This window comes from Delphinapterus leucas, chromosome 17 (genome assembly GCF_059928025.1).
Source record: "Delphinapterus leucas isolate spDelLeu-1000000601 "Yukka" chromosome 17, BTC_Dleu_Yukka2, whole genome shotgun sequence".
NCBI lineage: Eukaryota > Metazoa > Chordata > Mammalia > Artiodactyla > Monodontidae > Delphinapterus > Delphinapterus leucas.
In genome coordinates, this window is record NC_143145.1 from 17,412,243 (window position 1) to 17,484,331 (window position 72,089).

General features: G+C 39.6%; 1 protein-coding gene across 1 annotated transcript; it reads left to right on the plus strand.

The window, feature by feature from the left end:
• Positions 1–22,378: 22,378 nt before the first annotated feature.
• On the plus strand, positions 22,379–38,915 carry LOC111164375 (hyaluronan synthase 2). Its single transcript, XM_022553997.3, has 3 exons — positions 22,379–24,542; positions 35,266–35,367; positions 37,316–38,915. The coding sequence occupies exons 1-3, from the start codon at positions 23,835–23,837 to the stop codon at positions 38,243–38,245; spliced, it is 1,740 nt and encodes a 579-aa protein (XP_022409705.2). The 5' UTR covers positions 22,379–23,834; the 3' UTR covers positions 38,246–38,915.
• The last annotated feature ends 33,174 nt before the right edge of the window (positions 38,916–72,089 follow it).

Genomic DNA, 72,089 nt, shown 5'->3' on the forward strand with positions numbered 1-72,089 from the left:
CGGCTTTTTATAATTTAGGTAAACTCAGTGAATACTCATATATCAAATACCTTCTGAACTATATATTTACTGCTGGTGCTCAGTAAGTATTTTAAAAGGATTTTCTTTAGGAATTGAAAGCCAAATCTGTAGCTTTTACATCTTCAAAAAGATTTGACCAGCTTCTTAAATTTTTGAATTCTGATCATAGTCTAGAAGTTACAGTAGCAGGAAGCCTAACCGGAACAGGAGAAATTGAACATCTCCATGACAAGGGAGGAACAAGTTCTTAGGCACTTTCTTTTCAACAACACAAGTAATTATGGTTAACATTTATTGCACACTTATCAGAGCTTTACATGGATAATTTTATTTACTTCCAACATGAACTTCTAAGGGAAAGTTTTACTACTTTCCACATTTTACATAGAGAGAAACTGAGACCTAGAGAGATCAGGCAATTTGCCCAAGACCACACAGGTAGTAACTGTATGGGGACCCAAAACAAGTAGTTTGAGTCCAGAGCCCTCAGGTGTACACGTGATGCTGCCTCACTCGTGGTCGAAATCAGTAGATTAATATGCCAGTTGATAGCCTATTGATTATACAAACCTCATCATGTTCCAGATAATCATACTGTCATTGAACAGAGAAATTCTTTGGAATTCACAATTCAACTGTATTTTGCAAAAGAAGAGTTTTTGCTCTTTTGTTTTCCAAGTAAAGAGCAAAAATCTAATTTTAAAGAGTTATGTGTAGAAAGCCCAAGAAACCAATGTCTTCATCTACAATATTCTTAAAGCAGAAGTTCCCAAGCTTCAGGGTGCATAAGAATTACCTGAGGAAGCTTTCCAAGTAGGTGTATTCTCAGGACTCACCACTATAAATTCTGGTGAACTAGGTCTGTGGTTTGGACACAGAATCTGTATTTTTAAAAGCAACCAGGTGATTGTGACGCAGGAGATAGATGGGCCCCAGGCTGAACGTTTCTCCCCTGTGGACAGAAACTCCACAAAAGCAGGATAATGGAGGAGGCTGGGCCCTGCCCAGGTAGAAGATAAGAGACCACATATTCCTCATTCTCAAAGTCAGGGAGACCTCCCTGACCACACATGCTCAGAAAGACTCCCTGGAGGTCAAAAAGGGAGTGGGCGCCACTTCATAGTAAGTGATGCCAACTACGCATAGACCTCTTCACTAGAGTCCATCTTGGCTAAGAGATGCCCACTCACACAAGGGGAGGACCCTGAGATATACCAGACGCGGACTCAGAACAAGGCAAAGCAAGATGATTGGTCAAAGGAAACCCAGAAGAAACGCCCCATAAAAGTGATTCAAACTGCCATGGGGTGCGACTCTCTCTCTGAGCGCCCCCCCCCATGTGTCTATCCACACATACTGTACCCTTTTTCCTCCTAATGGACACTTTACTTGCTTCACTACTTTCCATCTCTCTGTGGAAATTTATTCCTTCATAGCTGATGGGCCAGGACCTTGTCACTGGTGGTCTGGTGGCTAGGATTCAATGCTCTCACTGCCAATTCCCGACCTTAATCTCTGGTTGGGAACCGAAATCCTGCTTCAAGCCGCTGCAGGCCGAGGCCACCCGAGATCAATTGCGCTGCAGGCTGCCCTCAGTCCACACTCTGAGACGTCTTTAAGTTTCTTTTCACCTCTGATTCTTGGAGTCACCTGGCTTTTCAAAATAAACAACATGGCAACTTCCCCATTTGCTTAATTAGAAGTCTTGAGAAATTCAGTGTGAACAAACAACAGGTGCCGTCTGCAAGAAGAGAATCGGGAACAAAATCAAAATATGTTCCAGTCCTTCGCTTAAGCATAGTATATAGTTGGCACCACTGCATACTAAGTTCTCAGACCCACACAGATCTGGGTTGAACTTTGAAACTTTAAAATACTGGAAAGCAATGCTATTTCAGAGAACATGAGAATGTCATTCCTTTGACTAGCATGACAATACTTTGCTTTCATCTTCACATTATCCTTAAGTCTAAGGTAGGCAGGATGTGACTAAGGCAATGCATACAGTCACACTTCTTAATGGCATTTTTAGGGCTGACAGCAGCAGTACCAGCCCTCGGGTGCCTTTGGAATGGTAATTCTGCTAATTGGGTTTTGGAGCTAACACCTCGCTTGGACAAAGGTAGGAAGTCCCACTTTACTGAGTTGGTTCAGGATTTTCCTCTCAAGGATTTCAGCCACCTGTATTTGAAGGCAGGCTTCTTACCCCAAAAGCTTGAAGTAGAATTTAGATTTTCTTGTTCTCCTAAAAGTATAAAATCAGGTTTCAATGCCCGAGGAAAGGGAAATGAATGGATTCTTTAAAAATCTTATATTCCCGATTTCCTATTACCCTTGGATGGCTTTCTCCCAAATGCCTGATTCCCTTAATTTGAGATTTTACCTCCCCCAAATTGAGGCATGAAAAAAAGTTAGTGTGAATCATTAGAGAAAATAAAAGGTTTACTTAGTTCCCCCTCCGCCCTTGTGTTTTAAAAAAACTTTATATGATGTGGTCTCTAAAGAACTAAAAGATTTAGAGCTTCATAGTATTTCCGAAGACTGAACAATACTTCTCTTGGACAAGGAAAATTTTAATTTGTCCATGAACAGATTTGAGGGAAAGCAATCTGTGAAGCCCCTGAAATTATGGACATTTTTGAGCGTATATTCACAGTCATTTTTTTTCTTAATTATCAATAAAAAAGGTTCCTCTACCTAGAAAACTTTTAACTATCTCCTCTAATAAGAAATACATTAGTTTCCGGAAATTAAGCATATCTTCAAAATTTTTAAAAGCTGGAAATCTTGTCAAGCTTTTCAGGAAAAAGGCGAAATGCCACCTGATCTCCAAAGAAGATGATTTAAATTATGTATTTCTATCTCCACAATTACAACTATTAGCAATTGCTTGTGGGCACTTCCATTTCAAAATCTTCTCCTTAGTCATTATAAGGAAGACTATTAAAATATCAAAGGACAGTTAGTTTCACACTTCCCCTCAAGTAGTGCTCTCTACTTTTATTGATTTGTCATGTAAAATATAAACTCTTGCTGACAGAAATTGTTGGTATTTAAATCGAGAATAAACAGTTTTGTCCTTTTCTGTAATCTGGATCAGAAAAGGCAAGTGATAAAAATGTCATTTAGGCTGTTTGAAATAACTTTATCCCTCTCTAATCTGAAACACATATGACCCAAGGGATAATTCTTAAAATTTAAATAGTCCAATAACATGAAAGGAAAACTCCCACATATTCAATGCTTTAAGGTAAAGTTTTAAAATATAAGGTTTTCTCTTCTTTTTTTTTTTAAAATAATTCATTCAGATGGTTGTATTTGGGAATTTTGATGTCAATCAAATCACAATCGTCAGTCTCAGGTACTTTTGAGTATTCATCTTTTAGGGTTTAGACTAAGTCATATAATATTTTAAAGCTAGTTTCCTCACCCATGGAAAGAGATGTTGAAAGACGATTATAACACACCATTGTAAAGCAATTATACTCCAATAAAGATGTAAAATAAATAAATAAAACTAAATAAATAAATAAATAAAAAATAAAAAGAAGCCAAACAAGGAAGAGTTAAAAAAAAAAAGAAAGGTTGAAAGAACATTATCAAAATGTTTAAAAGAGTTTATCTCCAGGTGATTGGATTAAGAAGGATTTTCTCTGCACATTTCTGCTCTTTGTAAAATTTCTACATTGAATGTGTATGGCTCTTGAAGAAGAAAATAAAAATTTTTTAAAGATATATATAAAAAAAAGTGTATATGATGAGGAAAGGGAGTTTTTGTCCCTTTTCTTTCATTTGGGTAATCTTTGAAGCACAGCTCTAATAATACTCAGAATCTAATTTAAAATAATCAACAATTGACAAATTATTCTATCTGATATAGTGAGATCTTCAAAAACTACGATGAGAAGTAAAATCATCCTCTTCTACCTATATAAGTGTATCAATAAGTATTTTGATCTCTTCCAACCTGTTCATTCTAATTTCTTGGGTATCTGATAGATGCTTCAATATCTCCCTCTACCCACAGTGAAAAACACAGCCATAGCTTCTTCAAAATTTGGTCTGAATTAATCCTAGAGCCTCAAGAGTTCAGCTTTGGAATTAACATTAAAAGTAAGCAGTCCAATTTCTATGAACTACTAGAAACTTCTTCACATCATCCAATTTGGAAAACTAAATTCCAGAGCAATCTCTTTCCATCTTTGCACAACTCGGATTCTTACAAAATTCTACCTTTTATGAAGCTGAGATATATTGTGTTTTAATCCCTATTGGCGTACCGTCTTAATCTCATAGAGAATATCTTAAATCTCACATGTATATACCAGCACTGTAAAAGTTTTCCAGTGTCTGTTAGGTTCTCTGAATCTTTTCTGTCAATCTAGGCATTTCTATTTCCTATAGTCATGTTTCATATGACAGGATTACTATTAAGATTCATCTTCCCACTGCTAGATCTCTACTCAATGTGAAACAGTTTGCCTGTGTTCTTAAAGTAAAACACTCAGATTTATACACTACTGCATCTGGTATGCTTAATATAAACGAGCATTTTCCAAAGCAGAGTCTGTAGATGCTTGGGAACCCCAAGACCCTTTCAGGGGACCACCAAGCTTAACACTATTTTTATAATAATAAGACTGAAATTATTTTCATCTTTCAATATGTTGACATTTACACTGATGATGCAAAAATAATGGTGAATAAAGCTGCTTATACCGTAGCATGAAACAAGGCAGTGCATCAAACTGTACTATCAGTCTTTGTATATTTTACCCCCATACATCTACAGGAAATAAAAAGCAAATTTCATTTAAGAAAGTTCTTGATAAAGCAGTAAAAAATTATTAATTTCATTAAATGTGAATTCTTGAGTGTATGCTTTTTAACATTCTGTGTGAAGAAACACCAAGCTATCATGTCTTCTGGAGGAAAATCTTTCATGTGATTAAGTTGTGAGCTGAGCTAGTCACTTTTATTCTGGAATACAAGAACAACTCATAGACAAACGACTATTATTCAGACTTAGGTATTTTGGAAGACATTTTATTTTTTTGAAAAATAAGTGAACTTGTCATTACAATGAAAACTACAGTTACTGACATTATTTGATGCTAGTGAAGATATCTGAGCTTTCAAGAGAAAATTAGAATTTCAGTAAACTTTATTTGCCACCATGACCGTGACAGTTTCCCAATATTGGAAGACTTTTTTGGATAAGACTGGTGGTGATTCAATGATTGTGATTTTTTAAAATATGGAATAATGAAGTATACCAACAATTGGAAAATCTACATAACTTAGTGAACTGATATCTTATAAATGATTGATACATGATGTCACAAATTCATTAATGGTTGTCAAAGATGCAATTAAAGTGTAAGATAAACCAGCAGATTTTAATGTGACAGAGTATACAAAGTTCATTCCTATTGTTTTAGATTCAACATTGCAATTTACCTTTAAAAAATTACTGTTTGTCAAGTTTTGACATAGCATCAAAGAACAATAACTAAAAAGGCTATTAAAATACTTCTCCATTTCCTAATTACATATCTGTTTGAAGCCAGATTTTTTTTTTAATATACGTCAATCAAAACGATTGAATGATGAGGCATATATGAGAATCCTCCTATCATTAAGCCAGATAGTAGAGATTTGAAAACATGGAAAACAATGCCACATTTCAAAAAAATATTTTATTAAGTTGACAAGTCATTGTGTGTATTATTTTTAATGAATTAATAAATATTTTTAAATTGAGACACAGATGTAGAGAACAAATGTATGGACACCAAGGGGGGAAAGCGGTGGGGGGGGGGGGGGGGGGTGGGATGAACTGGGTGATTGGGATTGACATGCACACACTGATGTATATAAAATGTATGACTAATAAGAACCTGCTGTATAAAAAAATAAATGAAAAAAAAAGGAAAAAATATTTTTAAACTTTTCTAGTCAGCTTTTTAAAAAATTTATTTGATTCAAGTATAGTTGATTTACAATGTTGTGTCAGCTTTTATTTCTAACATGCTAAATATTGATGCCTATAGCCCATATACACAAGTTTTTTGAAGTCCTCAATAAGTTTTAAGAGTGTACAGAGGTACTTTACACCAAAATGTTCAAAAAACACAAGTTTTTTGAAGCCCTCAATAAGTTTTAAGAGTGTACAGAGGTACTTTACACCAAAATGTTTGAGAACCACTTATGCAGAGAATTATGAAGGTACTAAATCCTTGTTCTGGGGAAATTCCCTGGTGGTCCAGTGATTAGGACTCTGAGCTTTCAGTGCCAGGGGTGCGAGGTCAATCCCTCGTTGGAGAACTAAAATCCTGCAAGCCATGCCACGTGGCCAAAATAAAAAGAAGAAGAAAATAAATCCTTAAATCCTTGTTCTGGAAACCTTGTCTCTCAGACACATAAACACTTGCTCTGTGTTGTGGGAGGGACGAGATCAGTAGCAGGTCACATCAACTCCAGCAAATCTCCTACTTCTGCAGTTCCTTGCTACATTGTCTTGTACAGTTGAAAATGTAATAGATACAGGTTGGATATGGTAGGTCTTAGAATGTCAGAACCTGAAACGCCTATCATCTTCTGATCCAAGCAGCTCATGTTCAAAATTAATTATCAAATGTTATTCAATTGGTTGGTGCCATAGCTTGTTTGTGAACTGGATCTCACGTCTCTTAATATGTTGCTTATGAGTCAGTACTAGATGGCTGATAGCCATAAGTCAGGCCGGGACTCAGAGAGGAATTTCAGCTAAATGTGAAAGTTTGGGGTATATCTGTGGGCACACAGAAGAATTTAACCTATGAGAGTCAGTGAGGGGGCAGAAGAAAGCTGAAGTAGGTCCAATAAGTGAGCATAGGGTAAAGCTTTAGTTAATGTTTATCAAGAATAATATAAAGAATAGAAAGCCAGAAGAAAGGTACTATTATTGTTTTGAATACTCACAGTGGTTATATTAGGAACCATTGGGTTACATTAGGAAGCTCTACCTAAAGGAGAGGCACCACATTAATCTCTTAATATAATTGAACACATTCTATAATCGTAACAACTCTGTAAAGCAGGTATTCTCCATTTATCAGCTAGGAAATAGAGGTCTAGAGAGGTGAAATATGATTTCAGGATTACACAAATGGATCATGCAATCTTGCATCAAAAGTGGGATTTGAAGTTAAGGTCTTTCTTATTCTGGATCCCCTCCCTAAGAAAATCTGGTAGATACAATGTTCTGCCTTCAGGGAACTTTCACCTCTGGCTTTAAATTGTGCTATCCTCTTCCCTCTTCTTTTGGGGGTGGGGGAGGGGGAAGAGACTGATAGAAATACATAAATGTGTAATTAGCTTTTATATTCATCTATAGTTAGGGGACATTTTACTTTTGCTTTATGAATCATGAATTACAAGTAGAAGGGGATAAACAACAAGTGTGTTTTTAAGAAAAGAAACCCAATTTTACTGAACGTTCTCATTGCTTGAACTCTTAGCACAGAAACAGTTGAATACTACCAAGAAATAATGAACAATCTTGCATTACATATAATATTCATGGAAATTTAGAGGTGAGGTTGTGTTCCTTTGTGGGGACCCACAGCTAGACACTTGACATCCCACAATTTCCACCCTACTTCTAAGTGAGTTTAATTCACATTACATGTAAGAGTACATACGTTAGATAATATATTTTAAATTATAACTTAGCATGTAAAAATCACCATACAACTAAAAATCACAAAGCCGGAGTCTGATTCAGTGAGACGAACTTGGGCTCTGGAATTTAAACCAGTTTCTCAAGAGTTGACCACCTAAGGTAGGGTTCAAACAAAGCCTGAAGGCTTCAATGTTTGCAGGAGAAAATTAGCAAGTGAGTTTCCCTGCAGAGGTGTGAAGTCATCAGGCCAAGATAATACTTCTCAGAGGTGTAACTGCTGTGTGTGGGGGTAAGGTGGAGGTGATGGGTAGAGGTAGGGTGGAGGGATGGGGTGGAGGTAGGGTGGAGGTGATGGGGCGGAGGTAGGGTGGAGGTGAGAGGGTAGAGGTAGGGTGGAGGTGATGGGGTGGAGGTAGGGTGGAGGTGATGGGGTGGAGGTAGGGTGGAGGTGAGAGGGTAGAGGTAGGGTGGAGGTGATGGGGTGGAGGTAGGGTGGAGGTGATGAGGTGGAGGTAGGGTGGAGGTGAGAGGGTAGAGGTAGGGTGGAGGTGATGGGGTAGAGGTAGGGTGGAGGTGATGGGGTGGAGGTAGGGTGGAGGTGAGAGGGTAGAGGTAGGGTGGAGGTGAGGGGGTGGAGGTAGGGTGGAGGTGATGGGGTTGGAGTTAGGGTGGAGGTGAGGGGGGTTGGAGGTAGGGTGGAGGTGACGGGGTGGAGGTAGGGTGGAGGTGATGGGGTTGGAGGTAGGGTGGAGGCGATGGGGTGGAGGTAGGGTGGAGGTGATGGGGTGGAGGTAGGGTGGAGGTGAGAGGGTAGAGGTAGGGTGGAGGTGATGGGGTGGAGGTAGGGCGGAGGTGATGGGGGTGGAGGTAGGGTGGAGGTGAGAGGGTAGAGGTAGGGTGGAGGTGATGGGGTGGGGGTAGGGTGCAGGTGATGGGGTGGAGGTAGGGTGGAGGTGAGAGGGTAGAGGTAGGGTGGAGGTGATGTGGTAGAGGTAGGGTGGAGGTGATGGGGTTGGAGGTAGGGTGGAGGTGATGGGGTTGGAGGTAGAGTGGAGGTGATGGGGTGGAGGTAGGGTGGAGGTGATGGGGTTGGAGGTAGAGTGGAGGTGATGGTGTGGAGGTAGGGTGGAGGTGATAGGGTGGAGGTAGGATGGAGGTGATGGGGTAGAGGTAGGGTGGAGGTGATGGGGTTGGAGGTAGGGTGGAGGTGATGGGGTAGAGGTAGGGTGGAGGTGAGGGGGTTGGAGGTAGGGTGGAGGTGATGGGGTGGAGGTAGGGCGGAGGTGAGGGGGTGGAGGTAGGGTGGAGGTGATGGGGTGGAGGTAGGGTGGAGGTGATAGGGTGGAGGTAGGGTGGAGGTGATAGGGTGGAGGTAGGGTGGAGGTGAGGGTGTGGAGGTAGGGTGGAGGTGAGGGGGCGGAGGTAGGGTGGAGGTGAGGGGGTGGAGGTGGGGTGGAGGTGATAGGGTGGAGGTAGGGTGGAGGTGATAGGGTGGAGGTAGGGTGGAGGTGAGGGTGTGGAGGTAGGGTGGAGGTGAGGGGGTGGAGGTAGGGTGGAGGTGATAGGGTGGAGGTAGGGTGGAGGTGATAGGGTGGAGGTAGGGTGGAGGTGATAGGGTGGAGGTAGGGTGGAGGTGATAGGGTGGAGGTAGGGTGGAGGTGAGGGTGTGGAGGTAGGGTGGAGGTGAGGGGGCGGAGGTAGGGTGGAGGTGAGGGGGTGGAGGTGGGGTGAAGGTGGGGGCGTCAGAAACCGTAGTACTTTGCAGGTTGGTCCCTGGGGACGGGCTGACACCTGGTGTTGTAGTAAAATTCTTGACCTCTAATCACAGCCCCCTACACCACATCCTGTGAGACGTGTTGAAAAGCATTGCTCCCAGTTTACTGACTTTTCTGTTTTGACTTGTTCATTATTGTAGAAGATACATGATAAGGAGCAAGAACTCAGTTTTCAAGGCCTAGTCGAGTTCGAAGGAAGTCCACTCCTCAGAGGAACCTTGGAGGAAAAGAAAAAAAAATAAAGAAAGAAAGAAAAGAAAAGAAATCTCTTTTATCCTATAGTAACTTCCAGGAAATCTCCAAAAACCGAAACAGTTAATTTGTAAGCTCCCTTTCATTTTTTCCTAAACAGTGCCACCTACTGTCCATTTGAAGTCATCAGGAGGCTTGCTGGCGAGGACCAAAGAGAAATAAAGAAAGGGGAAAAAAGAACAGAGAAAATTAACTCCCAGCCTTGGGTCATTGGAAGAAAGATGAGAAAAGACCATTACGAAGCAAAAATAAGTATTTTGACTCGTTATCTTTTTAAAAGGCTCGCGAGAAGCAAAAGTCACTTAAGACATTCCCTTAAAATAGCTTTTTTTAAGGGCGCTATTTTGGAGTCCTCTAGAAGATGGTTTTTATTTTGTTTTATTTTCTTTATAATGCTCGCTGTTGGCGTATTTTAATGTTAGGGGACCAGGTTAAGAAAAAATACAATTATTTTTGTACTTTTTCGCTCACCCAAAGCGAAACTTCCATGTAAAAGGGACTTTTGACACTAGACATCAGCTCAGAAACTTTTGAGTTGGTGGGAAGAAAGGGTTAACAAGTGGTAGAGCAGTCACGTATCTTTTAGAGTTTCAGCCGGCTTTCGGAGGCTTCAGGTGTATACATACACACACACACACACACACACGCACACACACCTCCCAGCTCTCTCTCCCCAGGGCAGTTACTTAGCCTAAGGGCACCATTTGGCCTTAAAGCAAATTACTTAAACAGAACTGGCAGGGCATCGCGAAGTGGGAATCCTTGTAGCTCAGAGGAGTCAGTCTACACAGCGTGGCCTCCCGGCTCCACTGCTGGAGGAAAGGAGGGAATCAGGTGGTGGCCAGCATGTGTGCACAACATTTCTCTGCACACGTTTGCAATCAAGTTAATTGAATTCATTGGCGTTTAGAACCGGTCGCTAGCTCAGAGAGAGCTTTGAATGGCCAATTTCTCTCTCCCTCTCCTCCTCCCCGTCTCCCGCCCGCCCGCGCTCCCAGTTCCCTCCCCTCCGGGTTCCCCAGTCCGCACCTCCCTTCTCCACTCCCCTCACCCCCCACTCCCTCCTCCGCCCTATTAAAACACCCACCAGCTCACTTGTTAAGACCCCCTTAAGTTGGAGGAGGCAGAAAGGCAACAACCGCGAGGAAGGAGAAGTCAAGACGTCTGGAAAGAATTACCCAGTCCTGGCTTCCAGCAGCCCATTGAACCAGGGACTTGAACCAGCCCCAGCCAAAGACTTTCTCCCGATTCTACGCTTCCTGGGTTCTGCTGAGTTTTCACCAGGCTTTTTTTTTTTTTGTACGAAGAAGAGACTTTCCGATATTAGGGGAGGGGGAACTAGAGCATAAAATAAAATAAAGTTAATTTATTTTCAAAGCACAGATAACATTTTCTTTAAGGGTTAGAAGATTGAAGTGCAACGGAAATATTAAAAAATACTAGTGATTTTTTTTTTTAAGTGAGGGAGACCTAAGCATTTAAGACTCCCCCATCCTTTTTAAATGTTGTTTTTAAATTTTTTATTTTTTTTGGCCGGTCGTCTCAAATTCATCTGATCTCCTATTACCTCAGTTTTGGAAACTGCCCGCCACCGACCCTCCGGGACCACACAGACAGGCTGAGGACAACTTTATGACCAAGAGCTGAACAAGGTACGTTACACTGGCGCGATTTGGTGAACGGTGAGGGTCCTCGAATAGGCCAGGGAGAGGGAAGACATTATTCACGTTAAGAGTTAAAAACAAATTTAAGTCAGTTTTCGACAGAAAAGTTTGAGGTCTGAAAATTTCCAACAGACTGCAAAATCAGGGGATATTTCAGATCACTGTCAGGCTTAGCAACATTTCCTCTGTCTTCTCCCATCCCTGCGGCGCTGCCAGAAATCCGCTGCCTTTCTGGAACACAGGTAACCTCTTTGCCTCGGAAAGGCTGCAAGTCCCTGGATGTACTTTTCCATTCCGCATCTTCCCGAGCTGCAGAGGGGCTCACGAGTTAGGAAACAAGAATTTCCACTGTGTATGGAAAATGCATTCCGCGCAGCCTCCCCCTTCCCCCTTATTCCCATCACTTCTCTTCTTTTTTTCCCACACATTCTCTGTGGGAAGGAAAGCCCTGGACAGCCTAGCGCGTTTTCCAAGTGGGAAGCCTGTTTCTTACTTGGAATGCAAAGGGTTAAAGCGATCCTGGGTCCCAGCTCTGGCCCCAGAGAAGGAGGGTCCTTCGCCACCGCCTCGCAAGCTACCGGCCTCGTTCGGCCACTCCCCGTCTTCCCCTGGCCTCCCCTCCTTTGCACTCCCTGCACCCCATTAAAGTGTCACTGTGGGTCTGTCCGGGCTCAGCCTGGCTCCAGAAGCCATACTACGGTCTGGGGTCCCTGACCCAAGCAGTGGCACTCGGAGACCCGAGCGAGAGGAGGGCGCGCATCCCTCCTCTCGGCTGCAGGGCTGCCCGCCGGCCCGCGAGGGCAGGGCGTGCGCGGGGACCGCGTGCTGCGCTCAAGCAGCTGCAGCGTCCCGGGAGCCAATTCCGACGTGGCAACGAGCACGCTGGCGCCTCTTTCCGCAGCTGCAGCGCGGGACACAGTCGGGTGGGGATTTGGGGGTGCCTTCCCGAGCGCCCAGCCCCGGGTGGGGGATGGGCTGTGGGAGCCGGGGTGAAGGTGGGAGGCGAGCCAGAGGCTAGGTTGGGATGGATAATCAACACCTTGGGCGGAATTCGTCACGGTGGTTCCCGCCCAGCGCGAGCGAGGGCTACAAAATGGGTCCCTGTGAACCGGAGGGCGGGTCTGAAAGGAGGGTCTGTGTGAGAGCGAGGACTGAGAGGCTAGAGGCTTTTCCTCAGGCTGAGGATACGCAGCCGAGGGGAAGTGGCTCTGAAGGGATAATTAAGGCTGGAAAGAGAGGCTGGGAGCTGAGAGGCGGTGCCTGGGGAGGAGGGTTTTCAAGACCTGGGTCCTATTACACAGCCTTAGGTGCCAGCTTCCCGCGGCCGCTCCCTCCATCCCCCAGACGCCCGCGCTAAGTACTTGGGAGTCACCAACCCCACGCGCCTCTGGGTGGAGTGAGCTGCTACAGCCCTGCTCCCAGAAGGTGGGTGTAGGAGCTCTGCTGGCTCCTCCCTGCCCGGTTCCACACCCTTGGGGGCCATTGCTGCCGGGTGTCTCCCGAACAGCTGCCCAGAAAGGCTACACTACTCCAACCCACGTGACTGGCCTGGGATTGCCTTTGACGTCACACCTAGGGGGGAGGTGTGACGCAATAGGTCGGGAAGTCCTGATTGGCGACCGAGGGCTTCCCCAACTTGAGGCCTGAGTATATATACACTTTCAGCTCAGCCTTAGAGTAAAGCCAAGGAAGTCGGTAGTTGAACATTGCTGGAAAAGGGAAGCGACGGATGAGAACAACTTCACGGCCCATTGTAGATTTCAAGGCTTTTCCGGGCAGATTTCTTATTGTAGTGAAGGCATAGGGTAATGTACCTTTGAAGGTTTAAAACAGGATTGAGATTTTTTGAAAAGGTCATTTTAACAAAATATTGTAAAGGTCAGCACACATTCAAACATGCCAATGATGAAAGGCTAAAAATTAAAATGTGTATTTATATAGAATTGGGTAGAACAAATAGTTATGCCCATCAAACTATTTGTAGATACAATTGAAAATGTGACAGAATCGGTTTGAAAAGAACTCACTTCTAAACTTTTTTTTCCTTTCATTCCAATTTGTGCAAATTGAATCATTCATTACATTAGTTTTCACTGCATTATTCTAGAAGCTAAATAAGATTACTCAGGCAGCTGAAATACTGTTTTTTTTAATACTTACCATATCCCACCAAAGGTTTTCCTAATATTTTGGCTATTCTTTTAAATTTTCAATAAAATTTAACTCTTTGAAGTACAAATTTTAGTATGTATAGTTGTGTATGCATTAAGCAATATTGGGGCTAATAATTCAAAATTCTGAGACATTTCTGGATTAGAGCATTATAATGAGGATATCATTTCTCCTGTTTTCTTTCTCTTATTTATATAACATCTGAGTTGGGTGAACAGAAAAGCTTATTGTAGAAGTGTTGACATGTAAATTACTGGAATTACTTGTATTGTACCTAGAACTGAATCCTTTGTTATCAGAGAAAGCTATGGTGTTTATAAGAATTCAAGGTCTTAAATCAGGGACTAGCATCAAATTTGAATGTCACTCTCCACAAAACGTTTAGTCAGCTACCTTCCTGGAAAACAAGAATTGTGCAACAAATGAGTAACAGACTTACTAGAAAGTAAGTCATATTGAAACTAATCATTAATGTTAAGTCTGTAGAATAGTCCCACGATGTTGAATTTCATAAATATTTTTTTGCCCATGGTTTCCTTATCAGCTAAGTTTATTTTGAAGAAATATTTCTTGAATTGTTAAATTCATGCCTGTCACTGATTCATTTATTTTCTATCATTGGCACTGTGAAGAAAGGCCTTATCTATGGATTAATGGGGAGATCCCCTTTAGCAAAGCTATATTACACAGTTATATTTTCAATCGAAGAACAAGTAGCATTTTACATTATTAACTTCTTGAGTTTTATACAATGTGGGAGCTATGAGTTAATGTAATTGCAGAATAGAGCATGAACCCCATTGTCCCTTTCTGAGTTCTCTTTTTATCCATGCATACCCAAGCTGTGTTCCACGAAGAGGCTGTAAGGACAGAACCAGTGGCAGTGCTAGGACAGCTGAATGGGGGGACAGCTCCTTGCAGGAAAATCATTTCCATCACCCCAATTTGGTTTTAATCCTTTCCTATGTAGCAGCAATCTGCATAGACTTAGTATCATCCCACTGCATATACCTTAAATTCAATAATATTTTGAATGTTACCTATAACTTAATGTTAGCTATAACATGTGGAGTTTATATATATACTGCCTTACAATCTAAGAAAATGTCACTGATATATGAGTCAAAATAAATACAAGGTCAAACTCAAATATTTTTCAATTTAAATAATAAAATATTTAGAAATGAATGTCTCTTAAAAGCGTAATCTGTACTGCAGTTTATTTAAAAATGAACAAGATGTAGTGCATATCTAAATCGAATTCATCATAGAAAAAGCATACTCAGAGAAGTTTAGTTTATTTTTTTAAATTTATTTTTGGCTGTGTTGGGTCTTTGTTGCTGCACGTGGGCTTTCTCTAGTTGCGGTGAGCAGGGGCTACTCTTCGTTGCGGTGCGCGGGCTTCTCATTGCGGTGGCTTCTCTTATTGCGGAGCACGGGTTCTAGGCGTGCGGGCTTCAGTAGTTGTGGCTCGCGGGCTCTAGAGCTCAGGCTCAGTAGTTGTGGCATGCAGGCTCTAGAGCACGGACTCAGGAGTTGTGGTGCACGGGCTTAGTTGCTCTGTGGCATGTGGGATCTTCCCGGACCAGGGCTTGAACCCATGTCTCCTGCACTGGCAGGCGGATTCTTAATCACTACGCCACCAGGGAAGTCCCTGAAAGAAGTTTTTAAATAACCACAGTATAAGGCAAAATGCAATCTGGCCCATAAAGAAGTAAAGTAATAGCTACTATTTATCACATGTCTAATACGTATCAGGCATTGAAGTAGATACTTGACATACATTATATCTGGTATCCCTCCTGCCCACCAAAGAAAACTTTATGAAAAAAAGGAACCTTGCCTCAGAAAGCTTAAGTAACTCACTCAAAGTCACAGTGTTAATAAGGAGAGTGGATGAAATTTAATACAGGAATTCTTGAATATAACACCCTTGAGCTGGACTATACTGCAGCTGGGTTAGTCAAGTTTTATGGGGGTTCACACTGAAGAGAAAACACATCTGATTGAGAGAGATCAGGAAAGATTTCATGAAGAAATTTGGCATTGTGGTATATATGGCTACATAGGGAATGACCTATAGAGACAAGACCCATGGTGGAGGAACATGTAGAGCTAGGATTCCATGCTAAGTCTTCCTGTAATTTCCCTCTTTGCCACAGTGAACTTTAGGATGAAGTTTAGGATGGCAAAATTCAGGAACCAATAGGGCAGTTGGGAGAATGGACATCTTAGAAAGTCTTTGATCAATACAGCTGGTGCAAATGAAGAGAAATCTGAAACGTAAAGTTCTGGATCCAGAGACAGCTCAGGTGACAAGGTCTTCGAAAGGTGTATTGCCTAACCCTGCAAGCTCTGGTCCAGGTCTCTGCTAGAGTAAGTGCAGTGGGACTGGAAAGACAAAGGCCAGCTTCAAAGCCAGAGAGGGAGAGGAGGTCAGAAAGGGAGAAGGGGAGGGTCATATGCTCTAACGTGTAGAGTACTGGGAGATTTCATCTGGGTACTTCTCTTAGGATTTCTAGTTGAGGACGGTAGCAGAGGCAATACACCTGAGGAATGTATAACAATGCAAATGAGATCATGAAAGTTTTCATAGACTTTAACCCAGTGATTGCCAAACTTTGTCACAATTAGAATTACTTAAAGAGATTTAAAAACTCCTGATGCCCTTGTAGCACCCCATGCCAATTAACTGGGAATGTTTCAGAAGCCACACATCAGTAATATTTACAGATTCCCTGGTGATTTGGATGTACATCAACATTTGGGAACCACTGCTTTTTGATCTTTTGCTCACCATGCTTTCTAATCCACTGTTAGCAGACAAATGGCCACAAGCAGAATATGTCTTGTTACAAAGAAGTACATTTCCATATGCCTTGCTAGTGTCACCTGCCTAAGTAGATATTCCTAATTCTAATCATTCTACATGACTTGAGGCCTATTTCCCCCTCCTCCCACACGACACCAGTTTAAGAGTAAAGAAAACCTGTGTTCTAAAACCATTTCTGCTACTTATTTATTTTAGATGTGATCTTGAGCCATGCATTCACTAAACAAACATTTTAAAAAATATCTCCTGTTGTCCTTTGTGCTTTTGTCTGTTTAAATATTGGCTACAAGTAAAAGGACATTGATCTTGTCTTTATTAGATTTTGCGTGTCAGTCCCTGAGATCAATCTATTCCCTCAGTAAAGCTTACTCTAAATGTGCCTTTTATCCCTTTGTACTGTGATACTAGGCAACAGCGAGATACCTCGCAGAAATAGAAAGTGCAAGTGTTACTTGTGCAAGAGTAACTGTTCCTTTATTTTAAGATATTGAAGCCATTAATATCCCATTAAAGCTGCAATAAATATATGTATTCCTTACCTGGTTACAGTAAGCCTGCAAAAGGTATCATTCCCATTTTGCAGATGAGGAAATGAGGCTCAGAGAGTAGATCCCAATATCAGTTTGCTCTTTGCATTCACCCTTGTTCAGGTGACTATGATGAGACTGCCCACAGTGCAGCCTGCATCCATCCTTCTTCTAGACACTCAGCCCTGGTTAAAATCATTAAAATGAACAAATTGAATTATACCCCAAAATATTTGATGTCAGGGATATTAATTGTCCAAGGACACATGGCTCTCATTCATAGACCCCTCAAGTGCTTTGTTTAAAGTTGGATGGTTAATAGGAGGCAGAACTTGGGCTTGAATCCATTTCTTCCCTGCCCTGTTATTCTTTCCATTATGCCAGAGTTACCCCTTGTTAACTAACAAACAACAGTTTAAAGGGGAGGAGAGTCAGGCTGCTTAGGTAGGTACTGGCAGGGTATTAACCCGCAGAGAGCTGACATCACTGAGCTCTAACTGTTGATAATTTCCTTTTAGGTATTTAAATGAGCTCCATCTTTTAATCTCATAATTAGGTGAAGTCCATATGACTAGTTCCATCTTATAGATGAAGAAACTGAAGATGACAAGTATTATGTAGCTTGTTCGAGGTTACCCAATCTTTAAAAGAAACCATTAAAAGATAGTCAGGAGTCTATTCCAACTCAGTCTGGTTCCAGAGGCCAATATATGTGGGTGTGTACACCCGAACACACACATACACACACACACTCACAAGTCATTAGCACTAAACACGAAGCGGAGTGTAGATTAATGGACAATAAATATTGTAAGACAGCTAGAGTTTAAATGGAAAAAAAGATGATCTCATTATCCCTCATGCTCCAAACTTGACCCCTGAACTCATAATATTGCTCAGACTACAACTTATAATTTCAGGAAATGCTGTTAGGGACCACTTTTTTTTTTTTTTTTTTTTTTTGGCGGTACGCGGGTCTCTCACTGTTGTAGCCTCTCCGGTTGCGGAGCACAGGCTCCGGACGCGCAGGCTCAGCAGCCATGGCTCACGGGCCCAGCCGCTCCGCAGCATGTGGAATCTTCCCGGACCGGGGCACGAACCCGTGTCCCCTGCATCAGCAGGCGGACTCTCAACCACTGCGCCACCAGGGAAGCCCCCATTTGCCTTTTTAAAGTCTGTTACCCAAAGGTCTTGTAGAGCCTGTCTGGTACCCTCTACAATCATGACCTTTAAATAGCTGGGCAAGAAATCATAGAACTGGTTTTAAAAGAAGGAAAAAACCTGCTGGATGAAGGATACCCTTAAGGGCTCAGCATATTCATTGCCCCTGCAGCAACGATAGAGGAGGGCCCTGTGCTCTGTCAGTCTGCATTGACAACGTGGGTCCACATGATTTATTCACTTATTTAAAATGTGTTTATTGAGTACCTACTATGTGCCACACCTTGTTTTATGATACAGGAATACACAGTTAATTGAGATACGCAAGTCCCTATGGCCAAAGAGTGTTCTTAGTGTAACTTAGAAAATCAAACAGGGTCAGAAGAGAGAGTGACAGGGAGTGAAGAGAGGGCAGGGTGGAGGAGTCATTTTTTTTTAAATGTTTCCTTTTATTAAAAAACTTTTTTTTGGAGTATAGTTGATTTACTGGAGGAAACACTTTGGAAGGAGTGGTAAGCTAGGGCCTCTCAGAAGAGGTATCACTTGGCCTAATGCCTGCAGCCTTTCCTAGATGCTGACTTGACTCATTTGCATTCACTTTAGCTTCTCCCTGATCCAAAACAGAAGGCCCCTTTAATGAAAGCTGAGGGAACTCAGTTCTCACCACCGCACTAGGGCAGTGAGAGCAGCTGGTATTCTCTCTCATCCACCATTTGCTGTCTGGTTAATACAAGGAAGGTCAAGGGGAGGAAAAGGCTCTGATGCCCAATGACCTATAGAGTCCCACTTGGGGTATACGAGCAAACAGCAAGGCTTATATCTGCTCTACAGATGAAACAAATGGAAACCGAAGCGCCTCTCTTATGGTTAAACAGGATTTTGACTGTTGGCATTAAGAGCAACACTGATGCCACGTAGGTGGAACCACCAGCCAGCTCCCTTTCGGACAATATCACTCCAGGTCCCTTTTGACTGTACACACATAGGAAGGTATAGGACCCCAGCAATCTTCTCTGAGTACAGGCTGGTGTTGTATCTGTACCTGAGTACATGATATCCATTTTTCCATTACAGCAGGAAAACAGTTTTCAACGTTCTTTTCTAATCTTTCCTTACACAACATGTTTATTAATCAGAAGCAAAAGGATGTTGCCTATTTTGTCATGAAGGTTCAAATCTGTTCAGCCAACATTTATTTACTGAGGACAGTCTAGTCACCTGGCATTATGCCACCATGTGAACCCTACTCCTGGTTGTGTGATTTGGGGTAAGTTACCTAAATACTCAGTCTTGGTTGCCTTGTCATATGTATATGTGATTTGTAACATGAGATTAACAGTATATTTATCCCCTAAAGTTATTAAAATTAAATAAGATTTTGCTATTCAAGTAAACAAAACTTGCTTCAATGCCTGGAGCCTAGTAAATGATGAGTAAAAGTTAGCTGACATAACAATGATGCCAATGATGATATTCAGGAATAAAGTCACATCTATCATTCAGCAAATATTTCCTGAATACCAACCATAACGCAGGCAATGTTCTATGTCCTTGGGGCACATTAGTGAAAAAAAAATAAATAAAATCTGTTGATTTTGTGGAGTTTACATTAAGGTGCACCAAGCTATTCTTTAACACTTGGTTTGGCCTAGAATTCTGTGAAGACTAGTCCTTGGTGAATAATTGGTATCAAGTCCAAGAGCAACTTAAAAATCAATTAATAGACTAAAGTCTAATCCTGGGCAAAAAAAATCCAAGTATTATATTTTCACTCTTTATGGGAGGTAGATTTCTAAGTCTTCTCTCAGCAAATGATCTAGGGTGAAACTAACCATATTTTCCAATTTAGCAATAAACCATATGTCTGAGAAGGAGGGTTTGCTTATGAAACAGAGTATTTGAATTGGGGATTGTCTCAGAAAGTCTCACACATATGGTGCCCATATCTCTGAAATTATAAAGAAACATCCTGTACGTCAGCCCCTGAGATCAATCTATTCCCTCGATGCAGCTGGCTCTTTAACCCTTTGGCCTGTACTGAGATGCTACATGTGTCGTGCTAGGCAACAACGCGATACCTTGCAGAAATAGAAAGGTTCTATGGCTGCAGTTTACTAGCAATTTTTCCCAGGCTGAAAAAGGACATTCTGTAGACTCCTATGATGTAAGAGGGTGTTCCCACTTCAGCAGTGGCCAGCGAACTATGCGAACACTCTCTGTGTCCACACGTGCTGATAAAAGCAAGGAAAATGTGAATAATGGAAAAGAATAGCAGGCGGTTCTTTTGCTGGCTGTGCTGATTTGAAACACAAGCAGAACACACTTTTAAGCTTCTCCCAGGCAGAGAGTTTTAGTCGCCTTGAAATTTTTCACTCTTGGGAGAATGACTCATGTCTTGGAAAAGACAAGTTCCTAGTCTGGTGCTCCCAGCACCTTTAGGCATTAGTTAATGTACACTTTGGGAGTTTTCAGCATCCGATCAGAAGTTTTAATTAACAAGGGATGCTGTGCTCTCTTGCCTTTCACTGAAAACTCAGCATTTCACCATTGCCCAGCAGCTTGAACTTTCCATTTGTGTCGTGATTACCTTTATCAGGGTACTTGCTGCATTCTATGAAATCCTATATACGTGCTAAAAGTGGAACGCACATTTGGTTTTTGTTTTGCTTTGTTTTTTTAGCTTCCATGTTAGCTGATACTTTGTATTGTGTTTCTGATTTTTTAAAAAGAGTTTCACAAACACTTTGATTTTGCTCCTCACTGTAGCCCTGTGAAGGGTTGTTGACAAGTACCATCATCTCCATTTCACAAAGAAAAATAACGTCCACGAGCTCAAACCCTGGTCTCCAGCCTGCTCTGCATTACTTAGGTTGTAATGATTTTGGGAAACTAAACCCAAAATGAGTAATGGGCACACAAACAAACACAAACTCAAAAATTATTTCTTGTTAACATAAGAGTCCAAGGCAGGTATTCCTGATTGGTGGCATTGGTGGCTGGCTTCCTTCCATGTGGCAGTTCAAGGACCAAGCTCCCTCTATCTTTGGGCTCTGCAATCCCTTAGGACCTGTTGATATGTACATCAAGACTGTGGAGGGAAAAGAGATATTGCTGGAGGCCCATTCTCCCCCTTAAAAGCCCTATTGGAAGTGGCACATCTCAGATTAACAAAGGCTGGGATGCCATGGCCACATCAAGCAGTCTGCTCAGAAGGAGTGGAAACACAGTTGGTGAGCAGTCACAGTAAGCTACCCTAAAGTGTAATGCATACCCACTCAGGACCACCTCAGTGATGACCACAGGGGCTAGAATGTGAATGGTGGCACTTGGAGCTGAGGGATGTGATGGCCACACAGCTAGTAAACCAAGATGTTAATAGGTTTTATGTCAACATTCAATATATTTTTTTTTGCGGTACGCGGGCCTCTCACTGTTGTGGCCTCTCCCGTTGCGGAGCACAGGCTCCGGACGTGCAGGCTCAGCGGCCATGGCTCACCGGCCCAGCCGCTCCGCGGCATGTGGGATCTTCCCAGACCGGGGCACGAACCCGTGTCCCCCGCATCGGCAGGCGGACTCTCAACCACTGTGCCACCAGGAAAGCCCTCAACATTCAATTTTAAGTCTTAATGTGGAATAGGGAAATATAAATAGCATATCCAATAAGAGATTTTGTAGAGGTAATTGCTTAGCCCAAAGTAACTTTGAAAATAAATTTACTTAGCTTTCAAAAACTAGTTGAATTAAGGGAAAAGATTAAATTGGAGTTACCTGCAAATTTAGAGATGTCTTTCGTTATGCTCATGAGGTGACTTTTGGAATGCACCTGGTTGAGGCTGGTTGCCAGTAGAGCCAAACATGTGATTAGAGGGTTGGAACTTCCATTTCCCTGCCCAGACCATTGAGGAGGGAAGACAGGCTGGAGATTGAGTTCAGTTGCCAATGGTCAATGATATAATCAATCATGCCTATGTAATGGAGTCTGTAAAAACCCCAAAGGAGAGGGTTCAGAGAGCTTATGGATCGATGAACATGTGGAGATTTGGGGAGAGTGGGGCCTGGAACTCCATGCCCTTTCCCCATACCTTGCCCTGTGCATCTGGCTGTTCCTGAGTTACATCCTTTTATAATAAACCAGTAATCTAATGAGTAAACAGGTTTCCTGGTTCTGTGAGTTCCTTCTAGCAAATTAATTGAACACAGGAGGGGGTCTTGTGAACCTCTGATTTTTACCCAGTTTATCGTAATTACAGGTAACAACCTGGGCTTGCAACTGGCATCTGAAGTGTGGGTGTTTGTGGGGGGCAGTCTTGTAGGACTGAACTCTTAACCTGTGGAATCTGATTCTGTCAGGCATATGATATCAACGTTGATTTAATTGTCAGGCACCCAGCAGGTGTCCACAGAATTGTTTGTGACATGTGTAGGAAACCCCCTCTCCTCCACATGTTGGAACTGGGTCTAGGAAACCAAAAAGAAACAAATTTTAAAGGTCTACCAAGCACCTCTTCTATGCTCATGATTGGAGATGCTTTGAGAAATACGAAATATATGATCCTCCTGTATTCTAGTTCAAAATATTTCAGGAGATTCACAAAGGCTAAGGAGGTATACAAAATTGTATATTATTAAGAACTGGGATGTGTTTTTAGGTCTAATGTGTTAAAGCTCTTAAGACAAAAGAAAATTTACCTGTTGAAATTAAGCATGATGCTATTTCTTCTCTAATTGTATGATTTATTTCTGCAAACATTTATTGTGTTCTTACTGTATTCCAGTAAAGTTCCTGATTACCAGGTTCGAACCAGCTGGTATTAATGGTGGATGAGGGAGACAGCCATTTGAACAAAGGAATGTAATACAGAATTTCAGGGGCTTTGATAAATGTCTGTGTAGGATATCTATGCATAAAGAAATTTTAATGGCAACAGAGACTTGGGAAATAATTGAGTCTAAATGCCCTCATTTAACAGATTTTTAAAGACTAAGGCCCAGAGAGGAAAAGCAACTGGCTCGAAGTCACACAGCTAGTTGATGGAAGACCTAGAAGGATAGAATCCACGTATCCTTATGTTCAACCTTGGCTAGCTGCATGGGAAAGGTGTGAGCTGAGGGATTTCCACTGGAGATGAGATAAAACTACACATGAGAGGGACTTCCCTGGTGGCGCAGTGGTTAAGAATCCGCCTGCCAATGCAGGGGACACAGCTTCGAGCCCTGGTCCGGGAAGATCCCACATGCCGAAGAGCAGCTAAGCACGTGCGCCACAACTACCGAGCCGGCGCTCTAGAGTCTGCGAGCCACAACTAGAGAAAGCCCATGCGCAGCAACGAAGACCCAACACAGCCCAAAATAAATAAATAAAATAAATAAATGTATTAAAAAAAAAAAACTACACATAAGAAATTTAGCAAAACCTGTAGATTTTTCACTGGTCAGTATTGGGGTGAGGGAACACGATGGCACAAGAAGAAAGAGTGCCTGGCTCACTAAAATATTTAGATTTTATGCTTAGCTATGACCACATACATAGAGTGCATCCTTAGACAAATGATCTAACGTACTAAAAATAATGCATATGTGCATTACGGTTTTCAATGGTACACTGCATCATCCTCTCATCTGATGTTTGAAAGAGTTCTCTGCAGTATGCAGAGAGGGCATCCTTATCCCTGTTTTGCAGATGAGCAAACTGAGATGCAGAAAGTCATACAACTAGTTAAGTGAGAAACGCAAGGTTAGAACACCTGGAATGCTTCTAGTCCAATGCTCTCCCTGAGATACCATGTATACAACAAGTATGGGACAAGAGTGGCTAACCAAGTATATCATGTGATTATTTTACAGATGCATTGTGAGAGGTTCCTATGTATCCTGAGAATAATTGGAACCACACTTTTTGGAGTTTCTCTACTCCTTGGAATCACAGCTGCTTATATTGTTGGCTACCAATTTATCCAAACAGATAATTACTATTTCTCTTTTGGACTATATGGTGCCTTTTTAGCATCACACCTCATCATCCAAAGCCTGTTTGCCTTTTTGGAGCACCGAAAAATGAAAAAATCTCTAGAAACCCCCATTAAGTTGAACAAAACTGTTGCTCTTTGCATTGCTGCGTATCAAGAAGATCCAGACTACTTACGGAAATGTTTGCAATCTGTGAAAAGGCTAACCTACCCTGGAATTAAAGTTGTCATGGTCATAGATGGAAACTCGGAAGATGACCTTTACATGATGGACATCTTCAGCGAAGTCATGGGCAGGGATAAATCAGCCACTTATATCTGGAAAAACAACTTTCACGTGAAAGGTCCTGGTGAGACGGATGAGTCACATAAAGAAAGCTCACAACATGTCACCCAGTTGGTCTTGTCCAACAAGAGTATTTGCATCATGCAAAAATGGGGTGGAAAAAGAGAAGTCATGTACACGGCTTTCAGAGCACTGGGACGAAGTGTGGATTATGTACAGGTAGGTTTCCGCATCTGCCAGGACAAACACATTTAAATAAAGCATCTTTTGTATCTCTCCAGTCATATGCTATAGTCCATCCTTGTCCCTTCTGGACACAGTGCTTCTTTCAGTTCATCTGAAAACAGCATGACTGTTGAAAGCACATTCTGAAAGAGAGAGAAAAAAAATCTTGTAAAACGGTTAAAACTATCTATGAAAATGCTTAGCTTGTGCAGTGTTATTGGTTGGAAATCGAGATTATTTTGAACAGGAGACCCTTCCTTCCTTCTTTTCCCCTCCCTTACCTTCTCTGCCCCCTTGGTTCTGCCAAATCAATTCCAACCCCATTTTCCACACTCTTAAAATCTCCAGCGTTGTAAGAAAATAGTGTCTGCTCCAGCAGAAGGAGCTTGAGAAAATCTGCAGGGCCAAGGGAAAGCTATAAAATATTTTTCACAGAGACTAGGCAAAATGGGGGCGATGAAAACAATTTTGATTTAAAAGTGTAGGGATTCAAAACTGAAACACATAGAAAAAGAAAAAGGGAAAAGGAAAACAAACACAAAAAAACAACCTTCCCAGAACAAAATCTAAGTCATGTTTATTTCACTCCCCAAACAGCATTACCTCACTCCATGCAACTTGACCTTTGAAAGCATTTGTGATGGTGTTTGCTTGCATGAAAATTAGACAGGCTGTGTCTCTCATTAGTTCCCTGACTGCTAATTCTACGGCTTCTCCTCTTCTAGTTCTCGCTGAAAGTTTCTTCTTTAGAACATTAATAGGGTACATGTGAGTTTTCTAGTTGTACTTTTGTGTAGTTAGATTTTATTCATGATGATATTGAGAAAGGAGAACTATCTCTGGCTTCAAATATCCATCCGGACACTTTTCCTCTTTTCTTAAATGTGAAATCCTTGTTTTTGGAAGACCCATCATATGTTTTAGGGGATTTATCAAGGCAAAGTGATGCCCAGTGTGTCTCTCTGTGTAATGGGATGGCAGTGGCCACTGGCTTCAATGTCAATTGACTGAGGTTCTAATTAACAATTTGTAGCTGGTTGACCTTGAGCAAGACCACCTCCCAAACCTCAGTTGCCTGATTAGAAGGAACCAATCTCACAAGGGATTTGAGAAAATTATTTCAAATTATGTATCCAAAGGGGCTTAGCGAAAGTTGTTGATAATGGCATTGTTAATATTATTAAAGCGTTTGCTGTTAAAGTATTATTTCTTATACGATTATCTAGTCCTTACTTGAAAACTATACTACATGTCAGTTGCTAATTAACATGTTGTTAATTTAGCTAATATCTGAAGAATTTTGAGGTATTTCTTCAGTTCATACCATCTGCATAAAAGGGAGTTGATTAGAGTTTCAACCCCAAGTGTCTCCTAATTTCTAGAACTTTCACAAATAAGGCTGTTTTAGTTAAACCAAGACATTTTTACATATTTACCTATTGCAACTTCAGGCCCAGATGAGAGGATGAAATGAAACTTTTAAATAAGGAATGGCTAGGGAACTTACAGAGGATTTGAAGAATGAAGCTCTGGGCCTAAAATGAGAAAACATCTGTTTTGATGTTTTGCCTTTAATTCTAGTTAAAACAATTTACATTTGTCCTTTCTAATCATGACATTATTGTGAGATTTTTCTTCTTTGTTTTTTAACCTGCTTCTCCCAAAGCCCCTTCTCCCAACATCTTGTTTGGAATTTTGTTTTTATCCTTGACGACTTGACTTGTGCCTGTCCAGGAAAAGCTAATACAAAATATAAAATTTTAGAGTAGGCTTCTTGCTAGTGCCCTCATCAGGCTTGAGAACTTTCCTTCCTTCAGGCTGAAGCCTCCAGATAGACTGACCCTAGCAGCCGCTGTTAACTGGGCCCCAAATCCGCTTGAGACTTCCAGTCCATTCAGAGCACTCAAACAGGGGTAAAAAACCTTTTGGCATTCTGAAACTAGTAAATACTATCCTGCCATGCCTCATCTATGCCCTGTAAAAGTAGAAATTGCATAAAGTTCCATCCAATATAGTACTCTCATCCTTCCTTCTGACTGACCCAGGGTCCAAGAGTTACAGAGCAGAAGCCACAGAAAGACAAAGAGGGAGGGGTTTGAGGATGTTGGCTCCTGAATATTACAAGTGATTGAATGTGGAGTTCAAGTTGGTTCGGGATGGAAGGAAGCAAAGTTCAGGTGCTAATACCCAAGAGAGAATGGGGGCTAGGGGAAGAAATGGACCATCTGCTCATACTTGCTAACCTGGCTAGAGAACACTGTTTAACTGTGCGGAGAGACGGCCAAAATGATTGGTTTCCAGTTGCAGCTGGATCCTCAGCACTGGTCAGCACTCTTCACTTGATCTTGAATAGATGTCTTGCTTATTCCTCTCGCGTCTGTTATTTCAGATCTTCATCACTCTCCTAGGGCCTTACCCAAACTCCTCCCTGCTTAACTACAAACAGATGATCTTGCCTTCTACAAAAGAGAACAGCAAAAGTACAGGCTGTGAAGGCCGTCAAGATCTGACTCTCTTCTGCTTACAGTTTCAAGGGTACCACACCTCACCTCCTATCTCAAGGTTAACCTTTCTACCTGCACTCCTGAGCCTTCTGGGTTGGTTCCCTCTGGTCTCTTTCAGAGCAAGCCTTTCTCCATCACCACCTCTTATATCTCTCCTCTCTCATCTCTAGTCTTCTATAGTAATTACTCTTTCAGCCTTGTAGCCTCTCAAATAATAAATGCTGACATAGAACATGGAGGGAAGCTTTAGTTTAAGACGAAGCCAGCATGGTAGGAAATTCATCTATGATGCTAGTGGCTGCTTCCAGAGGTAGAGAAGATAGAAAAGCAGAAGAAGAAAAATAAAGTGAGAAAATCAAATACAGCGAATGAGAAATAAGGAGGTGAATGAGGAAGATTTTCTTAATTTTGACTCAAAGTATTTTCTGGAGAAACTTTTTCAAAGATGTAGAAAAGTGCAATGAGCAAAATTAAAATAATCTGCAGCAGAGAGGGGAAAGATAAATTAGGAATTTGGGATTAACGGATACACACTACTATCTATAAAATAGATAATAAAGAGCTACTGTATAGTGTAGGGAACTATATTCAATACCTTGTAATAATCTATAATGGAAAAGAACCTGAAAAAGAATAGATATGTATGCATGTATAACTGAATCACTTTGCTGTACACATGAAACATAGTAAATCAACTATACTTCAATTAAAAAAAATCATCTGAAGCGAATACATGACCCATATATAGATTATCAAATTTAATACTTTCCAGCATGTACTCTTCTATTTTTCCTTATTTTAAAAACAATTTTAAGATTATATCATGTTTACTTTTCTGTATTTTTTACTTAACAATATCAGAAGACTTTTAAAGTGTCTTTTGATATCTAGATTAGATAATTGCTTTATTCATATCTCTTTTCACTGAACATTGATATTTCCACATAAGTGGCCACCAGTCTATATAACAAAGGAAAAAAACAGTATCATCTGGTGTGTGTATTAAGAATTTCCCAGGTAAAATTTATACAATAAGTATGAACATTTTCTAAAAGGGAAGATTATAGGAAGCAATTTTATTAACTTAATCTGGCAGTACCATAGCTATCCAAGATTCTTTGAGCAGAAGGAAACTAAGACTAAATCATTCATAAGAGTAGAGTTGACCCTTATTATTCATGGATTCTGTATTTCCAAGTTAACCTACTGACTAAAATGTATTTATTACCCGAAAATCAGTAGTTACAGTGCTTTTGGGATCATTTGCAGACATGTGCAGAATGGCAAAAAAAAAAGTGGGTCATCTGATGTGCATGTTCCCAGCTGAGGTCACACAAGATTATGCTTTGCCTTTTTGTTTTACCTTTTATACTGTAAACAAGTAGCTTCTTTAGTCTGTTTAATATCATGTTTTTCACATTTTTGTGCTTTTGGTTGCTGATGTAGCTGTTTAAAATGGTCCCCAAGTGTAGTGTTGAAATGTTGTCTAGTGATAATAACACAAGAAGGCTATAATTGCCTTATGGAGAAAATAGGTTTGTTAGATGAACTTTGTTCAGGCATGAGCTACAATGCTGCTGGACATGAGTTCAATGTTAATGAATCAACAATACATATTAAATAAATTGACACAAATAAACAAGTAAGCACAAATACAACAAGGTTAGGTATTGATCACTAGATAAAAATGCCGTGGCCAGAGACTTTGAGGAACCTAACTCTATATGTCCGCTAGAAGCAATTTTTTAGTATTTGCTAACTCACTGTTCATGGAAGCTTTGTAGAACATAACTACCGTGCATAATGAGGATTGACTGCGTATAACATTTGATTGGTTCCTATTTTCTGAAAATTTCTGAAGGGTCATGTTGAGAATGTTAATGTGACTTTGTATACTTCATCTTAGAGGATGAAATTGAGCACATTGAAATAAGAATGGAGAAATCTGAATTCTTGATTTAACTGTTTACTTGCTACGGGCCTCAACTGGTAGAAGAGATGATTTCTGAGATCACTTTTAGCTAAAGACTCTAACTTAGGACTGTCTTAATTTCTTTCTAGCAACATATCTATGCTTTTCAAGATTGGGGTCAAACAAACAAAAACAACAAACAGCAACAACACGAAAGGGAGTATAGCATTAGAATTTTCTTTTCATTTTTAATCTACACTTTCCCTCAAAGTTGGGTTCTTGAATGTAAACCCTGATTTAAGGCAACCATTACGTGATTTCCAACCATTTGGAATAAGGGTGTTTCCTGGCTTAAGCCTAGAGGTGACAACAATTGGTTTCTCATTTTTCCAGCTGGCTTGTCACCTTTGCTTTACACCTACAACTATTACTTGTGTATAAGCCTTCCTGAAAAAGAAAAGAGAAAAACCAAATGACTCCTTAATGTCTTAAAAAGATTCTAGGTTGCGTGAAGGCAAATGTCACTTTATAACAATTTGGGTAACACATTCTAACAAGAAAGGTATATATCTTCCCAATTCCTTTTAAAAAGAGCAACAAATAAGGGCCAAATTGTTGAGGTTTTTATGATTTAGAGGCTTTTTATTGGCTAGATTTGAGGTCTTATACCATAAACAAAATTACTATGAGAGAATCATCTTCCCTATCCCCCATCCCTCTCCCCCAAAAAAGTTTCTGTATTTTTCTTTGAGGGCATTTATTTTTTCCTGGAATGGTTTCACTGATTAATTTCAAAAGGTCTTTTTAGTCCTAAAATTCTTACATTTTATGATTTTGTTTTTGCCATTCACAGTCTGCCATAAACTGCTCTCTAATCTTTTTCCCTAGTAGACAGCCCAATCTAAGGATTTTTATATTGCCTGCTCAATAATCCAGCTTGTTTAATTTAAATTTGTTGGGCATTGGACAAGGCATTAGTTTTTGCTCTCTGAGCGAGTCATGGTTTATTTACAGTACAGATAAGAAGGACCCCTTCCCTCATTGGACTAGTGTTCTTAGTTTGTGCCTCTGGTTTTGATGATCACTTCTTAGTAGATATGTCTTCCTTTTAATGAGCATTTACTATGAGCTAGCCCTTATAACTGCTATACATACATTATCTAGTTAATTCTCCATTACAGCAAACTTATGAGGTAGATGTGCTTATCCATATTTTTCACCTGAGAGATGGAGACTTAGAAAGGTGAGGTAAGGAGTTTAAGGTTACAAAGCTAGTCCAAGGGAATATAACTGGTCAGTTGTGGATTGGGACTCAGATCTGTCTGATTCCAAGGTTTTGCATAGTGCTTTCTTTTCCTTTCAGTAGTGTGTTTACTCTGGCATTGTACTGTTATGAGTTCTGGGGGCTAGCACCATCTTGTGTTTGCCAGTAAATAACTATTGGTGAATTTTTAAATTCTGGCTGACTTCTTTTCACTAGGGGGAATGTCCTGGGGGAAAGAGGGGGTAGGGGGTACTTTCCATTTACTATGTGGTTAAGTTTTGGAAGGGAAACTGGGCAGTGAGATCATGACCAATAGTAAACTTCAAACATGGTTGAAATAAATCGTCTCCCTGGGTTCAGGTTAAGATGAAGCGTCAAGATTAAGAAAGGATTGAGGTTTACAAGCAGGCAAAGGGTGAAAGCAGTAGCAACAGAATGAGTCTTGATTTATCTTCAGCCTCATCGAAGGCAGCCAGAATAGTTAAGGCCTCCTCTTGCTGTGTAGCTCTCAGAGCCCTTTGAAGTGGTGCGGGGCAGGCAGAGGTGGAAAATCCACCAGTCAATCTGAAAGGAAATATGTTTAAAAAAAGGTGAAACATGGATACTCAGCATTTTAGACTTGGGTCTTAGAAGTTGAAAAACATATGGTAGAATAACTAACAATATTTCTACAGGATATTTTTATTTAAATTGTTGTGAGGTAGATTAACTTTAAGATCAGTGAGATAAATTGGAATGGACTTACAGTCTAACAGCTTATTTAACACATTTATAGCAATTTATATATCTAACTGCTATAGGTGTTTTGGATACATTTGAACTTGTTCATTGTGATAAGATATTCTTTTTTTTTTTTTGCGGTACGCGGGCCTCTCACTGTTGTGACCTCTCCCGTTGCGGAGCACAGGCTCCGGACGCGCAGTCTCAGCAGCCATGGCTCACTGGCCCGGCCGCTCCGCGGCATGTGGGATCTTCCTGGGCCAGGGCACGAACCTGTGTCCCCTGCATCGGCAGGCGGACTCTCAACCACTGCGCCACCAGGGAAGCCCAAGATATTCTTGATATGTAATCCATTCTCATGTTCCTTTTAGTGATTCTCTTTACTGAGTCACCTGTTCATGGTAATAAGTGGGTTTACTTAGCAAGTATATACAATTAAAGATTATTACCCTATACTAATGGCATATATGACTTTTCTGTGAGTCTTTGTAATTTACCAAGTACTTTTACATACAGTGTGTCACTCTGGTATCATGATGATGGTAACAGTTTGTTCAAGGTCATAAAAGTAGTAAGCCTCTTGATTTGTTATAATAGTCAAACCTTGGCCTATTATAAGAGTAGGAGAGAGAGGCAATCGTAAAAACCTCTAGTAGAGTTAAATGGGGACTTAGAACATACTTTATCTCAACTTGTTCTTTTAGTTTGTTCTTTGTTTTTTTATGAAAGAGACCCACCCCCGGCTCCCCAACCAATTCTTTTAGGCTCAGGGTTGGCAAACTTGCTTGTAAAAGGCCTGATAGAAACCATTAAGCTTTGCGGGCTATATGGTCTGTGTTGCAGCTATTCAACTTTGCTGTTTTAGTGTGAAAGCAGCCATAGATAATATGAAACTGAATGTGCATGACTGGGTTCCAATAAAACTTTATTTATGGCCACTGAAATTTGAATTTCATATAATTTCCATGTGTCACAAAAAATTCTATTTAATAAGGTAAAAGCTATTTTTAACCCCCAGGCCATATAGAAATTGGTGGGAAGGCAGACTCGTCCGTAGACCTTAGTTCGCCAACTCCTGTTTTAGATACGGAGAAAGCGGCGGCACTGTCTCTTGGCTAGAACAGTGAAGGAGGGGGAGCCATGGTCTTAAGCAACTTAGCTGATGATTCTGTGGTTAAGACTGAGGTGGCTGGTTCCTCCCAATAACGTCTTCTTGTCTTGACATTTTCCACTCATTTTAGTCAAAATTTGGTGACTTTGCCTCATTTCCATATCTCCTAGTGAGAAATCTTATGACTGGCAATCATGTAGTTTAAACAAATTACAGTGATACATTCAGCGTGGACAGAAAGACATTTTGATTTGTTCTCCGGTTGTTTCCTGTGTGCAAATCAGTCCTGTGGTTTTTCCCAGTGTGAGGTTAAGCTCCTTGTGAACTGGTGTATTTCTCCCACAGTTTCTAGCCCAGAGCTAAACAGCCAACCTTCGTGAAATCGCACACTTCTCATTAATTGGTGAGGAGACAGCTAGAAATCCTGTTTCTACTAGACTGATTTTAAGAAGGGCTAGAGTTATACCCTTTACACACAAACAAATTAATACTGTTATATCCATGAACATACATGCTTTCACAGACTGTCATCGATGGTGGTTTTCTAGTTGGCATTCTATCACCAAAGAACATCCAGAAATTGAACTTCTTTAGAAAACTCTTTGATCCCACTATAACAAACCCCTCCCAGGAGATTTCTGAGAGCTTTCCCTTCTGACAGTTAAACTCACCATGTGAACAATCTCTCTCAGAGAACTTCTGGCACTTTGCTGTTGGAAACTGGGAGGGGCAGGGCCAATTTAAATATGCAGAACCTCAGAAGTTTGGTTCAAGTTTAGTCATTTCACAGAGGCAGTTCCCTTGGCTTGCTTATCTTACAAGCAGGCGGAGTTACTTGAACATTAATTCTAGGTTGCCCCCTTCCTGTTGTTTTTAGTCTTATTTTAGCTTTCTGTTTTTACCTTTCCCAGCTTGAGTCAATAGAGGTGGGTGTGGCCATAAACTCTGGATGCTGAGAGGTTGAAAGGTGGGTTTGAAATTATGCCTTCACTTTCTACTACCCTAGTTACTGGCCGTATACAAAACAGTGACAGACAAGGCATGAGAGAGGCAAAAAATCGCTATTGGAGGAATTTGCTTAGGTTTCTGAGGCTTGGGACCCTTGAGTATAAACTGAAGTATTAGAAAAATCCTATTTTTTTAATGGAATACTAATGCCTAGCTGCTATTTTTTTCCTCTAAAATAAGTAAGACCATGCAGACCAAAATAGAATGCCCCCCCCAAAAAATGGGGCAGTAGGTTATTTAGAAAATGCCTGTTTCTAAATAGGTAAAGTAATATACAAAATTCAGAAATTAACTTTAAAATTGTTATAATTAGTTGAGTCCAGAGAGGTGATGATTTCACTCTTTATAATTGGATACCCTATATACTTCTTAAGTCATATGTTCCAATAATGCAGTTAAATTGCTGTTTTCACCAACATTCTTTATTAATATATATTAATGTTTTTCAGAAAAAAACTATTAATAAAATTAAGATAGGCACTCTTTTTTAAATGTTGAGACTTCCTAGCTATGTATGTGAGGGACTCCTCCGACATATAAAATCCCCTTTAACTCAGAGTTCATACTTCTAAATATTATTTTCATTCAAAACTGGTATATCAAATCCGTACTACTTTTATGAAGCAGCTCTGAGAACTGCACAAATACTTGCTTTTTATATAAATAAAGAGACTAAATCTTGATTAAATTCATAAATGTAGCCAGACTACATAGAAAAACAGTGGAATTGCAGATAACACTCCCGTCTCTGCCAATCATATCATTTATTGCTTAGATGGGGATGTGAAACTGGTCCATTACATGTCAATTTTCATCACTTTATGGGCCTGGCTGCATTTCCCAGAAAAGGATACTATTTTATTAATATCAACCAGGAATAGAGAGGTGACAGCTCTTTTCCTACTTTTGATTTTCTTTGATCATGTGGAAGAAGCTCCATCCACAGGTGTAACGTACCTAATATCTCCCTAAGAGAAGTGACTTAATCTGATTGGTGAGTACGGGAGGAGTAAGGGGTAGCCTAGCTCCTTCTTCCCCCTTTCTTCTAGAAGTGAGCTGCCATGAAGGAGCAGGCATCTGCCATACCTTTCGAAGGGGCATTAACTGTCTTCAGGAGGAGACTAGTCCCACTTAGATGCTATTTGGAATTGGTACATCAGTCTAATTCTGGGGAACATAGTTACAAAGTCTGCTACTCCATTGATATGAGCCCTATTCTCCATACCAGCTTTATGAGTATACATGTAATATTTTGGTTTCTCCTCTCCTTTATTTTTCTGTCTCATTCAATAAGTTCATAAATCAGCTTGGGAAGAAAAGTACTATTTATAACCCTGTACCTTTGGCCTCCAGTAGAAATTTCTGGGAGCGGCTAATGGGTATAGACAAATCCTAATAATTTTCTTGAAGTTGTAGTTGGTTTGGTTTCAAAATTGTTTTTTTGTCCTGTATAAAGTTTGTTTTTAAGAATAATAATTAGCACTTCTAGAAAAGCTTAAGATAATTTAACATCTACTTCTGTATATAAAGAGCTAGACGAATACTTAATACTCTAAAATAAAAAGGTGGTCTGACCATCAGGCTAGCTTCCTTTCTAATGGAATGTCATCTGCTAAGCCCAGGTCAAATGGACATCTTGCTTCAGAATTAATTATACAACCAGCCTTAGTAGAACTGCTTTCCTGTCTTAATCACCATATTAAAATAGAGAAAAATAATCACTGTTAAACATGCCTTTTTTTCAATACTGTCATAGGAGTTTCCTATCATCATTCAGACCTGAGGGATAAGATATCTAAAAGCCTTATTGAAGGCAATTTTTTTAAAAAAAGAGATATCTATGGTGACCAACCCAAGATGTTTTCCACGTCCTGGAAATCTAGGATGTTACCTGGGACGTGAGACTTTCATTGCCAAAATTGCGTACATCCATGGCAAACCAGGCAAACCTGGTCACCCTACATGACATGCCTAGGTCATCACTTTAGCTGTTCTATCCAGCCATGTCATTAGCTTAAATATTGAGTTTGCAGGTTCTTTGTATTGGCCATCATGTAGCAAACTCTCATCCCTGTGTTACTCGCTTATTGAGGCCTTGTGACAATAGGCTGAAGGCATAATATATATGCCCACTTTTGACTACACGGAGTACACTTATCATCTTTTCTTTAACTTATTTCTTACTTTCTTCTTTGCAGGTCTGTGATTCAGACACCATGCTTGACCCTGCCTCATCTGTGGAGATGGTAAAAGTTTTAGAAGAAGATCCCATGGTTGGAGGTGTCGGGGGAGATGTCCAGGTACATGAGTTCACTTTTTGCATGAGTCACTTTTAGTAGTACCCTCACTCGCTGATTCTTTGAACATACATTTATTATACACCCAAATCTGTGCCAGGTATTGTTTCTGGTGCCAGAGACATACTAGAATGTGCCTTGGACCCACTTTATACCTCTTCTGCTGTCTAAATTGAAGTAACTTATGATTTCTTTGCTTAATCCTGGGTTATGACACAAGTATGTAGTGGCTGATAAGTTATATAAAATATAATGTAAATGTGTAATAATTTCTGCCATATCTTCTTGAGCCACAACTTAATGTTCCGGTAAAATGATGTTGGAATTCATTTAGTACAAGGGTTAAAAAAATGGAGGTATGGCAGGAGATGGAGTCTATGTCATATAACTATGTATTTAAAAGCTGAACAATATATGGTTGGTCAAAAATCCAAATTGGAATACAAAGGAATAAAAAAGAGAAACAGCAACTCAAATTTACACTAGAGGGAAAGTCAAAGGAACAATTAAGTGAGTTTTCCAATTATTATTTATTTCCCATTCTTTGCTATCAATGGAGAAACAATAAGTGAAACAAATATTAATGAAGGTGATTTGAAATTTATGGAATGGGAAAACAAATATGTGAAAATATATGAAGATTAAAATGAGCCCTTTGCAAAAGTGCACTAGATTTTAGCAAAAGCTGTGAGAAGCACATGGAATTTTGACTTTAAATGTAGGTATTGTGTTGCTGTATAACCCATATTTATATGCATGGTAATAGTGAAGGCAAAGAAAGTACACTAGATAGACAAAGAAATACCCTGGTGATAAAAAGGAAGCATGTAAAACCCAGATGAAAACTGAACAAAATTGAGACAGAGGAGAGAATTAAGAAATATTGCCCCCCAAAACTAATAATTTTAATAGCCTTTGTGTAGAGCATTATTTCAGGATTCCAGATTTGGGGTGAAGCCAGAGCAAACCCTTTTATCACTGGCATTGCTAAAACTGGGGAGGAAGGAGAATAATAGAGTTGGATGAGTTGAAAAGAGAAGAGCATAGGACTTAAAAACTTTCAAATATTAGATAGTAAGAAAGTGGGAGAATAATTTTTTTTTAAAGATTTTTTGATGTGGACCATTTTTTTAAAGTCTCTTTTGAATTTGCTGCAATATTGCTTCTGTTTTATGTCTTTGGTTTTTTGGCCGTGAGGCGTGTGGGTGGGATCCCAGCTCCCCGACCAGGGATGGACCCCCCCCAACCCGCACTGGAAGGCGAAATCTTTAACCACTGGACTGCCAGTGGGAGAATAATTTAAGGGCTGAGAACCAAAGCCTAAAAAAAATCTCAATTTTATAACATAACAAGAAAAAGAAACAAAACACATAACAAAAGAGAACAGAGCGTGATGGAGTAGAAAAAAATTATTGTCAAGAAGTCCCAACACGTACACCCAACTTATCAAATTAATATAGTATATAGAATCAAAGAAAATAATGTAAAATTGTGTTAAAAAAAGGAAAGAGGCTAAATAGAAGGATAAAAAAAACAAACATGGGCTTCCCTGATGGCGCAGTTGTTAAGAATCCGCCTGCCAATGCAGGAGACATGGGTTCGATCCCTGGCCCGGGAAGGTCCCACGTGCCATGGAGCAACTAAGCCCGTGCGCCACAACTACTGAGCCTGTGCCCTAGACCCTTCGAACCACAGCTACTGAAGCCTGCGTGCCTAGAGCCCGTGCTCCGCAACAACAGAAGCCACCGCAATGAGAACCCACGCACAGCAACTAAGACCCAACGCAGCAATAAATAAATAAATAAATTTATTAAAAAACAACAACAGAAACAAAAAACAAAAAAAACAAACATTACTCTAGGTAGTAACCTCACAATGGTGCAGATTTTGCTGGAATTTTCAGCTGGGGCTTACCTTTATTTAATTATTTTTACTTTTATTTTTCTTGCAGATTTTAAACAAGTATGATTCCTGGATCTCTTTCCTCAGCAGTGTGAGATACTGGATGGCTTTTAACATAGAAAGGGCCTGTCAGTCTTATTTTGGATGTGTCCAGTGCATTAGTGGACCTCTGGGAATGTACAGAAACTCCTTATTGCATGAATTTGTGGAAGACTGGTACAATCAAGAATTTATGGGCAGCCAATGTAGTTTTGGAGATGACAGGCATCTAACGAACCGAGTGCTGAGTCTGGGCTATGCAACAAAATACACAGCTCGATCCAAGTGCCTTACTGAGACACCTATAGGATATCTCAGATGGTTAAACCAGCAGACCCGTTGGAGCAAGTCCTACTTCCGAGAGTGGCTGTACAATGCCATGTGGTTTCACAAACATCACTTGTGGATGACCTATGAAGCAGTCATCACTGGGTTCTTCCCTTTCTTTCTCATTGCCACAGTAATCCAGCTTTTCTACAGGGGTAAAATTTGGAACATCCTCCTCTTCTTGTTAACCGTCCAGTTAGTGGGTCTCATAAAATCATCTTTTGCCAGCTGCCTTAGAGGAAATATCGTCATGGTCTTCATGTCCCTCTACTCAGTGTTATACATGTCAAGTTTACTTCCCGCCAAGATGTTTGCAATTGCAACGATAAACAAAGCTGGGTGGGGCACATCTGGAAGGAAAACCATTGTTGTTAATTTCATAGGACTCATTCCAGTATCAGTTTGGTTTACAATCCTCCTGGGTGGTGTGATTTTCACCATTTATAAGGAATCTAAAAAGCCATTCTCAGAATCCAAACAGACAGTTTTAATTGTTGGAACGTTGCTGTATGCATGCTATTGGGTCATGCTTTTGACACTGTATGTGGTTCTCATCAATAAATGTGGCAGGCGGAAGAAGGGACAACAGTATGACATGGTGCTTGATGTATGATCTTACGTTTGATGTTTGCAGTTACAGATGCAGACACACACAAAACCTTACTTCCTCTAGGGACTGTCTGGTTGTGGCGTCAGATAATGCCACCAAAGGAGACATATCACTGCTGCTGGGACTTGAACAAAGACATTTGTATGGGTTTATTTTAATTCTGCCAAAGTAAAATGATACATCAAGAAGAACTCAGATTTAACCTGATATTTCTATGAAAATGGGAAGAATTCTTTGTTTATGCACTTTTTCCTTATTGTACATCTGCCTAAGTGTTTTGCCCTATATACCTCACTAGTCATGCTTTATGTGGGTTATCATGTAAGAAAAGGATTTTGGAAACTCAAGGAAAAGTTCTTTCAACATATACAACCTAACTTATGTACTGTGTTGATAGCTAATTTTTTTTTAGAAAGGTTTTTCTGTTTAACTCTACCAAATGAAATGCCAAAGGAAATTTACAGGCCATTGGCTGTGCTGTATTTTTATATAACTGTACTGTGTTTTAAAATTTTGTATGCCAATTTTAAAACAAATTTTGCATATTTTATATTTTACTTCTCTGCCAAAATACACCTGTTCTTCCTTTTTTTTTTTTTTAATAAAATAGGTTCTGAAAAAATTCATACTTAAAAAATTTTTACCCAAAATGTGAAGCTTGGTTGACTGATGATGTTCATGATAGAAAGAATAAAATGTTTCTCTCTCTCTCTCTACCTTTAAAATTGAATAGTTTATTTCTGTGAAAAAGTATTTAAACTCTCAATATTTTAACTTTTTTTCATTTCTTTTAGAAAAGGCCAATATACCTGTCACACTTCGGGAGTAGAAATTCATACTTGTGTGTACAAAAAAGAAGTCATTGAAAATCAAGGCCAAAGGGGTAGAAAAGTGCAATTTTTTTCATAAGATTGAAAAAAAAGGGAATGCCAGTTCTCAAAAGAAAATACTAGGCATCCAGCAGTGGACAAAATCTGGGTATCAAAGATTGTTTTTGGAGATTCTCACAGTGTTTTCCCAGGCTAAGTAAAAAGGAAAGTGGGAAAAATTGACGGTATAATTTGGACAAATACACTGCAGTTCATCATTTTGTTCTGTGACCTGTATTCACTGGATCCTGTCTATATGTTGAACATACTTTACCTACCTTTTTTTTCCCAGATTGTCAGTTCACTTTACATGTTAGTACGAGGTTTATACGGGTGAGTGGGATAAATTATAATAAGGATAAAGCATATAGATTCAAAATTGGCCAAATCAAGCTCCATGTGTACTCTTTAACTTTCTAGGGAAGATTTTTTCTGAATTATACAGATAATTGCTTCATCTCTTCTGTTCTTGACCTAAATAAATGTGTTTACATAGTAGACATGATATCAAGGTTTAATAGTTGTATCAAGAATTGGCACATAAAAAAAATTGATGGACCCTCGGCCTGGTTAATTTAGCTACTCCGGGGCCTCAGTTATCCAGTTTGACTTTTGACATGACCCATCTTGCCTTGTAGCTGGTGCTGTGTAGACCTGTGTTAAAAACAATTGAACACATGAAGAGTTGCAGAAAAAAAGTATTGTGATGAAGCAGAAATGTGAAGTGTTCAACCATGTGCTTCCTGCCTTTCTGCTTCCTTTTTATGTAGACTTCTATATTTCATCCATCCTGTCTAAGAAAAAACCTGCACATTCTACCTTCAGAGCACAAAAAAGTATATAACATTCTACAACTTAGACTCTCACTGATTGGGGAGCTTGTGGAAAACAAACAGACCATGCCATTAAATGAAACTAAAACTTGAGTTTGCCTTTTTAACTATTTATGTTCTAAGTTAAGCTTTGATAACATTCAAATGTCAAATTCTCTCATTCTTATAAAAGATTGAATTAATTGCCTGTATTTATTTTAGCAATTATTCAATGTATTTCCAGTATAGGATGTATAGTATAATTGATTTTTTTTTGTAAATAAAATATTTTTGATAAGATTATTGCCTTTTTTTCTAAGGGAAGGGGGAATTCAAACAAAACGAAACAAATGTTTTATTTTGATTGTAAGGGTATGGATTTAAGAATGGGGTATACAGAAAAATAAACATTGTTGGTCAAAGATAATGGAAGTCGTTTAATGTTACTAATCAGGAGGTAGAAATCTCCAAAGTTGGTATAGTTGGAAATCTGGAAAAATGAGAGAGAGAGAGAGAGAGAGAGAGAGAGAGAGTCCCAGTTAACACAACCCTTGTCTTTCTTTAATCTTCTCTTTCTTCTCCTTCCCTGAAAACAGCCCAAATTTAGGCTAAAATTGCTTTACTATAGTAATCTGTCATAGTGGGAAATAAAATCACCAATTTTTCAGAGACGTCATAGGCAAGTTTGTTATAGCATTATTTACAAATAATAACAAAAACTTAAAATAAGATTTAATGATGAGGGAAATAAATAAATGAATTATGGCATTTCCAAACAATGGAATATTATTACCCATTAAACATAATGTTCTCAGAATATGAAGTTGTTGGAGAAATGTTACATTAAAAATATATAACCATTTTGTACAGTTAACATCCCAGTTTTGTAAAAACAAAAATGTTTAAACGTGGTTATCTCTACTCTTGGGAATATGACCGATTTATATTCTGTATACATTTTTGTATTTTCCAAGTACCGTAATCATGTATTGCTTTTATAATCAGAAAAGGACAATAAATATTGCTTTCTTTAAAAAGTGGGTTGGGGCATCTAATAGCATTTCCTGGTTTGAGGAGCTTTAGTGGTAATTAATTCATTTTACTACTTATCCCTCAAATTCATCTTATTTCCCAATCCTTTTTATTGTTCGGTTCCTAAGAATCCTTTATCACCTCGGTACAGTTACATTAAGAACAGAACACTATAGCCATTGACCATTATTGCCACTCTAGACACCAAAATAGTGATGGTTCTAGTCCCAGTAATTTACTGATAAAAGTCACTTGGTGCTATATTAGAGGTTGTCAACCTTTTAAGGTAAAGAGCCAGATAGTATACAATGCAGGCTTTCCTGGCCATATGGTCTGTCATGTGGCTACTTAACTCTGCATCCATAGGCAATATGTATACAAATTTGTGTGGCTGTATTCCAATAGCATTATTTAATGGACACTAAAATTGAATCTTGTATAACTTCCACGTGTTAGAAAATACTTTTCTTTTGGTACTTTTCAATCATTTAAAAATTTTTAAACTATTCTTAGTTCACTAGCATTACCAAAATAGGTGGTGAGCCAGATCTGGACTGCAGGCCACAGTTTAACCACTCTGGTCTTTAGGAATCTGTTGACTTCTTTGTACCATTGAATTCTCACACCGACACCTAATTTTTGAGCACGTGCCATGTGTCAGGTACTGCCAGAAACACATTTTATGGGTCAACTATTTTATCAATAGTTCTCACTGATAAAATTAAATGAGAGGCGTAAAATCATAAAGCTAGTGAATTGTGGTGGTAGAATTTAAGTCCAGGCATTCTGATGTCAGACTGACCCTTTAAACTAGCGCTATTCAAACGTCTTCCTCTTTCAAAATCATCAGCATAACCTGGGAATTTGTTAGAAGTGTAACTTCGTGACCCCACCCCAGACCCATTGGATCAAAATTTCAAGCTAGGCCCTGGAATCTGTCTTTAGGAAGATCCCCAAAACTTACTCATATTCAAGTTTGAGAAGTGCTGCTTTAATCTAGTATTTTATATTGTTTCCCTTAGACTGAGTATAATTTCTATGATAACTCAATTCAAAAATTTGTATTTTCCTATTGAACTTTTCTACTTTTATTATCATATATGTATGTTGGTAGATATCTGGTTTTAATTAAGTTTACTGAACACCTGTCATAATCAAGAGGTGTACATTTTCTCTATACCCCAAAAGCTTATAATTGTGCAAGAGTGATATAATTATATGAGCTTTTGACACAAAATGAAATAATAGGAGTGTAAATAGTGGGTATAAAAAAAGAAGGAATGAAATGTACAATTAGTTCTGTAAAGGTAGGCTTCGAGATAGCATGGTATTGAGGTGATTCTTAAAGATGTGCAAAGTTGGGTGGGAACTAGGGACTTTTAGATGAAAAGAATCATATGGGAATTAATATGGACAATAGAGGTGTGATTCTGATATGTGATTTTTAAAACAGAATTGACAAGTTTAATTAAGGTATAGGCTGTGTATTATGTAAGAGTTGAGATTTAACTACAGAAAGTAAATTTCAGGATGGGTCATGGAAGACAATAATCCAACTGCGAGGAACACTAGAATGTGATGTTTAAATTTGAAAGATCGTAGTGCATGCAGATATTTTTGAATAGGGTGCTACCATTGTTGTAAACTGAACTACTTTATGGTGTTTTGGATTTGAATATCCCACACAAACATTATGGTTATAACATGATTTCGTTCAAGTGTGCTTATAATAAACTGGTATTGTTCTTCCAGTCACTTCCTTGGCTACTCTCATCATATTTCCTCCAAACCTGCCTCTCGTTTCACATCCTCAGTTAATAGCATCACAACCTTCCAGTTGCCCAAATACTATCTTTGCCTTCTTTTATACCCCCTGTAACCAGCAGGTCACTACGACCATTTGATTCCACCTCTGCCTTGTCCCTCAAATTCATCTCTCACATTGGTTAAGATGTTCTGTATTTCTTACCTGAACTGTTAAAAACACTTCCTAAATCCTTCATTTTCCCCCACTTCAGTTTCATCCAATGGATTCTCTACATTTCTGTCAAAATTATCCTTCTAAGGTCTAACTCTGAATACAAAGGTTTAACTTAATCTCAGTGTCAACAAGATAAAAGCATTAAATGTTTAAGAAAGACTCGGGGACTTTCCTGGTGGCGCAGCGGTTAGGAGTCCGCCTGGCAATGCAGGGGACACAGGTTCGATCCCTGGTCTGGGAAGATCCCACATGCCACAGAGCAACTAAGCCCCTGCACCACAACTACTGGGCCTGTGCTCTAGAGCCCGCTAACCACAAGTACTGAGCCCGTGTGCCACAACTACTGAGCCTGTGCTCTAGAGCCCACGAGCCGCAACTCCTGAGCCCACGTGCCACAACTACTGGAGCCTGCGTGTCTAGAGCCCGTGCTCCACAACAAGAGAAGCCACCGTAGTGAGAAGCCTGAGCATCTCAATGATGAGTAGCCCCCGCGCTCCACAACTAGAGAAAGCCCACGTGCAGCAATGAAGACCCAACGCAGCCAAAAAAAAAAAAAAAAAAGATTCAGGGTTGATGATTATCTACTTATATCCTCTCTTGCAAGCCTTCATCTTCCTATTTTTGCTGTCTAACTAAACTAGATTTTTTGCTCCCTCTTGCACACACTTTGTCCTTTATCTTTGTTTGCATTTTACTCTCAACCTGAAATGGCTTTTTCCCTCCCCATATCTATTTGTCAAAATTCTTCTATATTCTTCATTCAAGGCATAATTTTACTACCATCTTCTTCCCCAAATGCCTCAACTTAAAGGGATTTCTTGCTCCCCCTCACTCTCATATTTCATTTTATCTCTGTCATGCAGTCCAGGCTTTTTCTTCTGCCTTGTGTTATGAATATCGGTGCACATCCTAATATCCTGGTAGACCAAAAGGTTTCTGAAGGTGACACTTACATTTTCATCATTTTTGAATCCTCCTTAGTGACTAGCAATTTGGTGAATAAGCAAATGAATACATAAAAGAACAAGGAATAAAGGATGGACTCAAGTAATGAATTTTCTTTAAAGAAAATCTGTGGCATTCTTTGCAGTTTGCTTACAGGAATAGCTTTGTGATGTGAGGATTCCACTTTCTTTTTGATTTGGGCAGTGGGCTGATACCTCTATCACCAGAAAGAGAGTTACCTTGGCATTGTCTACTAAGTTAAGGCATTCATTCAACAAACAGATTTTGAGTGTGATTATGTGCCAGACTTTGCTGGGATTTCAAAAATAATACATTTTGCTTGCCTTAAAGGAATTCTTTGAGTTTCTCCAGCAAACCACGCTCTTACTCTCCTGTGGGCATTTCCAAAAGCTTTTCCCAACCTAATTTCCTTCCCACCACCATCTTTGTTTAATTATCTTCTATACTACGCTTCAGCCCCAGTTCAATCATTACTTCCTCAGGGATGCCTTCCACAACTACCATAATGAGGTTCATTCCCCTATTCTATCTAATAGAACATTTTTAGTACTTTTTTTTTTCATCTCTATGATTGCTTAATATCTGTCTCTCTTACTAGTGGATAAACTCAGTGCAAGAAGGAACTGTGTGAGAGTGTATCTGCATCCCATCTTCCGATCTTAGTATATAGTCTGTCACATGGTAGGAACTCCGTAAAAGCTTGTGAACTAAAAAAAGTGGGTGAGAGAGTGAAACTCCCAGTACAGCTTGAGAAACAGCCAGAGTGTTGAAGTTCTGTAGGAAAAAATCAAGCTCCCAGCTTTCCATTTATAAAGAACTGTCCAGGAGTTATAAAGAACTCCTTTATCCCTGGACAGACTTATAACTTAAGGCAGAAAGAGAAGATAGAGATTGTGAGGCTTTCATAATTAAGAGAAAGGAACATCTATGCGTAGGAGGCTCTTTTTCAGTTATGAGAAAGGTGAAGCAGTGATTCACTAGAATTCCTGTAATAAGGATGCACAATTCTGGAAAAAATCACATTTTTAACTTAATAACTTAATGTTAAACGCTGCATTTCCTATTTTGGTTTGTGGTTCATGTTTTCCTTGATATATTCTGGGTATTTTTGACATGTGTTCCTCTGTTATCTGGTTTCCTGGAACATAAAGTCAGTCCTCTTACCCAACAAAAGCATTTCTGATAGTGAGTTTTGTCTTCAAAACATAAAACATGTGGGTAATAATAAATGATTAACAATTGCTTAAATACAGCACATGTGAGGACTTTCCTATACATGCACATTGGATATATTCGTAGAGTCACCTCTTTGCATGGCTAACTCTCATTTGTCATTTAAGACTCAACTCAGGTATCACCTTCTCCAGAAATCTACCCTGTACCACTGCCACATATATTCCATAGCACCATATACTTACTATCTCTCTTCCATATATGATACTGTGTTACCATGATCTTGTTCTAGATTCTGCAGTCCTCAACTAGCATAGAGCCTCTTAACTAGCAGGAACTCAATAAACATGGGTTGGGTGATGTTAAATGTACTTCTGTCAGAAAAAAATTATTCACAGTACAAGTCTGTGTAGATAAATATATATCCTTACTTTATAGAATTTCACTCATTCATGTACTTATTTGACTTTCTACAAATATTTATTAGGAGTTTACTATATGCCAGGCTCTGTGCTTGGAAAGAAAACTTTTAACGTAGTAAGTGCTTGCTATTCCAGTGCCCTGAGATGATGAAAGATCTTGCATGAGATAAAAGGGTGTTAACCTTAGATGTGTTTAGGAAACACTGAGGATATCAAGTTTCTTCACTGAAGAAATTCTCACAAACCTTCAGCGTGCTGATGAACTTTATGAATCCGCAAGACAGGCCCATTACGTACAGAAATCTCTACACTTTGATAACTATGGTATCCTTTCCACAAGGATGTTGGTTAATATCTGGATTAACACTATCATCCTGCAGTACATAGTTCAGACAATGCTGGTATACAATGCCTGACACCACAAGTTGGATTTGTTTTCACTCAAGATTGAGAAACAACACTCAGAGCTTAACCTGCTTATGACTTGAGTAATCAGCTCCAGATGTGAAGACCACGGGGAAAGAGGGAGGAGCTTGCAGGATCTTTTGTCTCTGCCCCTGAGCTATAGAAAAACGTCTTCTCAAAAGAGTTTGGTTTACCCATTTGCTGTCAGAAAGCTCTCCACACTGTAGCTAAGACAAGCCTAAGTTGACTTATTTTAGCTCTGCTATTCAGGGCAGCAAGGAGTTTAATCCTGATATGTTGGGGAAAAGTACAGTGAGTGGGTGAGCCTGATCTTTGAAACAACTTTGGCACTGTATGACAGCAATGACTCAAAAGAGGAACAGTTGCTTTATAAAATAAGGGAAAGGTTGCATTTTATTCTCTGCCTCGGATTGAGTTGAGTCACAAGATCAAATGCAATCATTTTTTGACCAGATCAGGATAAAATTACACTACATGTGTTCAGTCTTAGAAAGAACAGAGGCATGAGTATGTCATGTAAGTACACATCCCATCCCATCTCTCCAGACACGTGAAGTGTCTCTTTAACTAAAAAAAAAAAAAAAACAGCAAAAAAAACCAGATGAAAGCTTTCAGGAAATAAAAGTCCTGGAAGAAGGACCTTTTCGAATCAAAGTTGATTGGCCAGTTTTATGAAGCTATTAGCAGAATCAGTGTAGAAAGAAAACTTCAAGTTATTCAGTGCAACTCAGCTGCCTCAGGTCTTTGTTGGAATGGGGAAAGGTACAAAGAAAGAAAGGGAGAGGGTAGAAAGTCCAGGATCTTTATCTCAAAAGATAAACTACAATTCAGTTAACTTTAGCACCTTGTTCTCAAGGCTTCACAGCTGGCTATAAACCCTGAGGCTAGCATCTGGGTCTCTTTTACCCAGATATTTTGGACCTGATTTGTAATGCAGAAAACCTCAAATCTGCAATTTCTGGGCAGTTACTCTACTCTTAAATTTGACATTGAGACTATGCTTGAATCCATTTCCACCAAAAGGAATTGTAAATTATAAGCTCTAAGGCTTATGAGTCTTTGATATTTAGATTTTAAATAAAAAGCCACCCTGGGTAGTCTACCACAGTACCTGAAATTTTCAGCACCATTAAGAAATATCATAACATGTCAAAAATGGAGATTCTAAAGTTCTCACCCCAAAATGAAGTTTTACCTCATTACTCACTTTGGAAGTACACAAGGCCAGAGCAAGTTTAGAACTTTGATTCACGGTGTATTCTGCCTTTGGCTACAGATCTACTTGTATTCAAGTGATTACAGTGCTACCCATCAGCTGTAGAAACTTGAGAAAATTACTTCACTTTTTTGGAGCATCATTTCCTTATCTAAATGATAATGGGAATGACACCTCTTAGAGTTATTGTGTAATTAAGATAGCATATGAAAAGTACCTAGAAGTAATACTTTCCACATAACAGAGGTTTAATACAGTTTTCTTTTCTCTCCCCTCTTTCCTAAACAACTAACTGCATTAATGTTCCTTTCCTCGTTTTTTTCTTCATTCATTCCTTACTGTTTTCTAAACTTTCTTTATTCAGCAAACCACTAGACCAAGGACTGGGACATTTAACTCAAATATAAAGGACTTCTACTTCTCAAACATGCTTTTTTTTTTTTTTTTTGCGGTACGTGGGTCACTCACTGTTGTGGCCTCTCCCATTGCGGAGCACAGGCTCCGGACGCGCAGGCTCAGCGGCCATGACTCACGGGCCCAGCCGCTCCGCGGCATGTGGGATCTTCCCGGACCGGGGCACGAACCTGTGTCCCCTGCATCGGCGGGCGGACTCTCAACCACTGCGCCACCAGGGAAGCCCTCAAAAGTGCATTTTAATTCACCCAATTTGGGGCTTTGCTACAGCCTTAAGATTTTCTCTAGAAATAGGTGGCCTTCTTCTCCTTTAGACACAGGCAGGACAACTGCTATAACTGTCTGTTCTGACCTCCAGAAGAACTCAGTACAGACAATTCTGCATCTGAAAAAACAAATGCTTCGGAACATCTAAAGTGTGGTCGATGGGCCAGTAGGAAGAACCTGGCATTATCATCCAATGGATTTGAGTCCTGGAGCCACTGTCCGTGTTCTGGTTGACTGTGGGTGAACACCCCAATTTCTCTACCTGTAAAACTACAAGGACTCCCCTTTACAAACCTCATAGGATGTCAGAAATTCAGAAAACTCTTCCAATTTGAGTTCTTGTTATTAGTTCTGAGCATTGGAAGGAGACATTCAGATTTTCCCATGGCACAGGTCAGATTAGGGCCTGAGTCACTGTGGACCCTTGTCTTCATCCTACTGCTTCCACCCTAGCCACGCTACCATCATCCTGTGTCTATTGCCAGAGACACTCCTATCTATCTTTCTTCCACACTTGCTCGTCTGTATTTCTCCAGGGAACAGCCAGTGTGAGATCATGTCACTCGTGTGCTTAGAAGCTTTCAGAGGTCTTCTGTCTCAGGACGCCCTGTTCCATAAGGTCCTACACGATCTGCCTTCTGTCTGTTTCCATGATTTCCTGTTGAGCTTCTATCTTTCTTCCTTACTACACTACATATTGGCAGTTTTTGTTTCTCAGCCAAGACAAGCTTTTTCCCACTTTGGAATCATTACCCGTAGCTCCTAAAGCACTCTTCTCTATGAACTTGGCACGGTTGGCTTCTTCCTGTCATTTAGGTCATCTCCTCCAAGGGGGCTTGAGGAAGAAATTGTGATTCGCTAAGCTCGGCTCAGTATCCCCCCTCACCTGTGTAGGTGTGTTGTGAAGCAGAGTCACCCTCCTGCATGGTGACCATGGAGAGCAGAATTCGGAAGATGAGGAAGGATGAGCAGACTGTTTTGTATGTATCAACTACACTTGTTGTCCCAGACTCTAACAGTAAACCCACAAGTCGATAATGAGTCTCTTGGTGAACCCTCGTGAACATGACTGCTGGAATGCCAACTGCCCCTGTCTTCCACTGACTTTACTTCTTACAGGACACCTAGTCTCCGAAGTGACTGTCCAAGTCCTTTCCTTCCACGAGGGGTTGTGATGCTGCTCTATATGCTTGGCACCCCACTGGGCTACCTCTGAAGCTGTCTTCTTGCTTTGTTGCAGCTTCCATTTAACATTGCTTCCATTGCTTTTCTCTTGCTGATGTTTCTTGTGGTCACCATTTCTACTGTTACTTGCACAATGAACATGCTCGTTACAGCCGCCCTTTCCAGTTGGTCCTCTGCAGCAACTTTTGAATGACTTAAGAGTGTAGGTGGCAACCCATGAAGATTAAAACAGATTCCTGGGCTTTTACACCATAGTCCAGGACTGAGGTCTTTTGTTGTTGATTTTTCTGAAGTCAAGAGATAAGCACCTAGAAAAATACTTATTTACAGTGTGTCTTCCATCCAATTCCTCAGTAATAATACTTTGAAATTAAAGTTTTTATTTTCCAGGTGGTTTATTAGGTCTGCTTTTTGAAAAAGAAAAAAAAAAAAACAACTGAAAGATAGTGCAGGAAATAGGAATGGACAGAGGAAAAGTTGTTTAAGGTGCATTTGAAACTAAGGGCCCAGTCTACCCCTCAGAGCTTCTAGAAATGGAATGGCCCTCCAGAGTTTTCCTAAATTTAGGCAAGGGGCCCATGTTTTTGTTAATACCCCTCTCCCTCCATATCAATCAGTAATTGGGTGAAGGATATTCTGGGGCAGAGACAGGGGAAAAGAATTCAGAGTTAGGAAACTCCCAGGGAGTAACTCAACTATCATTTAACAACAGATAGTACTATTAGTAGCTGGGGGCATAAGTACCTCTGTCCTAAAGCATGGAAATAGGAATTGCCTCTACTATGGTGTGCTCATTAAGAATGCAGATTCGAGGTGATTAGAGCTTTTTTGGTTAATAGGCCCTTGGTGGACCTTAGGAGTCTGTACGTCTCAACAACAGCCCAGAAAATTCTCATATAATTTGTACTTCTGACTATGTTTTAGTAAAAATTACTTCAATAAATGTTGAAGTCCATGTCTCAACTGAAAGAGCACTTCTCTTAATATTCTCTTAATATTCTTCTCTTAATATTCTCTTAATATTCTTCCTCTCTCCCCATTCTCAGTCAGAATTTTCCTGTTTATCAGAAGACCTTCTCCTTGCCAGATTACCCAGGATAGATCTTTATAAGTACAAGTCCCATTTCATTTTTCCCTCAATTGCTTCTCACTTTTTTTTTCCTGAAGAGGTTGTAGATTGATGCCAATCTCTCCAAAAGGCAGCAAGCCCAGCTCTAACCAACTTGTGATAAAATATTACATTTTATTACCAAAACTTGGGACAAAATTTCAGGGCCTCCTGGAGGGATGTCATTAACACTCTTGGCTATTCTTTAATGAAAATCGAGTGAGAGGTTGTCCCCAAATCTGCTCTGTAAAAATGTGCTTTATTACACAAAAGTAAGAATGGTGCCTCCAGCTGTTTTCTTCAAAGCCCAAATGTGGAGGGTTATTTGTGCCTATAAAGAACATTTGTGCTAGGACTGGAAGTCCAGAGTCACAACCTTTTAGATGTAGCTGAAACTAGAGAGATTGGCTAGTCATTGTCATTCTTTATCTTGACATCCTCTTGTATTTCAGAAGAGTAAACTAAGAATGCTGAGAACCCTGAATCTGAAAAGAGAAGCAAAGCAAATTTTGGTGCCATGGCCTAGACCTAAATTCAGGTTTTCTGAAAATACAAATTCAAGAATCCTTTCTACCAAGCTAGGCAGGCATAGGCAAGGATAATTCACAAGTGCAACAAAGAAAATCTGTGCATGTTCTTTTATTATACAGCAGGAGAATCCTTTGTGGAGAAAGACAGCTTAATCAATTCCAATCCCTCTTACTTAAGAAATAAGTCAAGATAATACTTTCTCATATAAGATAAATCCTTTTTCTTAGAGTTGTTGATACTACAGTCAGTAAGAGCTTGACTAGAATGACCTGTACCTGTTAACCACAAAACATTTCTTTTTGGAGCTGATATTTTTTTTAAAATGTTCATTTTAAGATAATTGTAATGTTAATACCATTGTTAGAAATAATACAGAGAGGAGTGGCCAAGACGGCAGAGTAGGAAGACCCTGAGCTCACCTCCTCCCCAAACACACCAAAGTTACAACTATTTACAGAGCAACTATCATTGAGAACAATGATAGTTCTAGTCTTCTAGTCTGAAGACTAGAAGAAAAGATATTCCACAACTAAAGATATACAGAAGGAACCATGAAGATACAGGTAAGAAGATAGTTAATATACCCACACCCCTGGGTAGGTAACCCACAAATGGCTGGTGAGCTCCAAATACTGTACCAGCAGGCCACGCATATAAATCCCATGGTAAACACAAAACAGAAGTCTAGAATAATACACACACACAAAAGAAAAAAGAATCCAACTATAACACTAAAGATAATCATCAAATCATAAGGGAGGAGTGCAAAGCAAGAAGAAAGGAACAAAAAAGAACAACAAAAACAACCCCCAAATGATTAACACAATGGCAATAAGTACATTCCTACCAATTACTTTACATGTAAATGGACTAAATGCTGCAATCAAAAGACATAGAGTGGCTGAATGAATACAAAAACAAGAGCCATATATATGCTGCCTACTAGAGATCTACTTCAGATGTAAAGACATATACAGACTGAAAGTGAGGGGTGGGAAAAAGGCACTCCATGCAAATGAAAACTAAAAGAAAGTTGGAGTGGCTGTATTTGTATCAGACAAAATAAACTATAAAACAAAGACTGTAACAAGAGATGAAGGACATTATATAAAGACAAAGAGATTGATCCAACAGGAAGATATAACAATTATAAATATATATGGACCCAACATAAGAGCACCAAATACATAAAGCAAATATTAACAAACATAAAGGGAGATATTGACAGTATCACAACAATATAGTAGGAAAATGTAATGTCCCACTTACATCAATAGACAAATCATTCAGACAGAAAATCAACAAGGAAACACTGGCTTTAAATGACATATTAGATCAGATGAACTTAATAGATATATATGAAACATGCCATTCCAAAACAAAAAAAATGCTCATTCTTCTCAATTGTACATGGAATATTATCCAGGATAGGTAACATGCTAGGCCACAAAACAAGTCTCACTAGATTTAAGAAGATTGAAATCATATCAACCATCTTTTCTGAGCACAAGGCTATGACCTATAAATCAACTATAAGAAAAAACAGTAAAACACACAGAAGCTAAACATATGTGACTAAACAACCAATGGGTCACTGAAGAAAAACAACAGGAAATCAAAAAAATTCCTGGAGGCAAAAGAAAACAAAACACAATGATCCAAAGTCTTTAGGACATGGCAAAAGCACTTCTAAGATGGAAGCCTATAAGTTTACCTCAGGAAACAAGAAAAATCTCAAATAAACAACCTAACTTTACACTTAACAAAACTAGAAAAAGAAGAGCAAACAAAACCCAAAGCTAGTAGAAGGAAAGAAATAATAAATATCAAGTGGAAATAAATGAAATAGAGGCTAAAAAAGTAGAAATGATCAATGAAACTAAGAGCTACTTCTTTGAAAAGCTAAACGAAATTGATAAAATTTTAGCCAGACACATCAAGACAAAAATAGAGAGGGCCCAAACTAAAAAATCAGAGATAAAATAGGAGAAGTTATAATCAACACCACAGAAATACAAAGGATCATAAAAGATTACTACAAACAATTATATGCCAATAAAAGGGAAAACTTAGGAGAAATGGATAAATTCTTGAAATGTACAATCTTCCAAGACTGAATCAGGAAGAAAAACAAAATGTTAACAGACCAGGGCTTCCCTGGTGGCGCAGTGGTTGAGAGTCCGCCTGCCGATGCAGGGGACGCGGGTTCGTGCCCCGGTCCGGGAGGATCCCACGTGCCGCAGAGCGGCTGGGCCCGTGAGCCACGGCTGCTGAGCCTGCGTGTCCGCAGCCTGTGCTCCGTAACGGGAGAGGCCACAACAGTGAGAGGCCCGTGTACTGCAAAAATATATTAACAGACCAGTCACCAGTAATGAAATTGAATCAGCAATTAAAAAAAGGAACCCAACCAACAAAAGTCCATGGCCAGACAGCTTCACATATTAATCCTACAGAATACTTCAAGAAGAATTAAAGACAATCTTTCTAAAAATATTTTTAAAATTTGAGGAGGAAGGGAAGCTTCTGAACTCATTTCATGAGGCCAGCATCACCCTGATACCAAAACCAGACAAGGACACCACAAAAAAGAAAATTGTAGGACGATTATCACTGATGAACATAGATGCAAAAATCCTCAACAAAATATCAGCAAACTAAGTTCAACAATACAGTAAAAGGATCATATACCATGATCAAATGGGATTTATCCCAGGGATACAAGGGATATCCCCAAATCAGTCAGTGTGATATATTACATTAAATAATTAGAGAACAGAAATCATATGGTAATCTCATTGGATGCAGAAAAAGATTTTGACTAAATTCAACATCCACTTATGATAAAATAAAAAACTCTCAACAAAGTGGGTATAGAGGGAACATATCTCACATAATAAAGGCCATGTATGACAAACCTACCATCAATATCCTCACGATGAAAAGCTGAAAGCATTTCCTCTAAGATCAGAAACAAGACAAAGATGTCCACTCTCACCACTTTTATTTAACATAGCATTGGAAGTCCTAGCCACAGCAATCACAAAATTAAAAGGAATCCACATTGGAAAGGAAGAAGTAAAGCTGTCACTGTTTGCAGATGACATGATTCTATACAGAGAAAATCCTAAAGATGCCACCAGAAAACTATTAGAACTATCAATAATAAATGAATTCAGGGATGTTGTAGGATACAAAATTAATATACAGAAATCAATTGCATTTCTATACACTAACAATGAATTATAAAAAATAGAAATTAAGAACACAATCTCATTTACAACTGCATCAAAAAGAATAAAACACCTATGAATAAATCCAACTAGAGAGGTAAAAGACTTTACTCAGAAAACTGTAAGACACTGATGAAAGACTGAAGATGACAAACAAATGGAAAGATATACCATGCCAATGGATTAGAGGAATTAATATTGTTAAAATGACCATACTACCCAAGGAAATCTACAGATTCAATGCAATCTCTATCAAAATACCAATGGTGCTTTTCACAGAACTAGAATAAATAATTCTAAAATTTGTAGGGAAACACAAAAGACCTCAAACAGCTGAAACAATCTTGAGAAAGAACAAAGCTGTAGGTATCACACTCCCTGATTTCAAACTATACTACAAAGCTAGGTAATCAAAACAGTATGGCACTGGCACAAAAAAGACACATTTCAATAGAACAGAATAGAGAGCCCAGAAATGAACCCACACTTATATGGTCAATTAATCTATGACAAAGGAGACAAGAATATACAATGGGGGAAAGACGGTCTCTTCAATAAATGGTTGTGGAAAAACTACATATCTACATGCAAAAGAATCAAAGGAGGCTACTTTCTCACACTACATTCAAAAACTCAAAAAGAATTAAAGAGTTAAATGTAAGACTTGAAACAATAAAACTACAAGAAAAAAAACACATGCAGTGTTATCTTTGACATCCGTCTTAGTGAGTTTTTTTTTTTTTTTGGCTACTCAGGCTAGGGAATCAAAAACAAAAATAAATAAATGCAACTACATCAAACTAAAAAGCCTTGCACAGTGAAGTAAACTATTGACAGAATTAAAAAGCTGCCTACTCAATGGAAGAAGATATTTGCAAATGATATATCTGATAAGAGGTTAATATCCAAAATATATAAAGAACACATAGAACTCAATGTCAAAAAAAAAAAACAATTAAAAATGGGTAGAAGACCTGAATAGACATTTTTCCAAAGAAGACACACAGATGGTCAATAGACACATGAAAAGATGCTCAGCATCACTAACCCTCAGGGAAATGGAAATCAAAATCACAATGAGATATCACCTCACACCTGTCAGAATGGCTATTATCAAAAAGACAACAAATAACTAGTGTTTATGAGGATGTGAAGAAAAGGGAAGCCTTGTCCACTCTTGATGGGAGTATAAATTGGTGGAGCCACTATGGAAAACCATATGGGGGTTCCTCAAAAAATTAACAAAAGAACTACCATATGATCCAGCAATTCCACTCCTGGGCATTTTCCCAAGGAAAACAAAAACAATGATTCATAAAGATAGATTCACTCCTATGTTCAACATAGCATTATTTACAGCAGTCACAAAATGGAAGCTACCTAAGTGCTCATTGGTAGATGAATGGATAAAGAATATGTGGTATTTATATACAATGGAATATTACTCAACCATAATAAAGAGTGAAATCATTCTATTTGTGACAATGTGGAGTAAACTGGAGGGTATTATGCTAAATGAAATAAGTCAGACAGAGCAAGACACATACCATGATTTCACTTATACGTGGAATCTAAAAAACAAAACAAATAAACAAACATAACAAAACAGAAACAGAGTCATAGTTACAAATAACAAACAGGTGGTTGCCAGAGGGGAGGGGTTGGGGGATGAGTCAAATAGACAAGGGAGATTAAGAGGTACAGACATCTAGTTACAAAATGAATGAGTCATGGGGATGAATTGTACAGCATGTGGAGTAGAGTAGATAATAAAGTAATATCTTTGTATGGTGACAGAGTCTAACTAGACTAATCATGGTGATCATTTTTTAACATATAGAAATATCAGATCACTATGTTGTGAACCAAGAATTAACATAGTGTTGTAGGTCAATTATACTTCAACAAACAAACAAACAAACAAGAACTCATAGAAAAAGAGATTGTATTTGTGGTTCCAGAGTCAGGGAGTGGGTAGAGGAAGAATTGAATGAAGGTGGTCAAAAGGTACAGACTTCCAGTTATGAAATAAATAAGTATAAGAGAATGTTATGTAGAACATGGTTAATCTAATGAACACTGCTGTATGTTATATATGAAAATTGTTAAGAGAGTGAATCTTAAGAGTTCCCTTCACGAGGAAAAATTTTTTTTTCATTTTCTTCTATTTTGCATCTGCAGGAAATGATGGATGTTCACTAAACTTAAGGTGTTAATTATTTCATTACGTAAGTAATTCTAATTGTTATGCTGTACACCTTAACCTTATATAGTGCTGTATGTCAAATAATCTCAATAAAACCGTAAGAGAACAAAACTCGACTGGCTAGTTTTTTTTTACCCAATTAAAAAAGAAAAAAGAGTAGAGAGAGATCTTATTCTTTTTACCCAATATTCCTCATGCCTCAGTGGTAACAACTTGCAAAACTATAGTACAGGGGACTTCCCTGGTGGTCCAGTGGTTAAGACTCCCCCTTACAATACAGGGGGTGTGGGTTTGATCCTTTGGTTGGGGAGCTAAGATCCCACATGCCAAAAAACCAAAACATAAAACGGAAGCAATATTGTAACAAATTCAATAAAAGACCTGGGGGAAAAAAAAAGGAAATTGACATTGTTACAACTCATTTATCTTATTCAGATTTCCACAGGTTTTTTTTTTTTATACTCATGTGTATGTGTTTTATGTGTATTTAGTTATTAGATGAGAAAAGGTGATTGCAGAGAAGATTTTACTATCATAGGTCTTTATCAATTTTATGAAGATCTTGGGAATAAAAAATCAAATAAATGGAGTAAAGTATGAAATCCTTTATTCGTACATGAAATTCGGAAAGTGAAAAGTGTGCCGGGATGTTTTTTGAACCCAGGTCACAGCTTGCGCACCCTGAAGATGAGTTGTATATCAAAGATCAGAACTCAAGAAGCAGTGAACAAAACTCAGCGCAAGCCCATGCTCTAAATAAAGAGCCACAGCCAGTCTGGTCTCAGCCTCCGAGCTGTGGAAAGGGAGCCAGTGAAACAATGAGACGTGCTCTGAGGGAGGGACTGACACTACCTGACTTAACGCCTACAGACAGGATTTTTATGTGTTCCCAGATTACTGCTTAGGTGAAAAGGTTTCTTAATGATGCCTAACTCTCTGTCTTCATCTCTGGAAAAAAATCAAAGTCCCAAATTAAAAAATAAATCAAGGAGCTATACTCCTTGTATTACGCTTTTTAGAGGCTCAGAAGAGAACATGGCATTCTGGAATACCTAATTGAGTATCCTGAGCTCTTTATAACAAAGAAGAGGGTCTCTGGCAACCTGCCCCCATTACAAATCTTGTGTTCCAACTTTAGGCTCCCCCAGTGCTGGCCCTGAGGGTTTTCATTTAGGGCTGGTTGGACCCCCAAGTAGGAGGCTTGGAGATTGCTTCTGAATCAACTCTGCCATGCAATACTTGGGGTGCCAGATTTGAGATTAAAAAAAAAAAAAGGGAAAAAAACCAACCACAAGAAATACTCTTGAAGTCCAGAAAAGCTTGGCTCAAAGGACATAATAAAAAAACAACAAAGAGGAAAAAAGTGTGTGTTTGTTCTTACAAAATATGGGGTTAGGACTTTGTAGCCAAACTTCTCTATCACAGCTGTTGCTAAATGGATTCTAAAAGAGCTGCCAGGTGAGTGCTTAGTTTGGGATTATGAGAAACTCTGCTTGACAAAGCTGTTGATTTCATCACCCAGGCTAATTACCCAGGCAGGGCAGCCAGACCATTGGCTATCTCCAACATACAGACTAGATTCCACATTCAGTTTAGTAACTTAAGCCTCCCTGGGTGTCCAACCTCTGCTCTCTACACACACTCAGAACAGGCTGTTCTGAGTCTTTGTCTACTGAACCCAAGAGGAGAGGGAAGGCAAGGAGGGATTTTTGTGTGTCCTTTCAATCTCCATCTGAGCTGAGGCTTCAAAAGGCAAATGACAGATTCCCATATCCCTGCTCTTGACCTTTTCTGCAATTCAATCTCCAGGATTTGAAGAGTTTTAAATCAATGTGTCTCTATCCTGTTTAGAGAGTATCATGGAAATCTCCAAACCAAGTCGTATTTCACTTCCACTCCAGCCTGTGGGGATGTGCCAGTCCCAGGCCCTTAGGTTTAGATGACATTTTGCCAGTTCTCCAGTGGTTGACGGGTTTAGTGATTAAACTCTATTTAGACGTGGAGTACAGAAGTTTTGAATGGAAGCTGCAGAATCAGATTGCCTATGGCCAAATCTTGGCACCAGTGTTGAAAAATTGCATAAACCTAGTCTAGTCAGTTAAACCCCGAGTCTGTTTCTGCATCTAAAATACAGAGGTACAAAATAGTAAACATTTGTGTAATTCTTATTCTCCGAAATATGTTCAAAGCATTATATATGACTTCAACTCCTGTAATCTTTATAGTGCTCTCACGAAGTGGGTACACATCATATCCATCATCCCATTTTAATAAGAATAACAGAGTACAGAGTGATTAATAACATGTCCCAGGTCACAGCCTAGCACCCAGTGTGCAAGGATTAAACCCAGCAAGTTTACTCCAGTGACTAATGGCCCAGTTACTGTGCTGTACTGCTTCTCCAACTTTGATAGAAATGAGCAGTGCCTAACTGAAAGGGGTATGGTGATGCTTAAATGAGTTCTACATAAACAGGTTCGGATAGGGCCTGGACCATAGTAAACACTTGATTAAGTTCTAGCTATAATTATTATTGATGAGGGTGATGACAATATGGGGGTTATGAGAATGTGATGATGGCGATAACGATGCAGTTTGAGAAAATATACATCTATCCTTCCCAAGCCTAGGTCAGCTTCTTGAGCACAGGTGTGCACGGCAGTGGAGCTTCTCATTACCTTGAATTGATGGACATGGAATGAAGCTCTCAACTCTTTAAAAATATAACCCTACTTAGGGCTCCACAGTCATCGGGTGATGGTGAAAGAGAAGGGATAGAGAAAAAGTAAAGAGTCAAAGCAAGAACTGCTTCCCCAAATTTGACTTAGTATAGCTAGTCCCTGTACTAGCTGATTCCCCCAGCAAATTTGCTGGCTGGGTACCATTTTACAATTTTACCAATGAAGACATTTGAGCATTAAAGACACTAAGAAACTTTTGAGTACTGCAAGTAGAGAATCCCTGAGCTAGAGTTTAATCCAGGCCCGTAGTGCAATGCAACTGTGGTGGTAATCAGTAACTGTGTGTGAAAAATAATTGAAATAAACTGCAGAGAGTCCCCAAGGTAAGAAGCATCCCTGTCTCTTCACAGCATCACTCACTGATAAACATATAATGAGCATCTTGTAGATACGAGGCCTGAGTTGCCTGATGACTTCCCCAGACCCTGCACAGCAGGCTTCAGAAAGGGTCTGGTCAGTCGAAAGCAGGGTTCCAGAGCTGTTAGAACAGAGGCAGCTGTCCAAGAAGATATTACACAAGGACACAGACTCATATTTCCAAACTGTTGGGAATGTGTTGTTTTAAATACCCTCCAGCTCCTCTTTAGTTCTCTGCAGGTAAAAATAGCTCAGTTGCCAAGAAACCTGGGAGTGGTGATAAGTTCTTGTGAAACAGATGCACAAATTTGTTGTTAAATGAAGCTCTAGAGGACAGCTCTTTAAAGTTTAAACTCATGTTGCCCAATATAAGACGGGTCCGTCACATCACCCTAAAATGTGCTTTTATATTTAAATAATATAAATTAAGAGAAGACCACACTGACCACGTAAAGTTAGGGTGTAGGTAACGGCTCCTCTCCACCTCATCTCAGAGTCACGGCCTCCCTTCCCCCACCATTGTAGGTGAGCCAGAGTCTGGGTTGGAACGAACTGAATCAACACCTTGGGTGGAATTTGTCTGCTGCTTCCCGCTCAGCGTGTTCAAAAGGAGGGTCTGTGTGAGGGCGAGGATGGAGAGGCGAGAGAAGCTTTTCCTCTGGCTGTAGAAGGACAACGAAGGGAAAATGGCTTTGAAAGGATAATTAGGGCTGGAAAGAGGGGCTGGGAGCGGAGACGTGGTGTCCGGGGAGGAGGGTTTACAAGACCCGGGTCCTATTGCACAGACTTAAGTGTACTTGGACTCACCGATCGAGAGCTGCTACAGCCCTGCTCCCAGAAGATGCATGTAGGAGCCCTTTGGGCCTCTCTTTGCCCAATTGTGCAACAAATGAATAAGAAACTTACTAGAAAGTAAGTCATTTTGAAACATCATTTTTTACAGTCTATAGAATAGCCCCGCAAAATTAAGTTTCATAAATACTTTTTCATACTTGGTTTCCTTACCAGGTAAATTTTCTTTTAAAGCAATATTTCTTGAATTTTTAAACACATAATTTCCACTGATTTATTTATTTTCTATTATTAGCACTTTGGGAAAGCCTTACCTCTGAATCAATGTGGAGATCCCCTTTGGCAAAGCTATATCACAGTTACATTTTTAATCTTAAGAACAAGCAACATGTTACATTATGAACTTCTTGACTTTTATATAATGTGGGAGCTATCAGTTAATATAATTGGAGAGTAGAATATAACCCCCACTGTCCCTTTCTGGGTTCTTTTTTTGATCCATGCACATCCAGGCTGTTTCACTGAGAGGCTATAAGGATAGAACCAGTGGCAGGTGGTATGACAGCTGAATGGGAGGGACAGCTCTCTGCAGAAAAATCATTTCCATCACCCCAGCTTGGTTTTAATCCTTTCCTCTGTAGCAGCAATCTGTATAGACTAAGTAACATCCCACTGCATATACCTTAAATTATTCAATAATATTTTGAGTGTCATCTATGTGGAGCTCATATATATACTGCCTTACCCACAATCTAGAAAAATGTCACTGATATATGAGTCAAAGTAAGTACAACAAAGTCACATTCTTAAATATTTCTTCAATTTAAATAAGAAAATATTTAGAAAAGAATGTTTCTTTTTTTGTGTGTGTGTGGTACGCGGGCCTCCCACTGTTGTGGCCTCTCCCCTTGCGGAGCACGGGCTCCAGACGCGCAGACTCAGCAGCCATGGCTCATGGGTCCAGTCGCTCCGCGGCATGTGGGATTATTCCCGGACCGGGGCACGAACCCGTGTCCCCTGCATAGGCAGGCGGACTCTCAACCACTGCACCACCAGGGAAGCCCAAAAAGAATGTTTCTTAAATGCATATGTCTATACCACAGATTATTTAAAAAGGAATAAGATGCAACTTACATATTGGTGGAATCCATAATACAAAAAGCATTCTCAAAGAAGTTCTTAAATAACCATAGTATAAGGAAAAAATATGATCTGGCTCATAAAATGTAAAATAATAGCTATTATTTATTACACATCTAATATGTATCAGGCATTGAGTTAGATACTTGACATACATTATATCTAACTGCACCCCACACACAAAGAAAACTTTATTAAATAAAAAAAAAAATCTCGCCTCAGAAAGCTTAAGTAACCCACTCAAATTCACAGTGTTAATAAGGAGAGTGGATGAAATTTAATACAGGAATTCTTGAATATAACACCCTTGAGCTGCACTATACTGCAGCTGGGTTAGTCAAGTTTTATGAGGCCTCAAATTGAGGCGAAAACACATCTGATTGAGAGAGATCAGGGAAGGTTCCATGTAGAGATTTGGCACTGTGGTGCATATGGCTACATAGGAAATGGTGTGTCCAAGAGCTGATGGAGGATCCATGTAGAGCTAGGATTCTATGCCAAGTCTTCCTGTAGTGCCCCGTTTGCCACAGTGAACTTTAGGATGAAGTTTAGGATGGCAAAATTCAGGAGCCAATAGGGCACTTGGGAGAATGCGCATTTTAGGAAGTCATTGATCAATACAGCTGGTGCAAATGAAGAGAAATCTGAACCTAAAGTTCTGGATCCAGAAACAGCTCAGGTGACAAGGTCTTTGAAAGGTGAATTGCCTAACCCTGCAAGCTCTGGACCAGGTCTCTCCTAGAGTAAGTGCAGTGGGACTGGAAAGACAAAGGTCAGCTTCAAAGCCAGAGAGGGAGAGGAGGTCAGAAAGGGAGAAGGGGAGGGTCATATGCTCTAACGTGTAGAGTGCTGGGAGATTTCATCTGGGTACTTCTCTTAGGATTTCTAGTTGAGGACGGTAGCAGAGGCAATACACCTGAGGGATGTATAACAATGCAAATGAGATCATGAAAGTTTTCATAGACTTTAACCCAGTGATTGCCAAACTTTGTCACAATTAGAATTACTTAAAGAGATTTAAAAACTCCTGATGCCCTTGTAGCACCCCATGCCAATTAACTCAGAATGTTTCAGGAGCCACACATCAGTAATATTTACAGATTACCTGGTGATTTGGATGTACATCAACATTTGGGAATCACTGCTTTTTAACCTTTTGTTTACCATACTTTTTAATCCACCATTAGCAGGCAAATGGTCACAAGCAGTATATGTCTTGTTACAAAAAAGTACATTTCCATATGCCTTGCTAGTGTCACCTGCCTAAGTTAATATTCTTAATTCTAATCATTCCATTCTACATATGATCTGAGGCCTTGTCCCCCCTCCTCCCATCCAACATGAGTTTAGGTTATTATAAAGAAAACCTGTGTTCCAGAGCCAGTTCTGCTCTTTATTAGACGTGATCTTGAGCCATGCATTCACTAAACAAACATTCTTTCAACATCCTTTATTGTTCTTTGTTCTTTTGTGTGTTTAAATATTGTCTACAAGTAAAACAGACACTGGTCCAGTCTTCATTGGATTTTAGAACATAATGAGGAAGAGAGACAAGTATACTTTATAACTTAAGTTACTTTTCCTTTATGTTAAGACATTGAATCCATTAATATCCCATTGAAACTTACATGTATCACTTTCAATGGGCTATCACGTGTGTGTGTGTGTGTGTGTGTGTTTTATAATATATATATAGTATATATATACTATATATATATATATATATATACATGCACACACACACACACACACACACACACAAGTACCTGGTTACAGTAAGCCTGCAAAAGGTATCATTCCCATTTTGCAGATGAGGAAATGAGGCTCAGAGAGTAGATCCCAATATCAGTTTGCTCTTTGCATTCACCCTTGTTCAGGTGACTATGATGAGACTGCCCACAGTGCAGCCTGCATCCATCCTTCTTCTACACACTCAGCCCTGGTTAAAATCATTAAAATGAACAAATTGAATTATACCCCAAAATATTTGATGTCAGGGATATTAATTGTCCAAGGACACATGGCTCTCATTCATAGACCCCTCAAGTGCTTTGTTTAAAGTTGGATGGTTAATAGGAGGCAGAACTTGGGCTTGAATCCATTTCTTCCCTGCCCTGTTATTCTTTCCATTATGCCAGAGTTACCCCTTGTTAACTTACAAACAACAGCTTAAAGGGGAGGAGAGTCAGGCAGATTAGGTAGGTACTGGCAGGATAGTAAACAGCAGAGAGCTGACATCACTGAGCTCTAACTGTTGATAATTTCCTTTTAGGTATTTAAATGAGTTCCATATTTTATTCTTATAATTAAGTGAAGTCAGTATAATTAGCTGCATTTTATAGATGAAGAAACTTAAAATGGCAAGTATTATGTAGCTTGTTCAAGGTCACTCAACCTTTAAAGGAGGAGCCAGGATTCTATCCCAACTCAGTCTGGTTCCGAAGTTCAATATATGTTCATGTGCGCACACACACAAGTCATTAGGACCAAAATACAGCAGTGTGCAGATTAATGGACAATAAATATTGTAAGACAACTAGATAGCAAACTGATAAAAATTATCTCATTATCACTCATGGCCCAAATTTGACTCCTAAACTCATAAAGTTGCTTGGATTGCAGCTTACAATTTCTGGAAATGCTCTTGGGGGACATTTACCTTTTCTTTTCTTTCTTTCTTTTATTTTTTTTTCAGGGGTGATTAAAGCACAGTCCCTAGTATATACCACATGTGTCCATGTGTGTGACAGGGAGAAAAAGAGTGATTATAATACCAATAAGTGATATGATAGCATACAGGAGAGGCGTAGCTTCAGCTCTCCCCCATGGATTTCAGGGATCTTTACTAAGAATGCTTTTCTCTGACGCTGAGTTTGTTAAGCTTGGGTGTTCTAGCAACCAGAACTGCAGTGAGAATTCTGGTTGTGGATAAACTATGACTTTGTGTAGGGTTATGGTTCTTTGTTGTAGAATTGTCAACACCCACAGCAACCAGCAGCACAATTTTCTTTACCACTCTGCAGTAAACGAGATACATTTGCTCTGGACAAGGATGTCATAGAGCTGTTGCATCCCAGGAAGTTGCCTGAATTATGCCCATAGGGAGGGCTGGCATGCATAGCATGAAAACCAGAGTGTACTACTTCCATAAGTCATTGCTGAGCTGCTCTATTCTATCATGTCACCGGGGCATTCTGATTCCTAGACTTTTCAATTCTGTACTGACTCTGATTTAGGTGGGGTTTACTTTGAAAGAAGGAGTTCTGCATAACATCAATTTGCTTTGATTTTTCTTAGGTAAGTAATCCAATGCATCTTAGTCTTTACTCTCTGACTCATACTGCACTAAGCATTCCTCCTTCTCCAACCTGAATTCAACCTTTCTTCTTCTGAACTACGTAGCATTCAACTAAAAGGTAGAGATTTCTAAACAGTGTAAACATTTGTTTTTCTAAGTTATTTATACCTAGAACTTAAAATTGGACATGAATAAATCAAAAAGACATGGTTTTACTTAATACTTTGTTTTTCCTTTAGGAAAAAAATTCTCACTGGTTATTTAAATTGATTTAGTGCCGTTATTTATACTGCACATATGTAAAATAGATGCTTAATAAAAGGCTGTCCTGAAGGATCATGCTGAATTATCTCAGATAAAAATTTACCAAAAATAATAACATGCACAAGATAAAAAATCTCAGGGTTCTGATAAGATAGTGAAGGAGGGTTGAGAAATGTCTGTTTTGGAAAATATTTTGGGAAATTTACATCTGAAGGTATAGTCTTTTCTTTTTTTTTTTTAATTGGAGTAAATGTTGTGTTAGTTTCTGCTGTACAGCGAAGTGAATCAGCTAATGTATGCCTATATCTCCTCCCTCGTGGACCTCCCTCCCTCACCCCTCCATCCCACCCATCTAGGTCTTTAATTATAATTGTTCACCTTAGCACTGCAGAAGCTTGATAACTGCCCCAAGGATACACTTTTGCCACCCTGTGAGCTGAGGACATTGTTATAGTAGCTTTCTAGCAGTATCAAGAGGCCTTTGAATTCTAAAACAAAACGCTGACGTCAGGTAGATATTTGCTCTGTCTCAAGGAAGAGTCATTAAGTTTAATCTCATTTTTATTGCCTAATAAATAATCCAACAAGTTAAGATTTAATTCTCATTGTGTTTTTATTACTTGGAACTTACAATAGGAAAAAGAATTCTAAAAGATAATTTAGATATCTGTGTTACTGGTGGCTGAAACAAGCAGTTTTCCCATTTCCCAGAAACTTGGAGGCAAAAGCTTTTGTTCAAAACAGTAAACTGGCATCATCTCCCACATTTATAAGAATATCTTAATTAAAAGATGTAATAAGGTGGGATGGTCAAGGTCATAGTCTCCAGAGTCAAATAAACCTTGGTATGAATTCCAGCCCCACCATTAAGCAGTTGTATATTTTTCTCTGAGCCTTAGAATCCTAATCTATGAAATGGGGTCAACAGGACCTCCTAGGATTGCTGTGAAGATTAAAGGAAACGCATTGAAGTGCTTAGCAAGGCCTCTGGTAGACAGTGTTCAATAAATATTGATTATTATTACTTCAGAATAGAGATGGAAAAGAAACATAATTTCTGAGTTCTATACTACGATGTTATGCTTTTTAAAAATTCTAAAAAACAAAGCAGTTTACCCATTTCTGCCAGTCCCCACCCCCTTCCTCCAGCAACCACCAATCCATTCTCTGTATCTCTGAGCTGTTTTATTTAGTTATTTATTTAGTTATTTATAATCCACATGTAAGAGAGATCAATGGCATCTGTCTTTCTCTGTCTGAGTAAAATTCCATCACACACGTACATTACAGTGTATTTATTCATTCGTTTGTCACTGGACACTTAGGTTGTTTCCTATACTGGCTATTGTATGTAATGTTGCAATGAACATGGGGGTGAATGTATGTTTTCAAGTTAGTGTTTTTGTTTTCTTCAGTTTTCCTTTTCTAACTTTGTTACAAAAATCTTCTAGAGCTGGTCTGATCACCACCACAACCATGACCTTTAAATAGCTAGGGAAGAAATTGCAGAACTGGTTTGAAAAGAAAGAAAACAACTACTGGATGAAGGATACCCTTAAGGGCTCAGTGTATTCCCTGCCCCTGTGGCAAAGACAGAGGAGGGCCCTGTGCTCTGTCAGCCTGCGCTGACTGTTTGAGTCCACATGAATTTATTCACTTAATTAAAATGTATTTATTGAGTACCTACTATGTGAGAGACACTGTTTTTTGGTACAGGAATACACAGTTGATTGAGACACACAAGTTCCTAGAGCCATAGAGTGTATTTAATGCTACTTAGAAAATCAAGCAGGGTCAGGGGAGAGAGTGACAGGAAGTGAAGGAGGCTGGAGGAGACACTTTGGAAGGAGTGGTAAGCTAGGGAAGGCCTCTCAGAAGAGGTATCACTTGGCCTAATGTCTGCAGCCTTTCCTAGATACTGACATGACTCTTTTTTTTAGATGTTGGGGGTAGGAGTTTATTAACTAATTAATTTATTTTTGGCTGTGTTGGGTCTTCATTTCTGTGCGAGAGCTTTCTCTAGTTGTGGCAAGTGGGGGGCCACTCTTCATCGCCATGCACGGGCCTCTCACTATGGCGGCCTCTCCTGTTGCAGAGCACAGGCTCCAGACACGCAGGCTCAGTAGTTTTGGCTCACGGGCCTAGTTGCTCCACGGCATGTGGGATCCTCCCAGACCAGGGCTCGAACCCGTGTCCTCTGCATTAGCAGGCAGATTCTCAACTACTGCGCCACCAGGGAGGCCCCGATTTGACCCATTTGAATTCACTTTAGCTTCTCCCTGATCCAAAACAGAAAGCCCCCTTAATAAAAGCTGAGAGAACTCAGTTCTCACCACCGCACTAGGGCAGTGAGAGCAGCTGGTATTCTCTCTCATCCACCATTTGCTGTCTGGTTAATACAAGGAAGGTGAAGGGGGAGGAAAAGGCTCTGATGCTCAATGACCTATAGAGTCCCACTTGGGTTATATGAGCAAACAGCAAGACTTATATCTGCTCTACAGGTGGAACCAATGGAAACCGAAGTGCCCCTCTTATGGTTAAACAGGATTTTGGCTGTTGGCATTAAGAGCAACACTGATGCCACGTAGGTGGAACCACCAGCCAGCTCCCTTTCGGACAACATCACTCCAGGTCCCTTTTGACTGTACACACATAGGAAGGTATAGGACCCCAGCAATCTTCTCTGAGTACAGGCTGGTGTTGTATCTGTACCTGAGTACATGATATCCATTTTTCCATTACAGCAGGAAAACAGTTTTCAACGTTCTTTTCTAATCTTTCCTTACACAACATGTTTATTAATCAGAAGCAAAAGGATGTTGCCTATTTTGTCATGAAGGTTCAAATCTGTTCAGCCAACATTTATTTACTGAGGACAGTCTAGTCACCTGGCATTATGCCACCATGTGAACCCTACTCCTGGTTGTGTGATTTGGGGTAAGTTACCTAAATACTCAGTCTTGGTTGCCTTGTCATATGTATATGTGATTTGTAACATGAGATTAACAGTATATTTACCACTAAAGTTATTAAAATTAAATAGGATTTTGCTGTTCAAGTAAACAAAACTTGCTTCAATGCCTGGAGCCTAGTAAATGATGAGTAAAAGTTAGTTGACATAACAATGATGCCAATGATGATATTCAGGAATGAAGACACGTTCATCATTCATTTCCTGTATACCAACCATAGCCCGGCAATGTTTTATGCCTTTGGGACACATCAGTTAAAATAAACACATACATACATACACACACACACACACACACACACACACACACACACACACACACATATATATATATATATATATATATATATATAGAGAGAGAGAGAGAGAGAGAGAGAGAGAGAGAGAGAGAGAGAGAGACTTTTTACATTATGGTGCACCAAGCTACTCTTTAACACTTGGTTTGGCCTAGATTTCTGTGAAGACTAGTCCTTAGTGAATCATTGGTATCATGTCCAATAGCAACTTAAATCATGTCAATTAAAAGTCTAAAGTCTAATACTGGGTGTAAAAAAATCTAAGTTTTATATTTTAAATATTTATGGAAGGTAGATTTCTAAGTGATCATTCTACCTAGTAGTAAGCTCTTATGATCTAGGATGGGACTAACCATATTTTTCAATTTAACCATAAAGCCATATGTCTGACAAGGATAGTTTGCTTATGAAACAGAGTATTTGAATTGGGGATTGTCTCAGAAATTCTCACATATATGGTACCCATATCTCTGAAATCACTCAGGGGAAATTATAAAGAAATACATCCCATGTGTCAGTCCCTGAGATCAAGCTATTCCCTCAGTAAAGTGACTCTAAATGTACCTGACCCTGTACTGAGATGCTGCGCACGTCATGCTAGGCAACAACACAATACCTCGCAGAAATAGAAAGGTTCGATTCTCGTCAATTTGCTGCAGTTTACTAGCAAATTTCCCAGGCTGAAAAAGGACATTCTGTAGACTCCTATGATAGAAGAGGGTGTTCCCACTTCAGCAGTGGCCAGCGAACTATGCGAACACTCTCTGTGTCCACACGTGCTGATAAAAGCAAGGAATATGTGAATAATGGCAAAGAATGGCAGGTGGTCCTTTGGCTGGCTGTGCTGATTTGAAACACAAGCAGAACGCACTTTTCCGCTTCTCCCAGGCAGAGTTTTAGTCGCCTTGAAAATTTTCACTCTTTGGAGAATGACTCATGTCTTGGAAAAGACAAGTTCCTAGTCTGGTGCTCCCAGCACCTTTAGGCATTAGTTAATGTACACTTTGGGAGTTTTCAGCATCCGATCAGAAGTTTTAATTAACAAGGGATGCTGTGCTCTCTTGCCTTTCACTGAAAACTCAGCATTTCACCATTGCCCAGCAGCTTGAACCTTCCCTTTGTGTCAGATTACCTTTTTCAGGGTACTTGTTGCATTCTTTGAAAATCCTATGTAAGTGCTAGAAGTGGAATGCACATTTGATTTTTGTTGTTGATCTTTCGGCTTCCGTGTCAGCTGATACTTTAAACTGAATTGTGTTCCTGATTTTTTAAAAAACACTTTCACAGGCACTTTCATTTTGCTCCTCACTGTAGCCCTGTGAAAGCTCATTGACAAGTATTATCATCTCCATTTAATAAAGAGAAATGGTGTCCACGAGCTCGAATCCTGGTCTCCAGCCTGCTTTGTATTACTTACGTTGTAATTAGTTAAGGTGAACTAAACCCAAAATGCATAAGGAGCACAGAAACAAACTCAGAAATAATTTCTTGTTAACATTAAGAGTCCAAAGCATGTATTCCAGATCGATGACTGGCTATCTTCCATATGGGGGATAAGGACCAAGCTCCCTCTATCTTTGGGCTCTGCAATCCCTTAGGACCTGTTGATATGTACATCAAGACTCTGGAGGGAAAAGAGATATTGCTGGAGGCCGATTCTCCCCCTTAAAAGCCCTATTGGAAGTGGCATGTCTCAGATTAACAAAGGCTGGAATGCCATGGCCACATCAAGCAGTCTGCTCAGAAGGAGTGGAAACACAGTTGGTGAGAAGTCACAGTAAGCTACCCTAAAGTGTAATGCATACCCACTCAGGACCACCTCAGTGATGACCACAGGGGCTAGAATGTGAATGGTGGCACTTGGAGCTGAGGGATGTGATGGCCACACAGCTAGTAAACCAAGATGCTAATAGGTTTTATGTCCACATTCAATTTTAAGTCTTAATGTGGAATAGGAAAATATAAATAGCATTTCTAGTAAGAGATTTTGCAGAGGTAATTGCTTAGCCCAAAGTACGATTGAAAATAAATTTATCTAACTTTCAAAAACTAGTTGAATTAAAGGAAAAGATTAAATATTAATTACATGTAAATATGACAAAAACATTGAAGTTGGTGTGAACGAAGATGGGGACACTGCCATTCTACCAATTATGTCCCACATTAGAGTTCATTCTTGGAAGAGGAAAACAAACACTTCATAGGGGGAAAACTATGATATTGTGATTAATTATAATAAAAAATATGTATTTGCTCTTTGTCCTATTTCTGGCTCAGGTTCCTAAAACCCTTGGAATTTCCTATAATGTTAGAGGTGTCTTTTGTTTTGTTCATGAGGTGACTTTTGGAGTGCACTTAATGATGGGGCTGGTTGCCAGTGGAGCCAACCATGTGGTTAGATGGTTAGAACTTCCTGTCCTACACTCAGACCTCTGGGGAGGAGAGGGGCTCAAGACTGAGTTGGATTGCCAATGGTCAATGTGATCAATCATGCCTCTGTAATGAGGCCTCCATAAAAACCCAAAAGGAGAAGGTTCAGAGAGCTTCTGGTTTGGTGAACATGTGGAGATTTGGGTACAGTCAGAGGGAACATAGAAGCTCTGCACCCTTTTCCCATACCTTGCCCTATGCATCTCTTCTATCTGGCTGTTCCTGAGTTATATCCTTTTATAATAAACCAGTAATCTAGTGAGTAAACAGGTTTCTGGGTTCCGTGAGTATTCCCGATTGGTGCTGTCCCTTTCTGTGTGGAAATTTAAGGACCAAGCTCCCTCTGTCTTTGGACTCTGAAATGCCCTAGAAGCTTGTTGAATGCCCTAGAAGCTCTGTTCTGTGGAAGGAAAAGAGGGATTGCACGAGACCCACCTTCTGTCTTTTAAAAGTCCCTATTGGAAGTGACCTTTCTCATATTTCTATAAGGCTGGAATGTTATAGCCACATCAAGTGGTCTGTGATAAGAAAAAGAGAAAACACAATTTGTGAGTAGTCACACTAAGATTCCCCAAAGTGTAATGGGTATCCACTCAGCATCACCTCAGTGTATGATGAGGAGTAGAATTTGCCATCCCAAAATATGTCTCTTTGGCATAAGGATTATATTGAGCTAAAGGCAATTAAAACCCAGCAGATTCAGGAAAAGCTCATTACTTCCCCTTCCATTGCCTAAATTTGCACTGGAAAGTGATCTTATACCAGGAAGAGAGCTATTAACAGAGATGCCTTTGTGTGTAAGAAACTTATCTGCCTTAACAGGGCAACTTTTGTTTTCCAAACATCTCCTCCCTTCCTGTATCCCCAGACTCCTATGTGTTTCGTTTCCTTAGCTCAGAATGTTATAAAGCCTCCAATACCTGGCTGCCCTTTGAGTCGTTATAACTTTATGGGGCTGCTGCAAGGAAGTGACTAATTTATTGTTAATTTATCTTATATCATTTTAATTGTTTAACCAACGAAAGAACCTGTAAGGGAAGAAAGAAAAAGTTTTACTTTCTTGTAATTTGTTGCTCAACTTGTCCATTGCTCACTCTGGGGCTGCTACAGTTGAGATAGCAGGACCTCTGACACGAGCCAACAGAAGGTAAAGATTCTTACCACGTCAGTCTCTAGATCTCTGTCTGCAGGGTTTGGTGAAATGAGAATGCTGAGAGTTTCTTGTTCTCAATGAGAAAATTTCCTCTGATCTCTATCAGCCAGAAGATGCACATACTGATGTGCATTTGGTAGCCAGTGGAGTAGACTGGGATTCTGGGACATAAATTCACAAGCAGCAGCATCTTGTCTGATCATGGCAGCTCTCAGGGGAATTTTTCATCAGGGGCCCCAGTCCACAAGCGGCCTTTGTCATGTAAACCTTCATTGTCTTTGTTAGTGCTAGAAAATCCCATTCTAGCAGTGCCTGCCTCGTGTGACAGGTTAGCAGATCTGTGACTGGAGATGTCTCACATTCTCATGGGAAACAGAAGAGACTGTTTTCACTACACCCTTCTTACTGCCTATGACAATGAAGGTCTTTGTTTTCTTAAGTTAACTCTGGGAGTAAACTTTTTGGATCTTGTGAGGACTGTATCTTTTGTATTCTCCTCTGGGATGCCTGTTGCACCCATGGTTAAGCCATAAAAAGGCTTATTGGTTTGAGTAGCTATTGAGATTA

Coding starts and splice junctions, on each gene's coding strand:
- LOC111164375 (XM_022553997.3), top strand. CDS start 23,835: ATGCTCTCCCTGAGATACCATGTATACAACAAGTATGGGACAAGAGTG. Junction 24,543..35,265: donor GAAGTGTGGATTATGTACAG/GTAGGTTTCCGC, acceptor TCTTCTTTGCAG/GTCTGTGATTCAGACACCAT. Junction 35,368..37,315: donor GTGTCGGGGGAGATGTCCAG/GTACATGAGTTC, acceptor TTTTTCTTGCAG/ATTTTAAACAAGTATGATTC.